Source organism: Musa acuminata, chromosome BXJ2-11 (assembly GCF_036884655.1).
Source record: "Musa acuminata AAA Group cultivar baxijiao chromosome BXJ2-11, Cavendish_Baxijiao_AAA, whole genome shotgun sequence".
Taxonomy (NCBI): Eukaryota; Viridiplantae; Streptophyta; class Magnoliopsida; order Zingiberales; family Musaceae; genus Musa; species Musa acuminata.
This window is the reverse complement of record NC_088348.1, coordinates 13,420,720-13,492,808: the sequence shown is the minus strand read 5'-3', so window position 1 is coordinate 13,492,808 and position 72,089 is coordinate 13,420,720. Positions and strand designations below refer to the sequence as shown.

General features: G+C 39.3%; 1 protein-coding gene across 1 annotated transcript; it reads left to right on the top strand.

The window, feature by feature from the left end:
• The first annotated feature begins 22,250 nt into the window (after positions 1–22,250).
• LOC135627059 (zinc finger protein BRUTUS-like) lies at positions 22,251–54,984 on the top strand. The gene is made up of 14 exons (XM_065133012.1): positions 22,251–22,612; positions 30,098–30,403; positions 45,401–45,595; positions 45,706–46,061; positions 46,425–46,653; positions 46,732–46,900; positions 46,996–48,249; positions 48,376–48,547; positions 48,623–48,844; positions 50,932–51,069; positions 51,846–52,080; positions 52,204–52,263; positions 54,365–54,436; positions 54,502–54,984. The coding sequence occupies exons 1-14, from the start codon at positions 22,328–22,330 to the stop codon at positions 54,628–54,630; spliced, it is 3,822 nt and encodes a 1,273-aa protein (XP_064989084.1). The 5' UTR covers positions 22,251–22,327; the 3' UTR covers positions 54,631–54,984.
• Positions 54,985–72,089: the final 17,105 nt, after the last annotated feature.

Genomic DNA, 72,089 nt, shown 5'->3' with positions numbered 1-72,089 from the left:
TTATTTTGTTTTAAAGCAATCATAGTCATGTTATGATTTGGTTTTTCAATAATGCACATATTTGATTCAAATCTAACGATGTAACCTTTATCGCATAGTTGACTAATACTCAAGAGATTGTGTTTCAATCCATCAACTAGTAAAACATCATCAATGGAAAAACTAAATTTGTTACCAATAGTTCCCTTGCCAATGATTTTGCCTTTGTTGTTGTCTCTGAAGGTGACGTACCCTTCTTCTTTGCTAGTGAGCATAGAGAAATGAGATGGATCTCCAGTCATATGTCTTGAGCATCCACTATCGAGATACCATCTCTTGCTCCTAGCTTGTGGGTTTGTCTACAAAAGAGGATGATTTTTAGGTACCCATTTGATTTTGGGTGCCTCAAAAATTGACCCACTAACTTTGTTATTTATTATTGAATCCTTTATAGTTCCTTTAGGAACCCATATTAATTTTTGTGAACTAATTTTCCTAAATGGACATTTGTAGGCAATATGTCCGGATTTGCAACAGAAGTTGCATTTCATATAAGAGGAAACATGTAATGTAGGTCCTTTTATGAAAGTGGTAGGATTTTGATGTAATCCTTTTACAAATCCAATTCCATTTCTATTTGCGATGTGATCTTTGTGTGCAAGGATCATGTCTAATCCTTTGCTACCAACCTTAAACTTGTTTAAGGTTTCTTTAAGAAGCAAATTTTCATTTTTTATTGCTTCTAAATGCTCACACTTGGAGCATGGAGGAGTTTGAAGACTATCAAACTTATCTTGTAGCAAAGCATGCTCTTTCTTTAAGATACTTAACTTCTTGCTAACAGTTCTACATCCATCAAATAATTCATGAAAAGCGATAGAGAGTTCTTCAAAAGATAAATCTTCATTAAATAAATCACATACCTCTTCTCCTAAAGCCATTAGCGCATAATGAGCAACTTGCTCGGTGTTGGACTCCTCTTCTTCGGACGCACTTGAATCATCCCACGTTGCCTTGAGCGCCTTCTTCTTTGATGTTCTCTTTTTGGCTTGAGGACAATCGTTCTTGTAGTGTCCCGGTTTTTTGCATTCATAGCAAATCACTTGGTCCTTCTTTTGTTCAAATTTATTTTTTGTATTATTTTTAAATTTGTTCTTTCTTAAGTATTTCTTAAATTTTTGAGTCAAAAGTGCAATGTCATTGTCACTGTCCTCATCACTTGATGTTCCTTTCAAGTGGTCTTCTTGTGATTTGAGTGTCATATCCTTCCTGTTCTTTGGAAGGGGGTTCTCGAGCTCGTCATGAGCTTGACATGTCATTTCGTAGGTCATTAGAGACCCAATGAGTTCTTCAAGAGGGAATGTTTTAAGGTCTTTGGCCTCTTGAATGACCGTAACTTTTGGATCCCAACTTTTAGGGAGAGATCTTAAGATTTTAGTTACTAGTTCAAAGTTAGTAAAATCTTTACCAAGAGCTTTGAGTCCATTGATGACATCCGTAAACCGGGTGTACATGTCTCCGATGGACTCACTTGGTTTCATTCGGAAAAGTTCGTAAGAGTGCACAAGGATGTTGATTTTGGACTCTTTCACTCGACTAGTTCCTTCATTAGCATATAAATCTGCAAGTCTATCAAGTGAATAAGTCATATTAACCGGTAGGAAATGTGCAGATTTTGTTAACCTATCAATGATAACCCAAATAGAATCATGCTTCCTCGAGGTTCTGGGTAGTCCCGAAACAAAGTCCATAGTAATACATTCCCATTTCCATTCAGGAATAACTAAAGGTTGCAGTAACCCTCCAGGTCTTTGGTGTTCTACTTTGATTTGCTGACACGTCAAACATTTTGAAACATACATTGCAATTTCCTTCTTCATGCCTTCCCACCAATAATGACTTTGAAGATCTCTATACATCTTAGTGCTCCCAGGGTGTAGGGTGTACTTTGAAGTATGACTTTCAGTTAGGATTTGATCCTTGATATCTAGTTCATTTGGTACACATATTCTCTCCCCAAATCTCAATAGGCCATCCTTTGAAATTTGAAATTGTGGCTTCAATCCCTTTTCTACTTCACTCCTCAAGTAGATTAAATGTGGATCTCGTAATTGTCCTTCCTTAATTTGTTGCATAAGATCAGACTGCACTTGAATGGAGGCCATCAAAATCATCGAGTCTTGATCTTTCCTCAAAGCTTTCAAATCAAACTTTTCTTCTATTAGCTTCCATTGTTGCACGACCAGACTAGCCATAAAACTTGTAGATTTCCTACTAAGTGCATCAGCTACAACATTGGCCTTGCCTGGGTGATAACGGATGGCACAATCATAATCCTTCAGAAGTTCTATCCATCTTCGCTGCCTCATGTTTAACTCTTTCTGAGTGAAAATATATTTTAAACTCTTGTGATCATTGAAGATTTCAAACTGTCGACCATACAAATAATGTCTCCAAATCTTTAGAGCAAAAATAATTGCTGCTAACTCCAAATCATGAGTTGGATAATTCAATTCATAACCTTTAAGTTGCCTAGAAGCATAAGCAATTACTCTCCCTTCCTGCATCAAAACACATCCTAGGCCCTTTCTTGAAGCATCAGTATATACTACAAATCCCTCACTACCACTTGGAATAGTGAGAATAGGGGCACTAGTCAATCTTCTTTTTAACTCTTGAAAGCTTTGCTCACAGTCATCACCCCATACAAATTTCATATTCTTCTTAGTGAGTTTGGTGAGAGGTAGAGCAATTCGAGAAAATCCCTCCACAAATCTCCTGTAATAACCTGCCATGCCTAAGAAACTTCTAACCTCTGTTACATTTGTTGGTACTTCCCATTCAACTACAGCTTCTATTTTCCTTGGATCAACAGATATACCCTTCCATGAAATCACATGGCCTAAGAAAGCAACTTCATTCAACCAAAATTCACATTTGCTGAACTTCGCATACAACTTCTTTTCTCTTAGTATGGACAATACATCTCTCAAGTGTTCCTCATGCTCCTGATTACTCTTTGAATACACCAATATGTCATCAATAAATACAATCACACAGATATCCAAGAGCGGTTGAAATATCCTATTCATTAGTTCCATAAAAGCTGCAGGGGCATTTGTCAGACCAAAAGGCATCACTAAGAATTCATAATGACTATATCGAGTTCTGAAAGCTGTTTTTGAAATATCCTCCTCCTTGATCTTCAACTGATAGTAACCTGATCTCAAGTCAATCTTAGAGAATACTTGTGCACCCTGCAGTTGATCAAACAAATCGTCAATTCTAGATATGGGATACTTGTTTTTGATGGTCACCTGATTCAACTGTCTATAATCAATACAAAGCCTCAATGTTCCATCCTTTTTCTTCACTAATAGTACCGGAGCACCCCATGGGGATACACTGGGTCGTATGAAACCCTTATCTAATAATTCTTGTATTTGCTTCTTTAATTCCTCTAGCTCGAGTGGTGCCATTCTGTAGGGAGGCTTAGATATTGGGGTTGTACTGGAGACCAGATCAATAGCAAATTCACCCTCTCTATCTAGAGGTAAACCAGGCAAGTCATCTGGGAATACATCAGGGAATTCTTTGACCACTGAAATTTCATCTAGGTGGGTTTCCTGGTTTGAATGCTCCTTTACACACACCATATAACAAAAACAACCTTTCTGCATAAGACGATAAGCTTGAAGTGCTGATATCAAGCAAGGAGGCAAATCATGCTTAATGCCCTCAAAGAAAAATATAGGCTGATCTGGTATGCAGAAAGTAATTATTTTTTTTGTAACAATCAATACTAGCGTGATGAGAAGATAACCAATCCATGCCAGGTATAATATCAAAACCCTGGATCTCTAGGAGAATCAAATCAGCCAAGAGTTCATGGTCTCCAATAGAGATCAAACAAGATGGGTAGACCAAGTTTGTTGCCAATGAATCTCCAACAGCAGTTGTTACATATAACATATAATCCAGGGGTTTCGGTAGAATATCCAAGTGACAAGCAAAGTATTGTGAAACAAAAGATAAGTTGGAGCCGGGATCAAACAAAACTTTTGCATTTCTTTTAGAAACATGAAGAATACCTTCCACCACTGACTTAGAAGCTTTAGAATCTTGTTCAGTGATAGCGTACACTCTAGCATGGACTGAGGGTCTAGGAGGCAGTGGCTCTTTCTTCTTGTTCGGTGGGCAATCTCTTATTTGATGACCCAGCTTTCCACAACCAAAACATGCTCCAGTCACCCGAAAACACCGACTTGTTTCATGATTTAATCCGCATTTTGCACATAACTGAGTCCTCCCCAATGGTTTCCTTTTCTCAAATCCAGATGTCTTAAACCTCTTGTTACTATCTTCATATTCATTTTCTCTCCTGCTTTTGCCAGTAAATTTGTCCCTTTTGTTCTTGCCAATGATTTCTTGAATTTCCTCCAAGTTTCTTTCAATTTTTCAAAGCTCTTTCTACCGTATCAGCATATGTTTATAATTTTAAAGCTGACATTCGGCTTCTTATTGCTGGTCGTAATCCCCTTTCAAACCTTCTTGCTTTTCTAGATTCATCATCAGTCATACGTATGGCAAACCTAGAGAGCTCAGTAAATTTAGATTCATACCTTGCTTCCTAAAACATCAAAAGAATATTTTCTTTGATCAATCTCTAAATGAATAGTCAATAAACCTCAAAAAAATATTCTTAGTGATTCTCAAATCATGCTCTGATACCACCTCTGTCACGACCCGACAAAATATATCGACAATATTTGAAATCTTCATCACAACTAACCCAGGATCCAAACACACATTTGAGGTCACTAAGAAAACATTCAGATCAAATTTCACCTCTATAATCTACCAATTCATTGTTAGGATCGAGAGCACTAAGAGGGGGGGGTGAATTAGTGCAGCGGAAATTTTACAGCGATTAAAACCGAAAGCTGCGTTTGTTCGATAGAAACTATTATGATGCAAAAGCTGATTCACAGTTTGTATCTAAGTGAAGTTTGTGTCTAAGCGCAGATTGCGTCTAAGCGCAGTTTGCGTCTAAACACAGTTTGCGTCTAAGCGCAGTTTGCGTCTAAACACAGTTTGCGTCTAAGCGCAGTTTACGTCTAAACGCAGTTTACGTCTAAACGCAGTTTGTGTCTAAGCGCAGTTTACGTCTAAACGCAGTTTGCGTCTAAACGCGGTTTGCGTCTAAACGCAGATGACAGTTTGCAGTTCTAAATGAAATCAAGACGTAAACGTAAACTGCACAGAACCTTGTTCGTAAAAGCGCAGAAGACAGTTTGCAGTTGTAAATGAAATCAAAAGACGTAAACGTAAACTGCACAGAACCTTGTTCGTAAAAAAGCGCCGAAGACAGTTTGCAGTTGTAAGTGAAATCAAGACGTAAACGTAAACTGCACAGAACTCATTTGTAAAAGCGCAGAGAGACAATTTGCAGTTTGTAGATGGAATCAAGACGTAAACGTAAACTGCACAGAATTCGTTCATAAAAGCGCAGAGAGCAGTTTGCAGTTTGTAAATGGAATTAAGACGTGAACGTAAACTGCACAGAACTCGTTCGTAAAAGCGCAGAGAGCAGTAGCTATGTAGGAGGTTTGCAGTAATGATAAAGTGCTCAAAATAAACGCAAACCAGAGATTTAGAGTGGTTCGGTCAGTCTTGACCTACTCCACTTTTGGCTTCCTCCACCGATGAGGTTACCGACGTCAACTAGAGGCCTTCCTTCAATAGGCGAAGGCCAACTACCCTCTTACAGATTCACTCCTTTTGACGGGCTTAGGAGACAACCCTTACAGATGTTTTCTCTTCTCTCTTCACAACTCAAACTTGAAGAACAGAAGGAGGAGGAAAACTAGCAGTTTTGAGCTCTAAGAACCACTGAAAAGATCAAGATTTCGGGTAAGTTCTGTATCTTTTCAGTGCTGAATGGGTGGGGTATTTATAGGCCCCAACCCAATTCAAATTTCGAGCTCAAAACGATCAAATCCCGGAATTCCGGGATCAGGCGGTTGCACCTCTTGACTAGAGAGGTTGCACCGCCTGGCAGAGCTCGAAGACCGAGCTCAGGCGGTGCCACCTCTCTGTCAGGGAGGTTGCACCGCCCAGTCTAGCTCGAAGACTGAGCTCAGGCGGTGCCACCTCTCTGTCAGGGAGGTTGCACCGCCCAGTCTAGCTCGAAGACTGAGCTCAGGCGGTGCCACCTCTCTGTCAGGGAGGTTGCACCGCCCAGTCTAGCTCGAAGACTGAGCTCAGGCGGTGCCACCTCCCGGCTGGGGAGGTTGCACCGCCCAGTCTCGCTGGAAAGCCTAGCCCAGGCGGTGCCACCTCCTGGCCTAGGCGGTTGCACCTCCTGGTGCAATCAGGGTCCGAATGGTTCATTCCATTCGGCCCAATTTCAGTCTTTCAGGGGCCCAATTGCCCCAAGATTAAGCCAATGGGATCACCTCCCATTTTCCAACTTAATCAATGTGCTAACTACGATTAAATCTAAGACAACTTCTGCAGCTTTGCTTCGGTGCGTCAATCGCTCCTTTCGGCGAGTTTCCGGCGAACTTCCGTCGATCATCCGATGAACCCTCGGTGATGCTCCTGCGGACTTCCGGCAAACTCCTGGACTTTGCGAAGATCCACTTGGCAAGTTCCGACGAGCTTCACTTGGCAAGCTTCTGGACTTCTCGGATTTGTTCTCGCAGAACCTCCGACGACCGTCCGAACTTCCGTCGAACTCTCGAACTCCCAACGTGATCGAACTTCCGACGACCGTCCGGCGCAACTCCTGCTGCTTGTCTATCTTTCATCGTAGTTAATCCTGCACAATTAAAGCAAAACTTCGATCGAGACAATTAATCCTAAGCAATTAACCAAGTTGTCCGGCATGTCATTGGTCCCTCGACGCTTCGTCCGATTCTTCGGCGCATCGTCCTTTCCTGCAGCCTATTGCCCAATCGGCCTGTTGACTCCGCAACTCCGATATCCTTGGCACAATACCCGCTCTTCTTGGCCCGATGCCCGAGTCCACGGCCCGAAGCCTTCTGTCGATACGTCGACCGATCCACCGGCCCGACGTCCAATCTTCTGACATGTTCCTCCGGCACAACATGATTTTCCTGCTTTAATTGTCTCATCTTGATCGAGGCATCCTGCGTCACTCAAAACGCAGATTAAATCATTAACATATATCAAGTAGTTTCATCATCAAAATACGAGATTCAACATTCATAACCCTGTGCAATTCATAAACATAGCATACATCACTCGATAATTCATACAATCTGAACTCAACTCACCAAATAAAAACCACAATATAAATCCACAAGTGGGGAAATCTATGCAGTCACCAGAATCATCGATTTACCATAAGTTCATATCATTACACGAATTTAATTTAACATTCCAAAATCCTATACACAAGGGATCCTTTATCTTACACAAAATCCACAGGTCTAGATTCATCGTCACATTTCATAATATGCAGAGTATTTTATACAACAAATACACATATGCTAACAAGGATCTGCCCAAAATCTTCTAAACTTTCCACTGCCTCAGCCCATTCTTAATATTTAAGCAAGCGATACGCTATCCTGAAAAATTTATCAACAAACGGGGCGAGCATAAAGAGCTCAGCAAGTGACTAACATATCCATATCAAAATAGTACAATTTCCAAAGTGGTGCAGTTTCAAAATACATGGCAGAATATACGATTTTGTAGACATAATATCGTTAGGAGCAGAATCACAGTTTGTCCTTTCAATCATGCATATTTGGTTCATGACAGATAGGGCATAGAGTAATTGGAGCATATCAGAAATAAAGGAAACATAACAGAGCATATCAATGGCATATAAAATGTTCCGAAGCATATCAACGGCATATGGAACATTTCGAAGCAAAATCATAAGGGAATGAAGCCTTTCAGAGCATATCGGTACACATATCGTACAAGAGCTCAAACGTCGTCCTTGACGTTGCAATCATATCAATCTTATCCAGAGTATGAACAGAAACAAACTCACCAAAACTCTGGATGTCATATCAAACATATAGAGGGTGTAGTGGGATCTCAGTCAGAATGTGATTCATCCATTTCTGAATGACCACCTGACAAAGTCTCCCACGTCTGGGAGCTCCATCCACCCACGTCTAGGTGAAGTCAAAGGGGGCCGGCAGAGCATCGCAGGCTCTAATCACATACCCACGTAGCGGGCAACAAGCGCAAACAGAATATCCCTCATAGCGGGACCCCACATAGCGGGCAAATAGCGCATATCCTTTACCATTTCTGGCAAAGGTCCAGACAATCCCACACACCAGAGTACAAAAGGGCAGTTTCAACAATAAGTAGCATATATCGGAAGCACACGCGGAACAACGAAGCTTACATGTGCCTTTTTAAAAACAAATGACGCAAGGATACAAATCTCTCACAAATGTATTCATTTTAGAAAGAAAAATGGAAGCAAGAGTGTACAGGGAATCCAATTATAGTTAGCTCAATTCAAATAAGAAGGTTAGACGAATTCAAGTATCCAAAGGAAGGGAACAGAATACGCGAAATCGACCAAAGCTCGATTTCGGACAGAATTCCAGTGGCACATCAAACAAATATTTCAGAATAACAATTATGCTCCAATACCCATAAGAAGACTATGGTCGAACCATATATCAATCTATATTCGGATGGAACAGATTTCATATGAAACAGGGCTCCCAACACAGAGTTACCTCAGATTTGGTAACACAAGGTCAAAATCACAATCACTGTTTTGCAGAATTTATAGGGTCGGATTCAACAGATAATAGGGTAGGCAATTGAATTCCAAAATTTTCAAACCATATGTCAAAAGAAAGATTTTCAAGTCTAGTTTCAAATAAAATCAGTTTGGTACAATTCAGAATTTTCAACAGGAAGTTATAGGCATTTTAGTAGCGATAGGTCAGAAATCTTGAACTCTGTTTTACAGCGTCTATAGGCTCATTTGAAAAAAATGTTTGGGTAAGTATTCGGTGTCCAAAATCTACAAAATTGGTGTCAAAAGAAAGACATAAGAGTCTAATTACAAACAAAATAGTTCCTGCCTGAATTCACATCTTATACTAAAACTTACAGCCGAAGCAGTGTATAGGGGTCAGTTTACCGAAAATATTTCAGAATCCATGGTTTTAGGTCCAAAACGAGTCATATCAGTTTCAAAACAGTAATCTTCCAATTTATTTTGAATCAACATAAAAACAGAGTCTAATACTTCTGTAGGATGGGGTTAGAACACTTGCCTTTGCAAATTTTGACCCGAAGTAACAAGATTAAAGCAAAAACCCTAAAAGCCCCAATTTTTTTTCTTCTTCTTCTTCTTCTTCTTCTTCTTCTTCTTCCTTTCTTTCCCTGATCACCCACGAGCTGCCTCCTCTGCTTCCTTAAGAACGAAGGCAGAGAGGCTTAAGCGGTGGAATTTGTCATTTGGTGCATTTTGCAGATTAGTCCTTGTTTTTATCATATTCACGATTACCTCTAATCCATACTCTATTTCTTTTGTCAATTAAAATAGATGCTTACATTATCACCAAAATTATACGAACATTCGGAAATGAGGGGTGTTACACTAAGAGGGGGGGGGGGGTGAATTAGTGCAGTAGATTAAAACTTCGGTTTTAGAAAAATCTTTCGTACGATAAGAACGGAACTTGAAAAGCTTAACTTGAAGGCGTATTCTTAAAGTTGCGCAGCAAAGGTAATAAGGAACTAAAGCATGTATGAAGGTTTGCAGTAATGTAAATAGCAATAATAAAATGCAAACCAGAGATTACGCCGATTTTAGAGTGGTTCGGTCAAATGACCTACATCCACTTGCGAGGCCCCTCTTCGATGAGGCTCCCACCTTCCACTAGCAAATCTCTTGAAATGGAAGGGTAAATACCCCTCTTACAACCTTTTACAAACAGTTCAACCTCTTACAAATTTTCAATAAGAAAGAAGGAGGAGAACTCTCTAGCAAATTGAACACAAGACTTGCTAAGACTTTCTAAGACTTTTCTCTCAATCAAAATGCTTCTCAAAAGTTGTAATCTCAGCTGAGATTTGAGGGGTATTTATAGGCCTCAAGAGGATTCAAATTTGGGCTCCAAAATTTGAATTCTCTTTGGGTGCTGGACGGTGCAACCGCCTAGCCCAGGACGTGTCACCGCCCAGCTCTCGGGTGCTGGGCGGTGCCACCGCCTGGCTCTCCGGTTCACTGGTTTGGCTTAATTTTAGCCCAAACCAAATCTGACTTTGGGCCCAGTTGGCCCCTAACCAGGATATAGGATTATCTCTTAATCCTAATCCTAATTACAAGTGAACTACATAACAAAACACATCCTAAGAAAGTTTTCAACCGCGAACGTCGAGTCTTGTTCCGGCGAGCTTTCCGACGAACTTTCTTCCGACGGACTCCCATCAAGCTCCCGATCTTGTGATGACTTTAACGAGTAGCCGAGCCTTCTCGGTGATCTCCGTGAACCTCCGACGATCTCTTCGGCGAACTTCCGAAAATTCCGATAGGTTCCCGATTTCTTCTCGGTTGGTTCCGGCAGCATCTCCGACGATTCTTCGGACTCTTAAACGTCCATCGATCTTGACTCTGGTATTCTTGCTTTGTGTTTTCTAGTTATCATAGTTAATCCTGCACACTTAACTCAATAATATGGATTAGATCAATTAACCCATCAATTGATTTCATCATCAAAATCCGAGATTCAACAGTAATCAGATCTTATAACTTCATTAAGAACGAAGATGAGCCTTGTGCATACAAAAGGATAAGTGGGAGCGTTATTACCTTTTTGGTGTTATATGTGGATGACATCCTGATCATTGGGAATGACGTAGGAATGCTATCTATAGCAAAGGCTTGGTTATCTAGACATTTCTCCATGAAGGACTTAGGGGAAGCATCCTATACCTTGGGGATTAGAATGTATAGAGATAGATCCAAGAGGATGCTTGGCTTGTCCCAATCCAGATACATAGAAACCATTGTCAAATGGTTTGGCATGGAAAATTCCAAGAGAGGTCTCATACCGATGAGACATGGGATATCGCTTTCTACGAGTATGTCCCCAAAGACTCTAGAAGAAAGGGCGAACATGAATATAATACCTTATGCCTCAGCAATAGGGTCTATCATGTATGCCATGCTATGTACTAGGCCTGATATAGCGCATGCTCTGAGTGTCACGAGCAGGTATCAGGCGGATCCAGGCTTGGAGCACTGGAAAGCAGTAAAGTGTATCCTTAAGTACTTGAGAAAGACTAAGGATCTTTTACTAGTATATGAAGGTAATAGTCTTAAGGTTGAAGGCTACACTGACTCAAGTTTTCAATCTGATGTCGATGATAGCAAGTCGAATTCAGGGTATGTGTACACCTTGAATGGAGGAGTAGTGTGCTGGAAGAGTTCCAAGCAAGATACTACTGCTGACTCGACCACAAAGGCGGAGTACATTGCTGCATCAGATGCAGCAAAGGAGGGAGTCTGGTTGAAGATGTTCATCACAGATTTGGGAGTCGTTCTGGATAGCGAGAAGTCGACTTCCTTATATTGCGACAACTATGGGGCGATTACTCAAATAAGGAAACCCGGGTCTCATCAGAAGTGTTCTGAGGAGGTTCCAGCTTATTAGAGAGATCGTAACCCGAGGAGATGTAGCAGTGGAAAAAGTTCCATCCGAAGATAACATTGCAGATCCACTAACAAAGCCATTGTCTCAGATTGTATTTGAGCATCACAGGGGTCTGATGGGGATCAGACACATAGGTGATTGGCTTTAGGCCAAGTGGGAGATTGCTAGTCATAAGTGACCAGCAAGCCAATCACGTGAGTGATGGCACGTGTGACTTGATACAAAATCTTTTTGCTTATTATATTTTGGCGTATATCATTTTATAACTATTGCATAAATGCATATATATATATTGTGATGTCCTTGGATTTGTGCAATGGGAATCGGATCGTGATGAGATCACGATAATGAGATCGATTCACCTTTAAACACATATCCTAAATAATCCCGGTCATCGGTTACTCGAGAGGGACATCGTGATAACCGGACAGACTAGTGTGCTATATACCCGTCCATATGATGGATACAATTGGTCTCATAGCTGCTCGTGTAGGGACACTAGGGATACAGTACAAGTGCTCATTGGAGAATGAGTTCACTGATTAATCCGCTTACGGAATGCTAGATGGTTAATGATGCCTTATTGTCAGACAGCGATTCCGTAGTCCTAGTGGTGTATCTGGTCCTTAGACTTGAGACACCAAGGATGTCATGTATGAGTGCTCCACTCTTTGACACTAGACTTATAGGTTTAGTTGTCCCATATCTAGTACAGCTGGTCATTGGGAGTGGTAGTTGACCTTACGAGGGCTATTGAGTGTCGATAGAGGATCATCCACTCTCGGCGTCATGAGAGGAATATCCCATGTGTTCTTACTCAGACAAATCCCTGGCTAGGGTCATTCGGGTTGAGAGAGAAAGAGTTCTCCGAGAGAATCCGATTAGAGCGAGACTCGAGTAGAAACCGTATGGGTCTGACAACACCATGCTCGATATACGGTCTCTAGGATATTAGATGGATGAGGGACTATAAGTACACGGTAACTAAGGACAGACAGGTCCAATGGATTGGATTCCCCTGTATCGTTTGGGGACTACGGCGTAGTGGCATAGTACGTCCGTAGTCGATGAGTCAAGTGAATTATTACAGAGATAATAATTCACTGAGTTAGAAGGAGTTCTGACGGGTATGACTCACGGCCAGCTCGATATTGGGCCTAGAGGGTCACACACATATGGTAGGCATTGCGATGAGTAGAGGTTCGGATATGAGATATTCGACGGAGCCCTTGTCTTATTGGATACAGATCCAATACACACTAGGGGAGGACCCATTAGGGTTTAATAGGGGACCTCTATAAATAGGAGGGATTCAGAGCCTCATATGCTAGAGTCTTTGCTTGCCTTTCCTATTCTCCTCTCCCTCTCCACCTTAGAGCAGGCCTGGAGTTTTGAGGAGCGTCATCGCAACCCTGCTGTGTGGATCACTGCTAGAGAGGAGGACGCTTGACCTCCTTCACCCTCTCCTAAGGATCTGCAAGGAAACAAGGATATATGATCTCCCTAGGTAACACAATCTACTCTATACGCAGTTTTAAGTTTCGTGGATTTTACGCACCAATCTTCGCACGACGACGAACATCTCTTTGGGAATCGGGGATTTTGTTTTCTTGTTCTTCCGCTGCGCATATGATGTCGCCCCCAAGATTTCCCAACAATGTGTTTTTCGGTTTTGAATGAGGATGCTTGGCTATGGCATAGAAAATTAGGTCATGCTAGCATGAAACTAATCACTCAAATATCATCTAAAGAACTTGTAAGAGGAATTCCTCGTATTAAGTTCATCAAAGATAATGTATGTGATGCTTGCCAATTAGGTAAACAAATTATGGGTAGTTTCAAATCTAAGAATCAAATAAACACCTCTAGGCCCTTACAATTGATCCATATGGACTTGTTCGGACCAATCTCTACATCAAGCCTAGGAGGTAGCAAATACGCCTTCGTCATTGTGGATGACTATAGCAGATACACATGGACTTACTTCTTAAAACAGAAAAATGAATGCTTTAGATATTTTACCAAGTTTTGTAAACTTGTTCAAAATGAGAAGGGTTTTATGATTTCGTCAATTAGAAGTGATCACGGTGGTGAATTTCAAAATCATGATTTCCAAGAATTTTGTGAACTCAATGGATACAACCATAATTTCTCTACTCCTAGAAATCCTCAACAAAATGGAGTAGTAGAAAGAAAAAATCGAAATTTATAAGAAATGGCAAGAACCATGTTGAATGAACATAGCCTACCCAAATATTTTTGGGCCGAAGCCGTAAACACTGCATGCTATATTTTGAATAGAGTTCTAGTAAGACCCTTACTCACCAAAAATCCCTATGAGTTATGGAACAACAAAAAACCCAATGTTTCATATTTTAAAGTCTTTGGGTGTAAGTGTTTTATCTTGAGTGAAAAAGATAACTTAGGAAAATTTGATGCTAAATCCGATGAAGGAATCTTTCTTGGTTATTCTTCGGTTTCTAAAGCTTTTCGTATCTTCAATAAAAGAACTTTAATTATTGAAGAATCCATTCATGTTGTTTTCAATGAGATTTCCGAAATCAGGAAAAACGATTTTGATGATGATGTTAATTTTGATTCCTTGAATTTAAATGAAACCCCGTCTCCAACTAGCAACTTGGATGCATCCACTTCCGAAACATCCTTACCCAAGGATTGGAAGTATGTAGATGCTCATCCTAAGGAGCTAATCTTAGGAGACACATCAAAGGGGGTTCAAACACGTTCTTCTCTTAAAAATTTTGGTGCCAACGCCGCTTTTCTCTCCCAAATTGAACCCAAATGTGTTGACGAAGCCATGAAAGATGATTAATTGATTATCGCAATGCAAGATGAATTAAATCAATTTGAGAGAAATGAGATGTGGAAGCTTGTTCCTAGGCCAACTAACCATTTAGTTATTGGTACTAAATGGGTTTTTAGAAACAAGCAAGATGAATATGGTATCGTGGTTAGAAACAATGCTAGATTAGTGGCCAAAGGTTTCAACCAAGAAGAGGTATCGATTACCAAGAAACCTTCGCTCTTGTGGCTCGATTAGAAGCCATAAGGATGCTCCTTGCCTACACTGAAGAAGTCTATGTTGAACAACCTCCTGGATTTGAAAATAATAGCCTCCCTAATCATGTGTTTAGATTAACTAAAGCTCTCTATGGTTTAAAACAAGCTCCGAGGGCTTGGTATGAGAGACTTAGTTCTTTTCTTATTGAAAATAATTTCACAAAAGGCAAGGTTGATACTACATTGTTCATCAAGAATTTTAAAAATAATTTTCTCATTGTTCAGATTTATGTTGATGATATTATCTTTAGTTCTACGAATGAATCTCTTTGTGAATCTTTTGCTAAAACTATGAGTCTTGAATTCGAAATGAGTTTAATGGGAGAATTAACATTCTTCTTAGGCTTACAAATCAAACAACTAAGCAATGACATCTTTATTAGTCAAACTAAATATGCTATGAATTTGCTAAAAAGGTTTAATATGAATAGCTCAAAAGCTATTAACACTCCTATGAGCACCTCCACTAAGTTAGAAATTGATGAAAGTGGAGAAAGCTTTGATCAAAAAACTTATAGGGGCATGATAGGATGTTTACTTTACCTCACTGTAACTAGACCAGATATCATGTTCAGTGTAGGACTTTGTACTAGATTTCAATCAAACCCTAAGATATCTCATCTCAAAGCAGTTAAAAGAATACTTAGATATCTTAATGGTACCATAAATCTAGGATTATGGTACCCAAAATCAGAGAATCTTAAGTTAATTGCTTATGCTGATACGGACTTTGCTGGCTGTAGACTAGATAGAAAAAGCACGTCAGGAACATGTCAATTTTTAGGACATGCCCTTGTTTCCTGGTCATCTAAGAAACAAAACTCGGTTGCACTATCAACAACCGAAGCTAAATATATTGCAGCAAGTGCATGCTGTGCACAAGTTGTATGGATGAAAAACACCTTAGAAGATTATAAAGTTCATCTTAAAAATATTCCCATTAAATATGATAACACAAGTGCAATATGCTTAACAAAGAATCCTATACAACACTCAAGAACAAAACATATTGATATTAGACATCACTTTATATGAGATCATGTTACTAATCATGATGTAATCATAGAGTTCATTAATACTAAACATCAACTAGCTGATATTTTTACAAAACCTCTAAGTGAAGAACAATTTGATTTCATAAGAAGAGAATTAGGAATGTTGATGTGTCCGAATACATAAACTAGTTAAAATTATTTTTTGGACTTTATTGAATGATCAAATCACTTGATTGTCATTACATGCCTAAATAACATATTGGAAGTTATGTGTTGAATACAAAAATTTCCATAACAATAAGCATGTTTTGTCTTCATGATTGTATTTGAAAATCTATAGCATAGTCTTGTCCGACTGCATGAAAGTGTTAATTTCAATTTCGGATTCACTTAACAATTGGTATCCTAACAATCGGATTTTCTCATACACTTATTATATGAAAAATATTTTTCTGAAATGGATTTGATGAAATGATTCCTGCTTATAAATTCCATCTTGAAATATGGATGATAGTGTTTTTACTTGCAAAGATTTGTTTCACATACATATCTTGATCCTTGTAAAAATGAAGCATGATTTAATCTCTGATCGATTTTAACTTCACTCAAAGTAAACTCACAAATAGCCTTCCTCCTTCATGCAAAAAGATTATAACAAATAAAAAGGAAGAAGTACTCAAAGCGATCTACATATCATGCTTTCCTTTATATCCTTGTATAATTGATTTCCTATCACTCACTATTGGAAAATAACATGAACCTAGTAAAGGCATGAACAATTATCACACTTATGCTCAAAATTTGTTTATATTATTCTCCTGGTATCATAATTACCACACTTTTTGTTGATGACAAAGGGGGAGAAATATATGAGTATTAATGCTATGCTATGCCTTGTTTGTATCGTGTTAAGATATCAAACAAAAAACTTGCATCGTAATTTTACGTATTGATATCTTACCATGTGATGAAATGCAATAATTGCTAAAACATTTGAAATGTGTGCATCATGTAATGATATCAAAATCTTACTTCGCAGTTTTATATGTTGACATCTTACAATATGATGAATTGCTACTATTACCATCATTCAAACTTGTAATGTAAAATTTGAAAATGAATGTCAAGCCTTGACATCATCTTCAGAGAGAAACATCATGATGGGAATCATGATGGGAGTATTGATAAATTTAAATGATTTTAACTTATCAATATGTCTCTTGAATTCAAAGGTTTTGAATTCAAGAATGACTTATCTCAAGTATGGCATATAGACAGGGGGAGTTAAGGTTAACTCTATTATTAATTGATTGTCATCATCAAAAAGGGGGAGATTGTTGAATCTCGAATTTTGATGATGAAGTCAATTATCATTTGTTATCTAATCTATATGTTGAGATAAGTGTGTAGGATTAACTACGATGAAAGTAAGATATGCAGCAGAAGTTACGTCGGAATCAAGACAATGATCACGTTGGGAGTTCGAGAGTTCGACGGAAGTTCGGACAGTCGTCGGAGGTTCTACGTGAATAAATCCGAGGAGTCCATGAGCTTGCCAAAGAAGCTCATCGGAACTCGCCAAGTGGATCGTCGCAAGTCTAGGAGTTTGCCGGAAGTTCGCAGGAGCATCACCGAGGGTTCATCGGATGATCGACGGAAGTTCGCCGGAAGCTCGCCGGAAGAAGCGATTGACGCACCGAAGCAAGTTGCAGTAAATGTCTTAGGAAATATCGTAGTTAGCACAATGATTAAGTTGGAAATGGGAGGTGATCCCATTAACTTAATCTTGGGGCAATTGGGCCCCTGAAAAACCCAAATTAGGCCGAATGGATCAACCCATTCGGACCCTGATTTCTGTCAGGCGGTTGAACAACCCCAGCCAGGAGGTGGCACCGCCTGAGCTCGATCTTCGAGCTCTGGTAGGAGGTGCAACCGCCTTAGTCAGGCGGTTGCACCGCTTGAGCTCGATCTTCGAGCTCTAGCAGGAGGTGCAACCGCCCCTGACAGGAGGTGGCACTACCTAGAGGCTCAGTCTTCGAGCTCTACCAGGCGGTACAACCGCTTCAGTCAGGAGGTGCAACCGCCAGATCTCGGAATTCTGGGAATTGACAGTTTTGAGCTCCAAATTCAAACTGGGTTGAGGCCTATAAATACCCCACCCTTTCAGCACTGAAAGAACACAAAAAACACACCGAAATCCTGATCTTATTCTGTGATTTTTAGAGCTCAAAATTGTTGTAAAGGCCAAAAGTTCTTCTCCCTCTTTTCTTCCAAGTTCTGATCTTTAAAGAGAGGAGAGAAAATTCTGTAAGGGTTGTCTCCTAAGCCCGTCAAAAGGAGTGAAACTGTAAAAGGGTGGTTGGCCTTCGCCTATTGAAGGAAGGCCTCTAGTAGACGTCGGTGACCTCATCGGTGGAGGAAGCCAAAAGTGGATGTAGGTCAAGATTGACCGAACCACTCTAAATCTCGGTTTGCATTTACTTTGAGCATCTTATCCTTACTGCAAACCTCCTCAATAGCTTACTGCCTTCTGCACATTTATGATCGTGTTTTAAAGTTCAGTATTTTCCGAATCGGCGTTTAGACGTAAATCAGTTTTATCGTACGAACATAATATTTCAATTTGCGCTTACATTTTAACTTTCATCATAACTGCAAACTGCCTTCATAGATTTCCTTTAACTACATCTCGCTTGATTACAAGTTAAAGAGATTTACGAATCGGCTTTTCTACCGAAATCACTTTTATCGTACGAACACCTTTTTAATCGTCGAAAATTTTCCGCTGCACTAATTCACCTCCCCCCTCTTAGTGCTCTTGATCCTAACAATGTCCCCCTTATATTTCCCTACAAAGTTTTCCTAATTCATGCGCTTCGGGCATATCTTACCTTATGACTTTGTCATGATGGATTTCTTCTGGTCAAGTTTTCCTGATTCATGCATCTCAGATATATTTTACCTTGTGCCTCCTCCATTGTGACAGATTACTCCTTATATGGGTCCAATTTTTTTAAATCATACGTCTTGGACACATTTTACATTATGCCCATGATTTCTCCTCATACGAATTTAAATTAGTTTAATAAAAATTGACTCTATTATATTTGAAATTAAATTAAGTTATACTTAATCATAAAACCTCTCCAATTTTAAATTTTGAATATTTGATTCATAAATTTTTTTATCATTTATAAAAAAATACTTTAGATAAAAATAAATATGAGGGATGTCATTCCATAAAAAATCAATAGTTTGAAGGATCTCTTGTCGGGGTTCATGTCTTTTCTAGTTTTCTTTCTGCGGAAGAACTTGGAAAACACATACGAATCTAATGCTTTGGATACAAGTGGCGCGGTGCAACATCTGTGGCCTCACTGGCGACCACATTTCCTGCATCGCTAACTTTGTCTGAGATGAAACAAAAGCAACAATCGTGAAATGGCAATTGGACCATTTAGATGAAATGGAGATGCAAAAGCTTAGTGCATGCAACTATGTAGCATATCCAGCGCAAGGTGGTGCTTGGACCAACAATGTCACCGAAGGAACCCTCGAAAGTTATCCTCCTTTGAGAATGACCGTCAGACACCTCACTTTGAGTTCAAGAAAACATAAAAGAAGCTCTGTATGCTTACTGAAATGCATTAATTGGTCACAATTTTATTTATCTTTAACTAATAATAAAACAGAAATCCAGAAAAACAAACTTTGATTGACACTCCTTTCTTGTATTTATATAGGAAATTAAAATTTTCGTCATACCAATATATCATATTAATATACATCTTTGTTTGGAAAAGAAGAAAACTGAGATGACAATAAGATTAAAATCCAAAAAAGTGTATATAAGATTTACATAAGAAACAGATTAATTTATTATTACACGAGAAAAAATTTAAAAGCTTCCGAATGTTAACTCAAACTTAGATAAAAACATCTTTTTATACCTTCTTACATAAGTATTAAAGATTTTTCCATATATTTCTCTCGTTCTCTCTATATATACCAAAGAGAAATTTTATGAACGCTCAAAATATTTTTCATATCTTTTCTAAAGATATACTATGCATTTATAGAAGAATAAAAACCTTATTTTTATGAATATTTTCTTCATTTTTTATCCTTTAAATATCGTAGTTTCATAGATCTAAAGATACTTGTCATCCCCAATAATGTCAACTATATGACACTGATTATAATGATCTTTTTCTATTCATTTTCTTAATCAAACTTAGAATGGTCTCAAATATTAACTTAAAGATAAAATGGATATCATGGATCTTTCATTCGCTTCACTCCACTCAGATATTACAATGTAAAGGCAAAAGTCCAGATATATAAAAATTCTGTTCTATGTTGATCCATTCATGTGAAGATAGAAGAGTGGCTGAGAATTACGTAGCTCCAAAGGTGCAGGTGGGTTCTGAGGCAGCAACAACACTTTCCATGCACAGGGAAACACAGATCAGTGGCCATATTTGGTGAATGGAATGTGGCCTTTAGGACACCCAAATGGTCACTGCAGAAAACAATAACAAGTGCTGCAAAGCTGCTGCCTTTAGTGGCCTTCTTTCAATCATCATTGTGATGTTTCTTCCCATTGATTTGGGTGGCAGACCTACCCATGCTGAAAAGCTGTGGTTGCGATCCCTTGCCAAAGCACATACAAAACAATTAATTAATTCAGACGATAAAGATTTTATGACAATATCTTAAATTTAAAGATTCATCATTGTTGTTTAATTTTTTCATTAAAGAAAACCTTATATGAGTGATGTATTTTCGTCATTGGCCATCTATGTTATCCTGAAGTCCTTCAGATAATAAAATAAAGCTTGGATCAGCTGACATTGAAGCTGAGTTCTTGTGTTCTTGTCCATAAAATTATGTAGTCATGTCAGTGAAATTCTTCAGCAAAAAGAAAAAAAAAGGAATTATGGTGTTATCTGGAGAACTTATATTATAATAATATATGTTTTCCCACTGAAACTTTTTAGTATATATATGTGCCACTTTAATTTTAATATTTGGAAATATATGTCAGTCGAGTAGGTTTTGCCTACACTACTAACACAATCGTACTTAATTTTTGGTTTGACATCTCTATATATTCCCAATTGAGTATATGGATTGTTTTTTTTTTTTCGGAGAAAGCAAAAGCACTAAATGGTAGACAAAGATTAAAAAATTTCAAATACAAATGTATTTCTCATATATATATATATATATATATATATATATATATATATATATATAAAGATACGTGAGATAGACGAAAATTGATATTAGGACTTTGCTATCAATTACACAAGCTAAACTTATTGTTATTTTCTAAATTTTATTCGATGAGATAAACAATTTATGAGATGACATTTCAGACCCTCAGCTTTAAATTTTAAATAAATCAATCATGATTTAATTTTTCTAAAAAAATAATATAAAAAATCTGAAATAAAAGTATTATTATAGATTTTAATAAAATGTTGATTGAAATTAATATCCAAGATTTCTAAACCAACAGTAATAATAAAATAAATAAAAAAGGTCGGAAAGGCTTCGGCAGTACGTGCTGAATACGGTCCCACAAAGCGGGGCCCAGCGAATTTGACTCCATGTCAACGTACCAAAACCGCGCACTACCTTCGGCCCCACGACGGACCGCCGCGTGGGAACGCCACGTGTCTTCCCGGACTCGGCACGCTCTCCGGCCCCCGCCGCGCGTGCCCCGTCCGTGCTCGCCTATGCGTGAAAAAGGAGAGTTCTTTTTACATATTTATCCTTATATAGTTTGGAAATGCATTCTTACGCCCAACATTTTAATATTATACTAAAAAGAAAATATCAATACCATGATACATAATAATCGACACCAATAAAAGGCTTCCACATGGAGCAACTTTCATAAGCTGAAGCTCCTATCGCAAAGTCGATACAACTTAGCATAGGTAGTGCTCTCTCATTCGAGAAGCACGTGGGAGACCTTAATATAGAGTAAAAATTATGTGGACTCCGATCCTCCACTCGAGACGGACGGTCGAGATCTGATCTCACGGCCTATGATTTAGTACTATTTATGATGAGCTACGCATGCAAACTAACATTTAGAGGTACCAATGTGAAAATAAGTGATTTCGGAGGGATATTTATGCGATTAATAATCATGCTTCGTGTCATGGGTTTCTGAGGTCCACTTGGAAGACAATCGGGCCCATTCACTTGACACGGTCGCTTAACAAAGTTGATCAGCAGCTGACGTGGACGTAACCGCGAAACCTCTCACACAACAGGGGCGTTTTGGTAAGTGGACTCGCTGAGTATCGTGGTCTCAAAAGAATTCCCGCGGCGGGGAGGGGTGGAAGTGAACGAAACTGAGGACTTGAAATGTCCATAGTGCCCCAACATGAGCCAAAGTGGAGCACTCGGTGGGAAACACGTGCGATGCCTACGCTGCCCACTCGGTGGCCACTTCGCACGTGCCACGCTTTCCTTATCAACGATGGTAGTGCTCGACGCGAATGGGACGTTCTAAATCTCATACGAGAGAGAGAGAGAAGAGAGAGACAGAGAGAGTAGGCTGAACCGAGGTCGGTTGCCATGGCGACGCCGGTGGCGGGGGACGGGGTGCTCGCCCTGATGCCGCAGGAGGTGGTGAACTCGATCGATCCGTCGCTGTCGCCGTCGCCGTTCAATGGCTCGTCGGAGAAGTCCCCCATCCTGATCTTCGTCTACTTCCAGAAGGCCATCCGGACGGAGCTCAACCGCCTCCACCACGACGCTGTCGAGCTCTTCACCGCCGGCAGTGGCGACGTGCGTTTCCTCGCCGAGCGCTGCATCTTTCTCTTCGACATCTACCAGCACCATTGCAACGCCGAGGACGTGGTACGGAGTAATGTGTTATGCATACATATATATATGTAGTTGCCCGTTCTTTCTATCTTGAAATTATCGTGGTTTGGGGGCTTGGTAAGTGGTCCGATATCGAGTCAATTAAAGGGTTTGGGGTGAAAGGTTTTGATCCGTGGCAGAAACCTCTGAATTGGGTGGTGGGTCCTGGCAGGAATGAAAACGATGTAGATAACTCGAATACGACAAATTAGTGCGTGTTGACTGTTGTTGTCTCTCAAAGTTTTGGCGAATAGGGGAAGAGTGACGTTTCTGATTTATTCGACTGATCTCTTGAGGCATACTTGCTGATAGGTTGTCTGACGTTGTCTTGCATACTTTCTGATTTATTCGACAAATTAGTACGTAGTGCTGATAGGTCATTGATTGCATACTTGCTGATAGGCATATTTATTCGACTGACGTTGTCTTGCATACTTTCTGATTTATTCGACAAATTAGTACGTAGTGCTGATAGGTCATTGATTGCATACTTGCAGAAATGCTTTTCCTGTTTGCATCATTCTTTTCCTGCTATGCTGAAAGAATTATTTCTCATAAGATTGAAGATTTGCCACTACAAGCTATTCTCTGTTGCTAATTGTGTATTTTATTCAGCAAGAGGGGTCCATTTCATGTTGTCATTATTGCGACTTCCTTCACGTAGAGAAAGACGAGTAGCTGAAGTTTAGTCACAAAATCTTGACGTAAGTTAGTTATGTGATTGCTTCCAGCAAACTAGATTTTTCGTTGGTATTGTGACAGGGATCCATGAATGCTGAGTCAAGTCTTGTCAGTCTAATACAATCACGTTGCTATGATATCAAATTGATGCAATTACCAAACTGAAGTAAGCACAAACGGTGTTGTTAAACAAAAAATGAAAGGCAAGGGAGATGACAGCTGTGGTAGTGTAGATGGGATGAGAGCTAGGAGGGAGTCTCACAAGAGGTAGGGGCCAGAAGATAAACATGGCCATGAAACTCAAACTAAGAAATTCTTGTAACTCAAGACATTATCCAAGGCCAAGGTTCTACATATTGCATGGACCAGTTCGTACCAAGCGAACCAAGACACAGACTACCTCGTTCAAGTGGTTCACTGGCAGGACAAGCCTATCCCACCTTGTCCCTCTTTTTAATATGGAATGTACCAGTCCGCTCGTGAATTGAAATGTAGATTGCTCGGATCAGGGCAGTCCATTGGTAGGACCAGCCTATCCCACCTTGTCCCCCTTTAAATGTCTCTTGAGCTATATAACAGCTTCATAGAGACTCTTTTGAGCTTATGTCCTCCCTTAAAGCTCATGGCAACACACAACACATTCATGCATCTGGTTATCATGACAAGGGAAATGATTAGGCTCGTACTTGGTTGTTCTACTTGATGCAATTGACGAGCTACAAGTTCATTTCGGTGATGAGACATCTTCTCCCTCACACTCAGCTCTTGGTGGGATTCATGGAGAGAGTAGCAATATGGATAGTATTGCTCCAACTAATGATGGTGGCCAGGGCTCTTGCTACTCAGACACAGGTGGGTGATGCATGGACCAAAGAGGAGTCTTTTATTCATGCCATCTAAGATCATAAAATATGAGGATCTACACGACTTGTTTATGGTCATAATGGAATAGGAAATTCTGCCGATGATTCGTACAAGGATATGAGACCAAGCCTATATGATGCCGAGTCATATAACAAATCCTCATCCTCAGCATTCCGATTATCCTGGATCTTATGGCCAACTGATGCAGAATTATAGTTAGTCATTATTTTTGGTGTCGGATACATTCTACAACACACAAAAATAATATAATGATGAGAGCCACAATCCAGGTGCACTACATCTTACACAATCGTATTTGCCATGATCGTACTTGGTCGAGGAGCCTCCTACCATATGAGTGATTCACTGCTGTGACATTGATGCATCAATGGCATAGTATGTTACCAATATCAAATGTCATGGGTGAGGCATACAAATGTACTGTGTCGCAAATTTTCTTGTAGTTTTATGTACTTTTGATGAGAAATGAGTTTCCCATATTGGTTTCCATGTAAATTGAAGTTGTTTGGTTTACCTAAACAAGGAGGTATGATCAATGTCTTGTTTTTTGGTGGCACCTTCATGCTTCTCAGCACTAGTCCTTGTGCTGGGCACACTAAAAAGAAATAAAAAATGAAAGGATTGTATATCCATAAGAGTACATTTTATTCAAGAGAAAAGTAGGTGGATTTGTTAGGTCTTCCTATTACATAAAAGATAAAAATAAAAACAAATCATCCTAGACTCTTACCCTAATAATATTAAGAATTTCACCTCTTGTCAATATATGTGAGAAAATGCACGAGTGTATATTTTAATATTATGTACTAACAAATTAGCCCAATACAAGTGATTTTTAGGTTTGGTTTCTCATCGGAATGACACATGCTACTTAATATTAGCATAGTATGCACCGAAACATAAAATCTTGAAAATTATTTCTTGTACATTAGGGCTGCATTTGTTTTAGGGTTAAGGCAACTTAAGGCATTTGTAACCCCCCAAATTTCTAGAGTTGAGAAAAAATAAATCAACCTGATTAAAGGATTTAATATGGCCGATTAGAGATGAGATAACCTATCGAAAAATCAATTCTAGTGATTTCAAAAGGTGCTCGGGCGAGGTGAGGCCTGAGCGCCTCATAACAGGGTCGAGTGAGGCGCTTGAAGAAGGCGTCGCTCGAGTGTGTGCCTGGGCCCAGGCGTTGCTCGAATCAAGTGAGCACCCGAACAAGTCCAAATTAGGTTAATTTCACATAGGTGGCTCAACCGAACTGACTAGACACAACACTTACCCTCCTTCCCCCCTACGTGCTTGATCCATTGTAAGGACTAGAAACCCTATCGTGAGCCGCCTTCTTCCTATGCTGTCGGATGCTATGAGCCTCATCGTCCTATGCTGCTTAATCGCAAGTGTACATCGTCAGACCACAAGCCCCCTTTGCCCTACGCTGCTAGACCACGAGCCTCCTCCCCTTACGCCACCATCTGCAACTTTGTTTCTTCGTCGTGTGTACTTATATGATCGACCAAATTTGTTTTCTGTTGGTTGCCAATATCCTCTGCCCTAACCACCACCTTCCTCCATTGGTTACTACTCCATCTCCTCCTCTTTCTCAGTGTATAGGTAACAGAAGCTTTGTTAAATGATCTCTTTCCTGCACTATTAATGATCTACTTCCTATTTGTATTTCCTACACTTTGTTAAATTTCCAACATTAACTTGAGGGGGGTACCTTATTAGGAGTTAGAAGTTAGAACATAACAGAACATATACTGTTAGGTAGGAACATCGCAGATATCTGCTCTTATTTCCTGCAATGTAACTTTACTTTATATGATTGTGTCATTTTTAATTTTATGATCATATTTATTAATCATAATATATATTTTTTAAATTTTAATATATGGGAGTGTCTTGCTTCACTCAGGTGGGCGCCTAGCACCTCAGGCGTTTTGGCACCTAGCACTTTTGAAAACACTGATCAATTCTATATTGATCAATATGATATCATAATTATGTTGGTATGTGTCGGTTTTGATTGGTATCACCTGAACCGCTATAAGCATAGAGAGAGAGCAATATGTGTCAAGGAGGAGGTGGCAACATGGACAAAGGGTGGCAATGCGGATGAGAAGAAGAAGATGAGAAGGTGGTGTTGAAGCAAATGAAGTGGAGGGTGGAGAGTAGAAAGAGAGCAGGCGAAGAAGAAGAAAAAAGACAAGGAAAAGGTGGAGAAGAAGGTGGTAGTGGAGGAGGAGAAAAATAGGAAGAGAAGGTTGAGAAGAAGAGAAGGCAAAGGAGGAGAGAGGCAAGTAGAAAAGAGAACAACTAGTGACGACTAATCTTTAAATATTTGACCAATATCATTGTATCTAAAAGCATAAGTCGGCAAATTGACCAAAGCCTAACAAGTGAAACATGTTACTTAGGGATTATATATATTTTAATGTGTGACCTAGAGAAGATTTGAAGACAAAATCTTTTGTTCTAATACCGTTTAAAATTTTTGAGCAATGCCATATTTTTATTTCCTTAACACCATCGAACATTTATATTTTTATTTCCTTAAGCTAATAAATAAAACATAATCTAAAAGTTTAAGCTTATAAGTAAAACATAATCTATATTTTTGTTTCGTTAACATCATTGAACATTTGTAAATAGAAAAAAAATGGGGACTCAATAGCAATATTGGGTGGTAGGTTTGTTGCATAATACAATTTTGATACTTACTGTGTGGAAAGTTTGATTTCGAGTTGGACTTGGAAAAGTTGTCCATCACACAAGCCGATCAATGGCCGGACCAATAAATATCAATCTGCACTGACTGATATAGTTAAAACAAAAAATGAAATTAGTTTTATTAAGATATCTTAACCAACTAATTTTGATCTCAAACGAAACACAACTTATCAAATGCATATACACATTATGGAGACATTATTTTATTTGCTTGTTAGTGTTTTGATATTTACAGAGAGAGAAGGTGAAAAGAAAAGAAGAAGATCTTACCATTTTTGGGACATTTTCTTTTTATATTCTTGGAAATGGTTTGTAAAATTAGCATGGATTTGATATCACCATATTTGCCATCTAAATTGAGTTATCTAGAAAAATGAGTGTATGAATGGTTATTTGATATCATCATTCTAGTAGTCGATTTTGTTATATCTAATTTCTTTTATTAGGATGGTGGTGTCCAATGTTTATAATGGTCAAGAGGAATAAAAGAAGAAGAAGAAAGTAAGAAGAAAAGGAGAGGATTATAAGAGAAAGGGGGAGAGTAGGGGAAAAATAAAAAATCCATCAAATGCTTTCTACAGTGCCATTGCTCGTCAAAAGTTGTTGTTGCTCATACTAATGTAGCACTTGTCACGCACTTCTTGAGACTAATTTGGATACATCAAAACAAACAAGGGTCTATATGTAGGGCAGAATTTCTTTTTTCCCCTAGGGTTAGAAAGAGAGGAAGAGAATGATAATAATGATAAGATAATAGTAAAAAAGAAAACTATTAGATTCGCTTCATCTTATAGAAAAAACTCCCAAGATGAATGCCTCACACCTCTGTATGTCTTGCACGTAAAAGTTGAAATCATTCTATCAAAAAAATAATTGTAGTCTTGCGCTACTCACATATAACATTAAAAAAAAAAGCTCAATTCATTAATTTATTCTCTGATGATGTATTACAATATTTAGCCCCTTTTGTAGGCCCAAGTACAAGAAAAAAAAAAAATGGATCAAATAAAATATATTCTTGATTTAGTATTCCAGATGTAATAAAAAAAAATATTTCTGGCTTAATTTGAAAAATAATCTTCTCTTTTGATGATATTCTTAATTGATAAGCTTCCTTTGATGAATAATTAAGGAATTCAATCAAGATTTGTAATCTTCTATCAGAATCAAATCTGATTTCTTTCTTTTTTATATTTATTTCCTTTTTCTCCTCCTTGAGTAGATGTTGCCATTTGTCCACTTATGACATATTCAAAATACCTCTAAACTAATTAAATTTATTTAATAAGAGAGTAACTAAATTGGTTCCACATCAATATGCATCATGTGCATATGCTAATGCTAATATATGGTACCATTATAGGGCACGATATACTATTTACATATAGAATCCAGATGTCAAACATGGATGATGTGTACCTTGACCTTTTTAAATTATTATGTGTGATGTATTTGAGGTATTTTCTGATTGGATTTTAGATTTTTATGCTTCTTGTAACATATATATAAAAAGAATGCATATCGTATGAAATACATCTTCATATTTAAGATTATCATTGTATAAAGTATATAAAATATAAACTATATTGTACTATAAACCAAGGTATTCAATTTCGAATAATACCGCCCGGTACGTACCGGTCTGTCAATTGATCGGTACATGGACCGCCCGTTACCAGACGGAAAAAAAAAAAAAGAAAGATATATATATATATATATTAATATATATATTAATATATATATATTAATATATATAAATATTTATATATAAATATTTTTTTAAAAGGTGACGTCACGTCACCTTTTTCAGCGACGTCGCCTTTTATAAAAATATTTATAAATAAATAAATAAATAAATAAATAAATAAAATAAATAAATAAATAAATAAATATATATATATATATACATATATATATATATACATATATATATATATATATATACCGAGTGGTATACCGAACGGTATATCGCTCGGTATTCAATATCGTACCGTTTCGAACGAACGTCAAAACTCCGGTATGGTACGATATTGCATACCTTGCTATAAACTATATACTTACTAGTTTGTCCCTATGTTACCTCATGTCATTCTTGAAGATAAGCCATGTACCATGTCCGTGTTTGTGCTTGCTAAATGTGATGAAGGATTTGAATATTAGTATGATATTGGTCTCCATAACCTGTTGACCGATACTCTACAAATAGACCAACCTGTACCATCAAGTATCATTGAATGAAATAATTAAAAAACATAAAACAATGAAAAATAGATCGATACACACTAGTGTCGAGCTATATGTTTCGACACCAGTACTTGGTTGACAAGTATATACCAATCATGTACTGATCCGACTAGTATTTGAAACCTTGGATGCAACCTTCTTTCTCATGTTTGTTACTGCCATACCTGTAATAACTAGCCTATTGCTAAGACTCCTAGGCTGATTGTTTTATCTCTATGGTAGTTGAAAGTTGAAACATATTTTCAAGATCATGGCAATAGTGAGGGCCTAGATGATTTTACGTTGCTTTGATGCTACAGATGCCTAAGAGACCTTACATGTCATTCTTTACATGATTCTTCTCTTAAGAGAAAAGGCAAAAATGCATTGTGCATTGCATCTCGTAAAGCTCCTGTTTCAAGAAGTTGAAATTCATGTTAAGTGACTATTCTTAGGTCCATTTTGGAAAATTTTGGAGTTTCTTTTTAACCTTTTGCAAGATTGTTGGTTGCTATTATTTGGATATAGAAGGAATTATTCTTATTTGTTTAATCTTTATTTATAACCTAACTTGAGATATCTAAAGCCTGGATTAACATACCTATCCATTTGGTATGTATAGACCTTGGCTTACCAATTCAATCAAGGACTATGATCTGGTAATGGTCAATAGTATTATTTTTATCACTTTTTAATTGATACAATACGATATGGGTAGGTATTTATTGCTTGGAGTTGGTGTGCTAGTGCCACACTGGTTTGGTAGATTACTGAAACTGATATCTGATCGAGATTTAATCCTTGATCTGAATTGGGTGTCAATTGGAATATTTCTTGGATTCCAAAATCTCCTTCTTAGAAATTACTTGTATTTTACTTAATAAATACATGATAAATATCTATTCTCAATAATGGTAATTTTGAAGAAGGCTGATATGATGTAACATGTTTTTATCTATATTTTAGGTCATCTTTCCAGCTCTTGATGTACATGTCAAGAATGTGGCTAGAACATATTCTCTCGAGCATAAAGGGGAGAGCCATCTCTTCTATTATGTGTTTATCCTGTTGGTATCACATGTGACAAATGAGGAATCTCTTCGGAGAGAACTTGCTGTTCGTATTGCAGCAATAACATCATTTAGCCATCATATGCCTAAGGAAGAAAAGCAAGCATTTGTTTCAGAGGATCATTTCCTAAGAGAACTGGCTTCCCACATTGGAGTCATAAAAACATCACTTAGCCAGCATATGTCTAAGGAAGAAGAGCAGGTCTGTGTTACTGAGATTTTCTTCTTTAGATTGTTTTTATAACAAAGCAAATTGTTTTATCAATTTTTCTTGAACATGATCAACACTAGCAATTTATTGAACTTCTACAAATTTACTTACAGTTTAACAAGAATTTAACAGACAAAGTTCTTGACTTGGTTATAATTATTAACACCTCAGACACATAGATGTTTAAATTTATGAAGTTTAGCATTAGGAAGCTTTTTCTTGTATTCAGTAGTGTTATAAAGTAAGTAATTGAGAGATATTTGTCTTCGGTTCCATGATTTTTTATTTCAGTTGAACCAATATGGTAATAGTCACAGGATTACATCCAGCAACAATGAGATCATCATGTTTTCATAGCATTATTGCTAGAATATGTTCTTCCATGGAAAAATTTCTTTTTTCCTTTCTGAAAATCATCAAAAAATAAAATATAACAAGCTCTTTAATGTACCTATTATGACTATTGGTCACATCATGAAACTCGTACAACTGGACCAAAAAATATTCTATAAACATGGCAGATCACAAAAACCTAATAGATGTTCTAATGGAAGGACAGAATTGTAGTATTGTAACTTGTAAGAAAGATGACTGGTTTTATGTTTTCGCCCTGAGCCACCTGATCTTCCAACTGCAGTGAAAGCCATTCTGAGAAATTTGGTCAGATGATGGTCATTTGTGGAAGGTGTTTATGCATGTAAATTTAAAATAATGAGGCCATTTGCTTTCTCCTTTCAATTTCTTTGCTATAAATTTACTGTTCAAATATTGTTGACTGTGACCAACATGAACCAATTTCATGGCCTTGACATGCAGTACATTGATGCACTCTATAGGTGGCTTCATTTTACAGTTTTTGTGCAATTTGAAGCCAAAATCGCCAATCAGCATATTTTTACATGATTTGGAACCAACATCAAATACAAATGGTTCGATGATATACCTGAAATAGCTTCTTTCCCTAGGTTAAAGAGAACTGAGATTTTTGGCAATTGTGTGGTCTCATATTATCAATTTTTCTTTGATATAGAATTATCCTCCTTTTCATGCATACCAAGTTTGTTCTTGGGGATTGAACCGCACATAGAATAAGCATTTTTGAGTTTGTTATTGCATAGTGCAAGTGTTTAGTGCCTTTAAATGTGAATATCTCTTTAAAATAATGCAAGACATCAATATTAAATCCACAGTTGTGTGATCTAGAAGTATATATTCAACTTAGTGGTCTGTGGTAAAATACAGTTGATTAGAAGCAAAAATTTGACAGCTAAGATTATTGAAGTACTTGGGGAGTTGTGGAAACATGGAGATTGATGATGCTTTAATATAATATATTATCTATAAACTAAGGTGACACGTCGTGTTGTCACGGTCTTAGCTGGAATTGCCTAAGCCGTGAGGCACCCTTGCAGCCAAGTCGCGAACTTAGCTTGAGTTGCCTAAGTTGCGAAGCACTCTTACGCTAACTTCTCGGACTTAGTTAGGATTGCCTAAGTTGTGACGCGCCCTTGCGTTATGCGTCCGCAAAGGGTCAGCTAGTTTGCAACCTCACTCAGGTCCCGAAGGACTTGTAAAAGAGAAAGTTGATTAGTTCGAAGAACGAGCGACAGACAAGTCCCGACGTCTCGCGGAAAGGGGAAGCTTTACAAGCAATTCAGCAAGCACCTTGAGTGCAAGAGATAAAAGAGAGGAAGGAGAAAACAAGGACTTTAGAAGGTAGAACGGACAGTTGCAAGTCCACAAACAACTGCTCATCGGGTGCCGGGCGCGAAGGCAAGTTCCCGTCAAGTTAACGTTCGAACTTGTGAAGATTTTTCAACTCCCGATAATACACCGAAGCCCCATCCAGTCCTGTGCCACCCAGGGGGTTCCAGGGTGCTGAGATGACTGACGGTTTGGGTGCTGCAGCGGTCTGCAAAAAACAGCCCGTGGCACACGAAAACGGAGCCATTTTGCGGCTTTTTGGCCTGGCGCGGTGACCTGTTCGAACATGTAATTTTACGAGCAAAAGCACACAAAACCAAGGCAAAACAGGGTGCCATGTCTCTGTACAAGCATGCAAAAGCGACGAATGGTTCGTTGAACGAAGTTACATGATATGATATGCCCAAGATATTCCACCTTCTGTTGAAGAAAGCAAAAATTCGTAGTGGTTGTTGTGTGTTCAAAAGGTGGTTTTCGGTATGTCTTCTACGCACACTCATATTTGATGATACCTGGATCAAAGGTCCAGCTTTGTAAAGATTTGTGCTCCCTTTCATTTAGCAATTCATCTGCTATTGGAATAAGGTATTTGCCCTTGATGGTTATGCCATTGAGAGCTCGGTAATCAACGCATATTCGCCATGTTCCGTCCTTCTTGCGTACAAGTAGCACCGGTGAAGAGTAGAGGTTGCAACTTGGCCGAATAACTCCTGTTTCGAGCATCTCTTTTACAATCCTTTCTATTTCATCCTTCTGGAGATGTAGATATTGATATGGCCGAGTATTTACTGGAGGTTTGCCTGAAAGAATCGTTATATAATGATCATGCCGACAGGTAAGAGGTAGGTTGTATGGTTCATCAAATATATCTGAAAATTCAGCAAACAAAGGAAGTAGGTTTGGATCTTCAAATTCTATTGGCTCTCCCTTAGATTGCTGCTCAAGTTGTACCAAAAATCTGCTGCATGCTTTATGCAAAACCTTCTCCATTTGTTGTGTGCAAATCGTTGTTACGTCGCCCCCACGTTTGCCGTTCAGTATCACCTATTTCTCCTTACTGTAAAATTTCATAATTAGTTGCATAAAATTCCAAGAAATATCACATAATGTTGTCAACCATTTAATTATGAGCATGGCCTCATGATCATCAAGAGGGAGAAGGAAGAAATATGCAATTATCTCTTGGTAAGGCCTCATAATCAGCAACAGTTTCACTTGTGGGCGCCTACGATCATACTTCAAAATCCATCCATCGGCGACCTTAACGTCAAACCTGTTGCAATTCTCGATAGGTAAGGCCATCTGGATAGTAACCTTACTGTTTAGAAAGTTATTAGTACTGCCCATGTCGATGAGAACAGTGATCGGTTATTGTTTGAGAAGGCCTCCAACTTTCATCGTTTGCGGGTTTGAGTAGCCGGCTAGTGTATGTACCGTAACTTCGGTCGGTTGTGGCTCTTCTTCTGCATTTTCTTCTTCATGTTCAAGGCTCTCTTCTGGATGTTCAATGACCTCTTCTTCTATTGGTTCAATCATAAGAAGTCTCCCTTTACTACAGCGATGCTCACGGCTCCACGGCTCGTCACAATGCCAACATAACCCCTTCGCATATCGCTCCCGAAGCTCTTCTCTTGTTAACCTCTTTGGTGTAGGGACTTGGTCGATAGTAGGGGGGGCTGAGGGCTTCAATATTACTGGTTGAGGAGCGACCCTAGTCCTCTGAGCTTCATGGTTCAATTGCTCCTCTTGATGTTGTGCGAAAGAGATGGCTGCCATAAGCGTGTATGGTTGTCGCGTCTTAACTTCCCCCCGGATCTCCGGCTTTAAGCCCTCAATAAAGGTCCCCAATAGCTGTTTTTCAGACCAATCACGAGTTTGATTAGATAACCTTTCAAACCTGGTTTGGTACTCCTGAATGGTGGAGGTTTGTCGGATCTTTGCTAGTTGTCCGTCAATGTTCTCGTAATAAGTTGGTCCGAAGCGGTTCAGCAGTTCTTCTTTGAATTATCGCCATGAAAGGACTCCATAAGTGTGTTTAAACCAGTCAAACCACTGTATGGCATCCCCTTCAAGATGTATAGCTGCAATTTCCACCATGGATGCATCCGCAGTTTTATGGTACTGAAAATATCGCTCGGCGCACGAGATCCAACTAATTGGGTCTCCTTCTTCCCATCTAGGGAAGTCTACTCTCATGCGGGAATAGTTGGGGTTGGTCATAGAGCCTCCTCTCTCTTGGAAGTCATCTCTTTGGGCATGATGTAATTGGTTAGAGCTCTCTCCTTGATGTGATTTCTTCGGGCTTGGTGGTCGGCCCAAACTGAATTCGGTAAGGAGAGTCCAAATCTTATCCTCCATTCGTGCCTCGAAGGCTTCAAATTTAGCATTGATTGCCTCGTCAGATGCCATAGTATATGACTCCAAATCTGTGATGTTAAGATCTCTCTTTTGTTGACGGGTTAAAGGCATGTATAGGTTGAGAGAAGTGATGGTTGAAAGGGTTGGTGGATTGGTAGATGTAGGCTGCGGTTTAGGTTTGTTTTGTGGCTTTTTTGGGTGCAGTTTGAGGGTGTGGTTTGGTGCAGTTTTAGGGCTGTGGATGAAAGTTTTCGATCTGTGGTGGATGGCAGCAAAGGTTTGATAGAAATCAGTGAAAGTTTGCTGCAGAATTGTGTTGTCTTGTAAGAGCAGAATTGTCGTCGAAGAAACAACGGTTTCTTGACGAAATCTCCACAAAAAATTTGAGAGATTTGAGGAGGGAATTGACAGTAATATCTTAGTTTATATGACAACAACGATTTCCAATTTAATCAAGAAAATTTTGTAGAGGTTTGGACAGAGAAAATATAGTATCAAGATCAAACAAACAGTGCTATGCGGCTGAAATTCTGCAATGTATCTTTCGTTGTAGAGATGAAAATTTTATAACTAAAAGTTTATGCAGCAATATAGGAACAATTTTTTTTTTTTTTTTTGGATTTTCGGATAGGTATAACTAAATTGTAGCAGCAGTAAAGTAGAAAACCAGAACCTGTTGCAATTCACGGGGAGATCAAAGGATGATCCGCGGTGGTGGAGATGATGGCGGAATTTGGCGACGATATTTTAAGCAATTGTGGGAATTGCTTTGGCGGTTGTGGAGGGCTGATGGATGGCTATGGAAGGGCAGCGAGATGCCAAGAACGCTGCTCTGATACCAGGTGTTAGAACCCTTGCAGATTCTAAACTTGGGGTTGATCTCTTTAGGGGATCGGCCTCCTTGGAGCTCTATAGGGGTTCCTCCCTCCAAGTTGCTGCTCAAAGGCTGTAGAAAAGATTCATCTATTGCTTATCAAAAGAGGAGGAATACATGGCTCTTTATAGGGTTTCTAAACCCTAACTCCTAATAGGACTCCTACTCAAGACTCCTACTTCTAACCAACTCCTAATAGGACTTCTACTCAAGGCTCCTATTCCTTTACAACTCCTAATTCATCTCTAAGAAACAACCTCCTAACCCTAGTCGGCCTCTTCACCTCTTTAATAGGGGTCGACTTAGGTAGGTTTTACATGAATGTCCCTCTCAATTAGGACTCTCCTAGCTAGAGTCCTAACACATCTGTATGGACTTCGAAGGGCTCCCCGTAGTCCGGCAATTTGAGCACCTGTTTTTCCAACACAACAGCTTTCAGATCTTGGAATGCAGCTTCACATTTATCAGACCACCTCCAAGGCTGCTCCTTCAGCAACTCCGTCAGTGGACGAAACCAAGGCTGCTCCTTCACGCTTCGAATACCCCGTTATGAAGCATTAATAGTAGTTGACGAAACCAAGGAAGGATCTCAGCTTTGGCACCTTCTTTGGAGTTTGTCATTTCGCAATAGCTTGCACCTTTAATTTGTCCATCCGAACGCAGCCATCACCGATTCGATGCCCTAAGAATAAGATCTCCGTTTGAGCAAAGTAGCACTTCTCCCTTTTCATGAACAAAGTGTTCTCCCTGAGAACCTTGTAAATTGTTCAAAGGTGCTCGACATGCTCCTCGAGCGTTTGGCTGTAGACGATGATATCGTTCAAGTAGACGACCACAAACTTATCCAAATACTCCTTGAATAGTTAGTTCATTAGAGTGCAGAACGTGGCCAGAGCGTTGGTTAAGCCGAAAGGCATCATCACTAAGAACTCAAACGCTCCATACCTGGTCACACAGGTAGTCTTCACTTCGTTGCCTTCAGCAATGCGCACCTGCTAGTACCCTGACCGGATGTCAAGTTTGGAGAAATACTTGGCTTTGCCCAATTGGTCGAACAAGTCCGCGACGAGTGGGATGGGATACTTGTTCTTCATCGTCACTTTGTTGAGGGCTCGATAATCGACGCATAGTCGGAGGCTCCCATCTTGTTTCTTTTAGAATAGAACTGGAGCTCCGAAGGGTGCTTTAGAATTGCGGATGAGACCACCGCTTAGCAGTTCACCTAATTGCTTTTGGAGCTCTGCCAACTCTAGAGGGGGCATGCGGTAGGGTGGTCTCACTGGAGGCTTCACTCCTGGCTCCAACTCGATATGATGATCTACGCCTCTACGTTGCGGTAGAGTCTTCGACAACTTGGGTGGCATAACGTTTATGAACTCCTTCAGAACGTTCGCCACCACAGCAGGTTTATGAATGACCTTCTCGTCGAGTGGCTCTAGTTTCATAGCAGTCACGAATGTTAATTCACCTTTTCGTACCCCTTTCATCAGTTGTACTGTCGATATCTATTGGGGTCCTTGGTTCCTCTCCGAGAGACGGGAACCACACAGGGGTCGTCACCTCCCATTATACATAGGGAGTTTAGGAACGACATTGGCACCAACTTTGTTGCCTGTATGAACTCCATTCCAAGAATCACTTGGAAGTCTTCCAATGGCATCGCCATCATGTTCGTGCTCCCGCTTCATGTTTCGATCTTGATGGGGACTCCCTTTGCCAACTCGGAGACCCGCTTGGCCTCTGAGTTCACGACCTTCATCCGGCTTGGGTTCTTCTCCAAGGTTAGCCCAAGTCGCTTTGCTTCTCGATCGACAATAAAGTTATGGGTTGCACCCGTGTCCACCATTGCACGGGTTGTTTCGCCATTGAGCTTAATGTCTACATACATCTCGCTACTCCCTGCTTTCAATGGCTTTGCTTTGATGTTCTTCCCCACTTGACCTCGCAATGCATTTAACAAACGCATTGCTCTCATTCGGGGACCTTGCGACTCTTTATCGTCGCTGTTAGATTCTGAACTGCTTGAATTGAGGGCGACGACTTTGCCCTTGTCTGATTTGGGGGGATGGATGGAAGTTGTTAAAGCATTGAGTGCTTATTTCTATGGGCACTCCCTCACCATGTGCGGCTCTCCGCGCAAGAAGCATCCGTCAGGTTTCGAGGCCTTGCCTTTTGAGCTTGGCCCTTTGTGGGAACTCTTCTTCCTTTGTTCGCCTCCGGGCTCCTTCCCTCGAGAATATTTTGGAGGGTAATTTCCTGAAGATTGTTTCCTTTTTCCTGGGTCCTCAAAGGAAACAAAGTCGGTGAGCCTTTCTGCGGCAGCAATTGCCCTGATCACATCGGTGACATTCCTTCGATGCAGTTTTTATTGAGCCCATGACTTCAAACCATCGAGGAAGCTAAATAGCTTATCCTTTTCGGACATGTCTTGTATGTCCAGCATTAGTGCAGAAAATTGCTTCATGTAGTTTCAAATGAAAGTACTTTGGCATAGTTATCTTAGTTTCCTCCTTGCGACGAACTCGGTGTTCTCAGGTAGAAACTGAGTTCTCAACTCTCGCTTTAAGTCCTCCCATGTGTCCACCCGACACCGACCTTGTTGGATCTCCTCCCAACGGGTTCGCCACCAAAGTTTTGCATCCCCATTTCAAATACATGGTTGCCATCAAAACTTTAGTTTCTTCAGAATCAGGCCTCATAGCTCGAAAGTATTGTTCCATGTCGAACAAGGAATTCTCGAGCTCTTTAGCATCTCTGGCACCCCCATAACAATGTGGCTCAGGTGCCCTAAAGTTTTGTGGCGGCGTAACGCGGGTGTTGCTCCCTCCCGCATTTAGTGCCCTTGTGAGCATTGTCGCTTTGGAAGTGAGTTCCGCCACGACTTCGTGCAGATGTTGCACGGAGTCTTTGGTGTCGTCCGACAGTCGATCGACTAGGGCCTCCACCTTGTCGATTCGGGATTCAGCTTCTTCTTATGAGCTCTCTACCCCAAGAAGCCTTCTTTGGCTATGGTAAAGTTCCTCCAAGCTCGCTTCAAGAACATCCAGGCGGGTTTCCGCCGTTGTGAACCTCTCCTTATGGCTTTTTTTCTCGGTTGGTGCTCCAGATTGTGCCTCCTCCGCTCGCGGAGAGTAGCCAACTTCTCGCTCATCATATTCGCTGCCATGCTCCTCTTGAGCAGCTCCAACAACATGAGAGCGAGTTTGCACTTGCAGCCCACCTGCGGCTGCTTGGGGCAAGGGTCCGGCTTGCCCCGTCTTGCTCGATTTGCCACGATGCTTTGCCATGGCGAGATTGCGAAGTTTCTTCGCTGCTTGCTCGAATTGCTTGCCCGCTCTGATACCATAATGTCATGGACTTAGCTGGAATTGCCTAAGTCGTGAGGCACCATTGCGGCCAAGTTGCAAACTTTTCTTGAGTTGCCTAAGTCGCGAAGCACCCTTGCGCTAACTTCTTGGACTTAGCTGGGATTGCCTAAGTCGTGACGTGCCCTTGCGTTATACGTCCGCAAAGGGTCAGCTAGTTTGTAACCTCACTCTAGTCCCAAAGGACCTGTAAAAGAGAAAGTTGATTAGTTCGAAGAACGAGCGATAGACAAGTCTCGATGTCTCGTGGAAAGGGGAAGCTTTACAAGCAATTCAGCAAGCACCTTGAGTGCAAGAGAGAAAAGAGAGGAAGGAGAAAACAAGGACTTTAGAAGGTAGAACGAACAGTTGCAAGTCCATAAACAACTGCTCACCTAGTGCCGGGCGTGAAGGCAAGTTCCCATCAAGTTAACGTGCGAACTTGTGAAGATTTTTTAATGCCCGACAATATACCGAAGCCCCATCCAGCCTTGTGCCACCCGGGGGGTTCCAGGGTGCTGAGATGGCTGATGTTTTGGGTGCTGCAGGGGTCTGTAGAAAACAGCTCGCGACACGCGAAAACAAAGCCATTTTGGGGTTTTTTGGCCTTGCGCGGTGAGCAGTCGCACTGTAGCACTGCAACCTGTTCGAATTTGCATTTTTACAAGTAAAAGCACACAAAACAAAGGCAAAACAGGTTGCCATGTCTCTGTACAAGCATGCAAAAGCGATGAACTATCATCGACTTAGCTAAAATTGCCTAAGTCGTGAGGCACCCTTGTGGCGAAGACGCGAACTTAGCTTGAGTTTCCTAAGTCGCGACGCACCCTTGTGCCAACTTCTCGAACTTAGCTGGGATTGCCTAAGTCATGAGGCGCCTTTGCGACATATGCGTCCGTAAAGTTTCAGCCTAGTTGCAACCTCGTACAGGTCCCGAAGGACCTGTAAAACAGAAAGTTGATTAGATTGAAAACGAGCGACGGACAAGTCCCGGCGTCTCGTGAAGAGGGAAGCTTTACAAGCAATTCAGCAAGCACCTTGAGTGTACAAGAGAAAAGAGAGAAAGGAGGAAAACAAGGACTTTGGAAGGTTGAACGAACAGTTGCAAGTCCACAAACAGCTGCTCACCGGGTGCCAGGCGCGAAGGCAAGTTCTCGTCAAGAAAACGTGTGAACTTGTGAAGAATGATCAACGTCCGACAATATACCGAAGCCCCATCCAGCCTTGTGCCACCCGGTGGGTTCTAGGGTGCTGAGATGGCTGATGTTTTGAGCACTGCAGCGGGCTGCAGAAAACAGCCCGCTGTCACGGACAAACTTCTAAACAAGATGTTTGATGTAATGCTTATGTATGTCTGTGTCTTTTGGTATGTTCATGCCTTGTACAGCATGTAGAGGGACGGCCGAAGGCTTAATGGTCTCATTTTAGTTAGGTTAGTGGCCTCTTTAAGCTTGTAAATAAAGGTTGTGTCATGTGGACACGTGTGAGAGATTTTCGGTCTGTAATGGACCATTTTACCCTTTGTTGTGCAACTGTTCAGAGCTTGTAAAGTCTGTTTGTAATTTGCATTGTCTATGAAGTGTTTTTCGGAGATGTTTGCTTGTGGATCCCGATTGAGGCGTTCTCTTTAACCCGTTCTCTCTTTTGTTGGTCCTAAGGGACAATGAGAGGCTTCGGGGAGGCTGGCATTTGCGGACGGACACGCAAGGGTGCCGTACGACTTAGGCAAAACCAGCTAAGTCCGTGACAGATGGTATCAGAGCGGGACAAGCACTCATAGAAACACTTAGCATGCAAACGTGGGAGACCTAGCGGGGCTGCGTTGAGGGCAGTCAGCACACGCGCGACCGTTTGGGGGAAAACGAGCATGGAGATGTAGGGAAAAGGAGTCGCTCAGAGGAGCGGGCATCTGACATTGGCATTCAGAGGAATGACCAACCCTTCGCGCAAGAGGCACCACGAGAACAGACAAGCTTGGAAGAATGAGGAGCGCACAAAGGTTGGGATGGCTGAGTTTGAGCTATGACTCAACGTTGACAACCATACTTGATGGAGCTTAAGGCAAGCGAGGCGCTTGGTAAAGGGTGAGACCATGCAAGGTGGAATGAGTTGCTCAACGACCAAAAGAGTTATGCAAAGCTCACAGAGGTGAGGGGAATTGCTAGCTCGAAGAATTTGGTACTCATACATGGGCTTGTATGCGGACGATGGAATGTTCGTGGCCATCCCAAGGCGACCGAAACTCGGTGCCATGGAGCATTGAAACTTTTTCTTCGGCATGTGAAGGATACGTCCGTGGGAGGCTGAAGTGTGCAACGAGTTCAGCATGTTGCTAGGCCTTGAGTGGTGCAGCGGGTGCTGTATTGACGTGGAGTCACAATCTAGCAAGTGCGTTTGTAGGAGGCAGAACAATGCACAGTTTGTTCAGCAGATCGGAGTAGTCCAAGGGGATGGTGGTCTCCGAAATGAAGAGAGATGTTGCTCAAACGGGACAGTTATCCAGGAGGGATAAGTCTCGGCTCTCCAGATGGAGGAATATGTGGGACGGACCTCACAAGTTAAGAAGGAGTACCTCAACAAACAACAACTCCACGAAGCTCAATGGACTGAGCAAGCGGCGAGGAGTTGTTGCATGATCTCGTTCGAGAGAATGCATTGGTGGATGCATTGCGAGATCAAGTGGGGGAGCGACCCAAAGGGGGAGCGACCCAAAGCAAATCAAATGAAGACACACTTGGAGTCGATATGGAGATCAGACTCAAGGGAGGGCTGACCCGTGGAATGGTGGGCGCGAGGGCCACCATCGACTCAATGCAAAAACGAGGAGCGGAGCAACTTGGGTGTAACTTGGCGAAGTACCCAAGCCGCATGAAGGGAGCCAGCATAGAAGTTGAAACATGGAGCGGAGGCACAGTGCTTTCCTTAGACAGAGGTCAAGGACATGAACTCTTGCAGAGGCAAGAGTAGAATCATGTTGTTCCATGGGTCCTTCATTCTGACGGAGTGGACTCATCTTGCATGGTGCCAAAGACGAAAGGAGCTTCTGGGCACATGCACCTTATCTCGGAGAAGCATTTGATGGAGGAACTAAAGCGACTCAATTTGCGGAGACGAAATTGGGTTCAGAAGGCCTTAGCACGGGGCAAGAGGACTTAGAGGTGGGTACTCTTGAAGAATATGCCACAGTGTTGCCATTCAAGTTGCCATGAAGGAAGCGGTGCGCAGCGGAGATTGTGCTGGTAGGGGCAGAGGCCCAGGATCCAGACAATGGTGCACAAATTACAGTGAAGTCGATGGACTTCGGGAGCTACTAGGCGACGGACTGTTCTAGAGCGGTGCTTCATCTAGGTGTGACCCAAGAGTGGGTGAATGAAGGTCGATTGCCAAAGGAGCGAACAAAATCGAAGGTAGAAGAGACCCTGCGATGTATTGGCAGAGGCCACACATGGAGGGTTCACAATTCGAGTTCATCCCACAAGGATCAGAATGCAATAGAGATGTCACCAGGAGTCGACATGGTGCAGCGGATCGTGGTGTAATAGTTGGTGGCAAATGCGATACACACAATCTAGTCCCGTGAGGGACTAGATCATATGGAGGTATGATCGGGAGCTACTGGAAGCTCCACTTCGGTGAACAACACGACGGCAAGAAGGGCTATGGATTCAAGGAGTGAAGGCCATGGTACCGCAGAGGCGGGTCTTCCGTGCGTGCATCGAATTTTGCATCGGATGAAAGCCTTGGTCATCAGCATATGGGGGGCTGTGTTCCACCAAGGGAAAAGTTCGAATGCAAGTACCAGTGAGTCCCATGGGAGGGACTTGATCATGCAGAGGTATGATTGAAGCAGCTGGAGAGTTGGACTGCTCCAGAGCTCATATTCGCTTAAGGGAGCCCGGCAAGTCAGACGACTAGGTCGAGTAAGCGAACGTTGCTACTAAGGAAGCTAAGGAGAACAGAATCGGTGCAAACCCTACAACGTGATGGCAGAGGCCATGCATGGGAGTTGCAGTCTGTCTTTCCATCGACCAAACAGACTGCTTGGAGAACACAGAGGTGTTGAAGCAGGGGGTCGAAAGGGGCGAGGAAGCGACGACGAGTCCAGAGGGACTTAGCTACCCAAAATCAAGCATTAGTTAGAATGGAGGTGGACTCGGAGGAGTGCCACAGAGGCATATCTACTGATTGTGAAGAAAAGGGATGCAGATGCGAGGCGACGGATAGTAGTGCCATGGGCATGGCAGCGCCATGGTACCGCAGAGGCGGGACTTCCGTGAAAGTCATTGATCCTTTGCTCTCATGGAGGGAGAGCGCTTGGTCGTGAAAGGGGCCGAGGAGGTAGAGCATGCAAAGGCAATCTCCAAGTACTGAGACAAGGCTGAAGGGCAGAGGCCGAGGAACTTTGTAAGACTGGTGTCAATGAGCTTCTCATCAAGATAGCCGAAAGTGAAGGACTTCGGGTCATGCAAGAGTGCATAACTAAGGAACGAAGCAGGCAGTACGCGGTGCTGTACCTTTGCTACTCAGTGGAGTAGGCGACAGGGTTGATGGAGAAGACGGTACAATCCCAGAAGTTCGATGGCATTGAGAAGGTGAATCACAGTAACTAACTCAACGCAAGGAGTGCAAACACTTCAAGTGCTTCAGAAGTGTGAGCAAAGAGCAGGCGCTAGTAACCAGCTCGATGCATGGAGTACAACCTTGAGGAGGCGGGCAAAGTCAAGTAACCTTTGCCTTCTCAACCCTTAAGAGAATGGGCGAAACCGAGTACCCCAATTCTCTTATCTATCCAGCAAAGGAGCTCTGCACAAGTTCAAAGACCCTTCGAAGATAATGGAAGACAATAGTTGTCAAATCCTCACCAACGGTGATCAGTGCTACTGAGAGTAGATTGTCCGCTTCATTTCCCAACGAAATGCCAATCGAAAGCGGAAGTGATGCGAACCTACTTGGATGTGACAACTAAGCGAAAGAAGAGTCAATGAGCAAATGTTGTGGAGGAAGGACCCAAAACTTCAGAAGTTTGCGAGACGATGCTCGTTAAAGCTCTAACAAGCATCCACCCAGTTCAAGCAGCATGAGGCATTTGAGAGACTAGCGTAGTAAGAATGGTCTTTTCCTTCATTTGAAGGATCCGCATGAACCAACAGGGATCAATACAACTCAGCCAACCCCATACTAGAGTCAGAGTTATTAGCGAGTTGAAGCAGCATGGCGGATCAAAGGTTCGACTACTCAAAAAACAACAGCGGAGAGTAGCTGGGAGCCAAGAGGCGCATTGTAGCTGGAGCAGAAGATTGAAGACTCAGCAAAGGTGAGGAGTTGCAGTGTCGACAAAGGCTTCAACGAGGACGTCGAAGGAATAAGCGGGGGAGAATGTCACGGACAAACTTCTAAACAAGATGTTTGATGTAATGCTTATATATGTCCGTGTCTTTTGGTATGTTCATGCCTTGTACAGCATGTAGAGGGACGACCGAAGGCTTAATAGTCCTATTTTAGTTAGGTTGGTGGCCTCTTTAGGCTTGTAAATAAAGGTTGTGTCATGTGGACACGTGTGAGAGATTTTCGATCTGTAATGGACCATTTTACCCTTTGTTGTGCAACTGTTCAGAGCTTGTAAAGTATGTTTGTAATTTGCATTGTCTATGAAGTGTTTTTCGGAGATGTTTGCTTATGGATCCCGATTAAGGCGTTCTCTCTAACCCGTTCTCTCTTTTATTGGTCCTAAGGGACAATGGAAGGCTTCGGGGAGGCTGACCTTTGCGGATGGACACGCAAGGATGCCGCATGACTTAGGCAAAACCAGCTAAGTTCGTGACACCGCGGTACGCGAAAACGGAGCCATTTTAGGGCTTTTTGGCCCGGTGCGGTGAGCGGTCGCACTGCAGCACTGCAACCTGTTCGAACATGTATTTTTATAAACAAAACACACAAAATCAAGGCAAAACAGGCTGCCATGTCTCTGTTCAAGCATGCAAAAGCGACGAACGGTTCGTTGAACGAAGTTGTTGCGAGTGCGCGACGACCGTTCGTGACAGTGTGTCATCTCTTTATTTGGATTCTAGAGGCCAGTATAATTCAAATGTTGAGAAATATATAATATAAAATGCTTAGTTAGTTTTATATGGTCTGGGACAACAGATGCAGGAAAAGATTATAAAGAATTAACTATGGATAGTAAGGATGCAGGACAACAGTGTTTGCCTGATTAGTAAATTTTACACTATGCAGTCAAGCATTCCCTTTGAAATCTCTTTAGTGTCATCTTTGCTTAGTCCTCATTGACAATCTCATTTACATAATCTTAGTCTTGTCTTTGTTGCATTCAACTATAAAAAAATGAATTTGTGAGTTGAATTATACAAAAAAGTCCAAATCTACCATTATTTCTGGACCTAGGAGTCCAATTTGCTTTCTTCATAGAAAGAAACCAAAAAAGTTGCCTGCTTTTAGTAGTGTTTTGGTAAAAACCTCTTACAGATCAAGGTAGAAGCCAAGTTTTGACTACTGTTGTTGGATGGTGGTTCTGATTTGTCACTTAAGCTGATTCGGTAGTGAGATGTTTCATGGATTTGTCTTACCAACAAATTGTTAGTAAATGTCTACATAAAATTGCAACATTTTTGTGCTCTTTCTTCAAATCCCATTACTACATGATATTTTCTGCTAAATGTAAGCTGTGGCTAATAGTTGATGGTCGTACAGGTCTTCCCCTTGCTTATAGACAAGTATTCATTTAAAGAACAGGCTGATCTGGTCTGGGAGTTTTTGTGTAGCATCCCTGTGGATATGATGATGAAGTTCCTTCCCTGGCTTTCATTTTCTATTTCGTCCGATGAACACCAGGATATGATCAACTGTTTAAGCAAGATATTACCAAAGGAAAAGCTTCTTAAGCAGGTAATGTTTCTCTTCATGCAGGATTCCTTTGTCTTTAAATCAAGATTCATTCAACTAAAGCTTCTTTTATATTATATTTATATATATATATATATTATTTGTAATTACAGGTCATATTCACTTGGATAGAAGACAAAGGTATGGCCAACATTGGACAAAGTCATGTTGATGATTTTCTATCACAGAGTTCTGCACCTGGCAGGTCTATTGTTCACACTGAGAAGTATGCCTGTGTTTCTGATCTTTCCATGACTGGGAAGAGAAAACACAAAGAATCGGACAGCGAAGGTTTTGATCTTGGGTTGTATCCAATAGATGAGATATTGCATTGGCATAATGCTATTAGAAAAGAATTGAATGATATAGCAGAAAGTGCAAGAAAAATACAACTTTCTGGAGATTTTTTGGATTTGACTGCCTTTAACACAAGGCTTCAATTCATTGCCGATATATGCAACTTTCATAGGTAAGAAAATTCTTTTAAGACTTTTTGTTGAATAGTAGCAGAGAAAATTCATTTGAATTTTGGTTAAGACCTGTTGCTTGGATTTTAATTAGCTGCCTGAGCATTTTTGATATAGTTATAGAACAAAATTTAAACATTAACCATTCCAAGGAAGCGGACTGTGATTTATAGAAAGTCTGAATATATCATAATTTTCATATAACAAGTTGGATCAATGCTTTCACAATAAGAACAGGAACTGCATTTGAGATGATGAGTTACAACATGAGACAACAGTGATCTAGGAATTCTACATACGTTTACCGTGATTCTTTGACTTAGTGCCTTGTATCTATTGACGAGTAGTCATTTTTGCACATGCAGTTATGCTGAGGACCAGGTAATATTTCCGGCAGTATTGGATGGAACGGAATCCCTTTTGCAGGAGCATGCAAATGAAAAAATTCAGTTCAACAAGTTTAGGTGCTTAATTGAAGAAATCCAGAGTGCAGCGGCCACTTCTACTTCTGTAGAATTCTATTCTGAGTTGCAGTCACATGCTGATCAAATAATGGATACTATTCAGAAACATTTCCAAAGTGAGGAAGCTGAGGTAGGCTGATACTGACAACATGAACATTGTGGTTGTCTTTTATGAGTGTCTGAGAATATGTATTATTGTTCTCTTTAGGTTCTTCCTCTTGTCAGGATGCATTTTTCTCCTGAGAAGCAGCGGAAGCTGCTTTTTAGAGGTTTGTGTGTTATGCCCTTGAAATTGTTAGAGCGTGTTCTGCCATGGTTTGTTGCAAACTTAAGCGATAAGGAGGCAAATTCATTTCTCCAGAATATGCATCTAGCAGGTTGGGTTATTCTCGTGTGTATCTGTACTCGTACTTTTTGCTGCATTTTACTGCACTCTTTGAAGGCCATATAAAATTTATGTTTTATGACACAGCCTCGCCATCTGAAGATGGACTTGTCACACTTTTCTCTGGTTGGGCATGCAAGGGTAGGAGCAATGCTATTACCAGTTCTGGCAAGTTCATATGCTTCACTTCAAAAGCATTCAGCTGCTTTCCTTTAGAAGACAATACTGAATCAGAAGAAGATTGCAGTAAAGATTTCTGTGCATATGCTAGTCTAGTTGGTTATAAGAAAGACATAGAAGTTCTGGAAGGTGAGAACATTGCTAGGCCTGTTAAACGAAGCAACTTCACAGAATCATATGGAAATTCTGGCAAGAATAATAGTCTAGAAAGTGATGAATTTGAAGGCATGTCAACTAGCCAAAAGCCCTGCTGTGTGCCAGGGCTAGCAGTCGCTAACAGTTACACTGGATTAAGCTCACCTGAGGCATCGAAGTCCTTGCTTTTCTCATATTACAATCCGTCTGTTCCTTACTTAAAATCCAGTCTCTTTATTTCAGAGATGGAATTGAATTCATATAGTAGAGAGACCACTTTGAGGCCAATCGACAACATATTTAAATTTCATAAGGCCATAAGCAAAGATGTGAAGTATTTGGATGATGAATCAGGAAACCTTATACCTTATGATGAAATCGTTCTTCGGCAGTTTAGTGGAAGATTTCGCTTATTGTGGGGTCTATATAGAGCTCATAGTAATGCTGAGGATGACATTGTTTTCCCGGCTTTAGAATCAAGAGAAACTCTTCATAACGTGAGTCATTCATACACCCTTGACCACAAACAGGAAGAAAAGCTATTTAACGATATTTCAGAAGTACTTGCTGAGCTTTCACAACTGCATGATAGCTTGGGAACAAAAAACAATAAAGATGTTGCAAGTGGAAGTAAGTCCTGCTCTTCTCTTCATGTAATTGATCGGACAAAAAAGTATAATGAGCTTGTGACCAAGCTTCAAGGAATGTGCAAATCTCTACGAGTTACTCTTGATAATCATGTCTTCAGAGAAGAGCTTGAATTATGGCCATTGTTTGACAAACATTTTTCAGTGGATGAGCAAGATAAGATTGTTGGACGAATAATAGGAACAACAGGTGCAGAGGTCCTCCAATCAATGTTACCATGGGTAACTTCTGCTCTCAGTCAAGAGGAACAGAATAAGATGATGGATACATGGAAGCAGGCAACCAAGAATACCATGTTTAATGATTGGCTAAATGAGTGGTGGAAGGACACTTCCTCATTTTCTACAGATGCAACAGGGAGTTCTAGTTTTCAGAAAGGTCTTTTATTTAATCATATCTTTTGCTATTTGTACTTTCTATGGTTCTTAATGTTGTGGAAATTATGCCCCTAGGCCTATGCTGATTTTGTCCCCATATAAATGATTTATTGTTGCATCCACTTAGGGGTTGATTACGAAGAAAGTATCGAGCAAAGTGACCAGATGTTCAAACCTGGTTGGAAAGATATATTTAGGATGAACCAGAATGAGCTGGAATCAGAGATACGAAAGGTTTCACGAGACTTGACGCTTGATCCACGAAGAAAGGCTTATCTTATACAAAACTTAATGACAAGGTTTGTGTTTTTTGAGCTACTTATCATGCTAATGTCGATACATTAAAGTCAGCAACTTCTGGTTGGACATTGCAGTCGTTGGATAGCTGCTCAGCAGAAACTACCTCAGGACAGAACTAAGGAAGCTTTGGATGGAGAAGATGTACCTGGATGCTCTCCATCCTTTCGGGATCCAGAGAAACAAATCTTTGGCTGCGAGCATTACAAGAGGAACTGCAAACTCCTCGCTGCATGTTGTAACAAGTTGTTCACGTGCAGATTTTGCCATGACAAAGTCAGTGATCATTCAATGGACAGGTATCATCTTTAATTATGCTAAAAAGATTTTTCCATGTATAATTTGTCATGAAACTGTGCTTGGCTCTAGTTCCATCATTCCATGTTAATTATTTGTTAATTTGTTTGTAGAAATTTATATAACCAAATTGATTTGCTAAAAATGTTGATACAATGGATTTTGTGCAAGCCTTCATTAAGGCTAAGTTCTTATGTACATTTTATTATTGCATGGAGCACCTAAGATTCCCCATAGAAAAATCACTTCTCAGTTCTCACACATCACGGTTCTCGAGAATCTCTCACCACGTCAGCCCCTCACACTGCCCATCACCGCCAGTCCATCGCTGCCTGTCGCCATCCTCATCCACGGTTACCTGGTACATCTTCTCCTTTCCTCCTTCAGCTCCTCCTCCACGTCCTCTTCTCCTCCTTACCTTCCTTTTTCTTCCTTCTTTCGTCTTCTTCTTCCTTCTACCTCTACCCTGCTCCCTCCCTCAAACCAGCAAATGGTACTGCAGTATATGCCGCCATACCATTTGATGGTACCAGCATGGAGTGGATCTGTATCGGTCTGACAATGGACCGGCCTATATTGGTCTAATACCCAAAATTGAATTCCTTGCATATCAATGTATGCCATACAATTTTGGTTCATGTTCACACATTAGCACTGTGCAACCCTTTGCCGTGCTTCTATATTTACTTGTATGATATATAATATGTTGTAGTCAGTACTTGGCAGTATGGCTAGTTCTATTTTTGAAAACATTGGCACCAATGATTTAAATCTCATTTTGATAACTGTTTCAATAATAACCTATTGAACTAGCAATACATTGGTTTGACCATCTGATTTCATTGAATAAAATAACAAATAAAACATAGAAGAATGATTTTGTTCCAATATCAAGCTATATGTTTCGATGCTGATACTTGTTGGAATGGTAAAAACTAGATGTATGATCGAAATTTGAAACCTTGTTTGGTCCTATCTCTATTGGCTGTTGGTTCATCTTCGCTCATGATGATTGTTACAATTGGATTGTATGTGGATCGAGGGTTGTGGTTTGTTCCATATAGGACATTGTCCACTTGGGCTCTCCAGCTTGCACCAATCAACATGTGGGCCACAAGGTTGTCTTTAGAAACTGTGCCCTATGCCAGAAGGTTGAAACTTGCTTAAGAGCCATATACATCCTTGACTTATTTTTTATGTGCGATCTTTAGACCCCTATGTATGCCATGCTAGGTCATGTTTGACTTTTTAAGTGTGTGTAGCTGTTTGCAGTGGCTGATAAAACCTTTTGCTTTATGGTGTCCCAGGCATTTTTCAACTAGTAAAATGGTGTGTGTGTGTATATACAAATGTATATGTATATATATGTTGTTAGGACTCTAGCTAGGAGAGTCCTAATTGAATTTTATTGAAAGGGGCATTCATGTAAAACCTACCTAGCCGACCCTTATTAAAGAGATGAAGAGGCTGGCTAGGGTTAGGGTTAGTTGGGAGGTTGTTTCTTAGAGTAGGAGTCTTATTAGGAGTTGGTTAGAAGTAGGAGTCTTGAGTAGGAGTCCTATTAGGAGTTGGGGTTTAGAAGCCTTACATGTATTCATCATCTTTTCATAAGTAATAGATGAATCTTTTTAGCAATCTTTGAGCAGCAACTTGGAGGAGGGAATCCCTATAGAGTTTCAAGAAGGCCGATCCCCTAAAGAGATCAACCCCAAGCTTAGAATCCGCTAGGAACATATATATGTATATGTATATGTATATGTATATGTATGTGAATTTATATATATATATGTATATATATATACATATATATGTATATATACATGTATACATACATATATATATATACATATACATGTATACATACATATATATAATTTATATACATGTATATATACATATATATGTGTGTGTGTATATATATGCAAGGATTTTTGTTGAAGTTTTCAAATGGTGGAATGCACATCCTGTTATGGTGTTGCTATTTGGAGGACTAACAGTTTTGGATTCCTTAGCTATAACCTTGACATTGCAATGTATTATAATGCCAAAATTTGGTTCTTTATTGATCATCCTTTTTTGTCCTTCGCAGAAAAGCAACAACTGAAATGATGTGTATGCGTTGTTTGAAAGTTCAACCAGTTGGCACATGTTGCAAGACACCTTCCTGTGATGGATTCTTGATGGCAAAGTACTATTGCAATATCTGCAAATTTTTTGATGATGAGAGGTTGATGCTCAATACTGTACTCTTAGTAGCATAATTTGGTATCAGGAAAAGTAAATGCCCCATATTTTATTTTTTCTTTACTATTCCTTGGTTGAATTTCTATAAGTTCTATTTGACTTCTTATGCCTATTGCTGAAGAATCATTTATTATTTTTTGCATCCATCTTGAGCATATAGACATTTTATCTATGCATATATAAAAAAATAATCTTTTAGGTGAATGTATTAATTCAGATACTAAACCACTGCATAGCAACATTTTGCTGTATGATTTGAACTTTAAAGTTCCTCAGAGAGAAACAGAAACGTCCTATACACAACTAAGGGATCAAATACTGATTTACTGGTCTGACCTAGGTCGGTACCAGACCAGACCATATAGGTTGCTAGTCAGCAATTGATTTTTATTATACCTAGTAGTACAGATCAGTACACTGCTTAATATACTGATATCATATGGGTCCAAATGGTCGCAGAAACCAGTATTAGACTGAGATTTAAATCCCTGTTGACTACTGTCTATTTCTGGCAGAAATTGATCTCTCTCTCTCTCTCTCTCTCTTTGCAGAACTATGTTTCCTAGATTGACTGTGTATTGATAAAATACCAATTTGTAGATGCTATTAAGTGACTTCTGCTAGAACAAACCTGAAACATGATGCTGGTACAATTTTGATCTTGCTGCAATAATTTCCTTCACAATTCTCAATGTGAAAACCCCAGCATCACTCGTCACCTATTAACATATAGCTAATGCTGTAATTTCTGTATTTCAGAAGCGTCTACCACTGCCCGTTTTGTAACCTGTGTCGTGTTGGAAAAGGGCTTGGCACAGATTTTTTTCATTGTATGACTTGCAATTGTTGCTTGGGAATGAAATTGAAGGAGCATGAATGCCGGGAGAAAGGTCTAGAGACAAACTGTCCGATTTGTTGTGATTTTTTATTTACATCAAGTGCAGCTGTAAGAGCTCTACCCTGTGGACATTTCATGCATTCAGCATGCTTCCAAGTATGTTCGTATTCCTGTCATTTTTTTCTTTTGAGGATTTTTATTAGCTATGTTGTTGTCTTGCATGTCTTTGATTCAGGAACTTGATTGATAACCAGCATTTTTCTCGTTATTTTTGTCTAGGCGTACACCTGCAGCCATTACACCTGTCCGATTTGTAGCAAATCCTTGGGAGACATGGCTGTAAGATAACATCATGTTTTCCATGATTGAGCAAAGTTCTATTGCATTTGCATTATAGGTCTTTTTGAGGGTTTCATTGTGAATTATAAGTATGTTCATGAAAAAAAGAAGAGTGAACTAAAAGCTGGATATGATCCTTTGATGATTCATAATGCCTTTAATTTCACATCACTGTAATAGAATTAATGGCGAATTTGGTTTCTGGTTGTGAGATGTGTGTGCATGAGCACAGCATGCATTTGAATCAACTTGTATGCATGCCATCATTGTTACCCTTTTTGTGTTGTCAGATGCTATAATAAAAATGATTTATTGTCAGATAGCATTAATTTCTTTCTTTTACAACATATAACATTCTCTAGAAGTTTCATTCTCTAATGTTTTTATTCAATTGTGAAGCTAAATTCATAGCTAATTCAGCTGGAGTTCTGGAATCTTTAAGTTATTTGTTGCATGTCAATATATGAGTCCTTATTTTAAATAAGATAATCGCCATGCCAGAGTAACACTATATTTTTGTCTGCTTCCAAGTAATCAAATGTTCTGCCCAATAAAAAAATGTGTGTTGACAATTAGATGGTAAGATGTGACAGTTAAGAATTCTATACATTGCTTCATTCTAACCTTGAATCCCTGACTTCAATGTAGACCCTGAAAATTTCCATGTAATTTTTCTATATGACCATTGAATCCTCCTAAATGCAAAAGTTCATCACTTACTAGCATTTTTCTAATGATAATTTCCACACTTTTCCAGAATTCCTATTTGATTTCATCATCTAAACTGGCACCTATAACATTATCAATTTCTCTAGCATTCTGTTACTGACTCATTCAGCCTTTCCAACATGATTTGTGTAACTGATTCCATTTCAGATCAACCACAATCTTGAAAATTTGTCTTTTTACTGATCATCAAAATCCAACATTTTGCCAAGGGAATTACACCTATTCCCTGGTTCCTTGGGAATCTCTTGGGGGACTTTTTGTCTCTAGTTGATGCTCTTGAGGTTGTTAATCTCTCCCATATTCCTAGAGATCTCAATTTTGTAGCACATAAACTTGCTAGAGATCACACACATTTCCCTTCTTCTGGAATATTGCTAATTCTTTGGTAGCGCAATTTTATTCTGACGCTGTAATCTAATACTATGTTCTCTTTTCCTTTCAAAAAAAGAATCAATGACTAATCCCAAGTTGATTATAGCAGCCTGAATGAATATCATCTTATTTTCCATTGATCCTGGCTGATTCAATCATGGCCGATTTTTATTTGATTTCTAGTTGTTTGAAATAAACCCATCCTACAATTGGTTTGAACGATCTAGCTGATTTGAACCTGCCTTCATCCTAAATCCCACAAACAATCTTGGGTCCAATCAGGATCTGCAATTATTGCTGCAATATTTTCTACGACAATGCCCACCCTACTCCCGCAATTTTCTTCTTGTATATCAAGGTTTATATACTTTTAGTTTCTTAAATTTTCACCCATTTGATATGTAAGCATTTTATGCTTATCCTCTTTCTGATTGTTGTATCAACTAATTCTAACACACTTCCTAAAGGTGTTCTGATATTGTGATATTGCATCTTTACCTGCAGTATCAACTAGTTCAAAACAGTGCAAGAATGGTTGCTCATTTTTCACTGCATCTGAGTAACATTCTAATTGCTTCTTTGTTCTACAAAGCATGTGGTCTTAAATATGCTCTTCATCATTTCAAAGCCACAACTTAGCCCCAAATCATCTGGTAGATTGGTAGAGATTCACATTTCATATGTGATAAATCAAAATTTAGCTAAGCAAATAGGACATTCCTCTTCCATTTGGGGCCATTTGATGTAAAGGATTTAGTAGCATGCAACCATAGGCAGAGTTCTATCAGGTCATATGCGTAATAACTACATAAGGACACAGCTGAACCTCCTATTAGTTCTATCAGGTCATATGACATGAGGACACAGCTGAACCTCCTATTACAAGTGCTTAACATGACAGTTGAAACTACACAAATGTTTGCTAGGGCATGCTTGACGACATATTATTCTGCATTATTCTTCATTTATTCTAACTAGAAGTACTTGTGTACTTGTTCAGGTGTACTTTGGCATGCTTGATGCCTTGTTGGCTGCTGAACAACTTCCTGAAGAGTACCGGGATCGATGTCAGGTAACAAAAGACAATCTTTACTCGCCTTGCATGATACTAAACTAATTACTTTATGATAATTCCAGGATATCCTATGTAATGACTGTGGCAAAAAGGGCAAATCTCGCTTCCACTGGCTTTACCACAAATGTAATTCTTGTGGTTCATACAATACAAGGGTGATTAAGATTGACAGTTGCTCTACATCAAATTAATGAAGTAATCACTTGTTTATTCAATGTTTTGTTTTCGGTGTGTGTAAATATACAATTAGTAGCAATTTTTACATCTGTGCTGTAGTGCTCATAGTTCATAGCCTACCAATTTCGCAACAAACATAGAAAATCACAATTATTTGCATTAGTAAGTGCTTCCTTGCTTCCTATGGTTTGTACAAGGAAAATTTCTTTTCCCTGTAACCTCAAAAGACAGAACAGGTTGGATGTGCTTCGTTCCACTGTGTCAAGTTCGGTCAACAAAAAAGTTAAGCTAAATGTTGTTACTTATTTATGTTACGTTATGTTATCATTGCAAGTAGCAATCTCAGACATTTTCAATTCACAGTTTCATCTGTTAACTTTTGTAGCTAAGAACTTTCAATTTATTTTTGAATTCCTGCAATTATTATCTGGTATTTTGTATTCTCCTCTTTAGTTTGTGCTATGGAGAACTAGTGCCCTCTTGGTGTTGGTGTTCTAACTTTGTCATGAACGGTGGATGTTCCTCTGATTAAGCCCTTTGCAAGGCCGGAAAGCTGATGTTGAAAGAAAAAAAAATGATGTTGAAAGATTCAAAATTCCAAATAATACCTGGACTCAAGATTTCAAATAATACTTGTACACATTGATCAGCAGTCCTATCAAGAATTGATACTGGGCCATATAGATTAGTATGAGTCAATTATATTTTTATATTTGGTGATATTGAATGATACAGGTTGACATACCCAGTATATCAGTACCTTCGAAGCAGATGGAGATTTGAGAAAACCTTGCACAGATTATTTTATGTTTTATTCTCCTGGTGACATTTTATGCATGTAAGCTTTCATCTCTGTATATGCTTTACAATTGGCTTTTCACAAGAGAACTCCACAAGTAGTTGCAATGCCAGTAGGTGGTAAACAGATATGCAATGCATTTACTCCAGAGTTTACACAAGAATTCCTTGATGGTTTGCTGAAATTGATGTCTTCATTTGCCATATTCAATAAAATTAGTCTATGATTTTTATGTTCATGCAATAGAAAATGTAGGCAAAAGTTGTTTGTAGCACAAGACAAATGATTGGTGATTGATGAAAAAAATTGATCACACTTACAATTACTTCTATATTTTCCTGATGCATGGGTTGACACAACTTGAAGTCTTCATGTACCATTTTCAAGAAATATATTGCTTTTCTTCTCGTTTCTCTAAAATTATCGCTGTTTTATAGTTGCCAATTTATGTTTCTGTTTTCTCCTCTTCCGCCTATTTTGAATTTTCTTGTTTCTATTAACTTGATATCACAATTACAATGCAGAACTCACCAAAACCCCATGTCACTGGCAATGCCGAAAGCTTGAGTCATATTTTGTCCTCTTTTCGTACATGGAGAAGAGTTAGCCCACTAGAGCTATCTAATCTGTTAACACCATCTCTCTCTTTCTCTCTCTCATCAGACATGCAGCTTTATGGAGGACTCAAACCATGGGAGGGGATTCCATAGAGCTGCCATCAAGAAACAGTCGCCACCATCATAATCGTGATCATGATCATGATCAAGGAGGCATGCATGATGATGACCCAGAGGACTAGGGATGTTGTGGCAGGTTGTCCGGCGTTAGCACAGCATGAGTTCGTCATCAGCTGATGGCTCACCTCCCACAGTTCATCCTCGTGCCTTAACACAGTGCAGGGACTTCCATCATATGCTCATGTGATACCACCACTTGAGTTGGCATTACCACCATCTAAGGGTAATGTAGGAACATGTGTTTGGCCAGTAAGAATCCAAATCTAGCCCAAATTCAAGCTTAATATTGTAAGTTATCGTAGCAAGTGGCCTCTATCTCAACTTAATTCGGTTGAGAACAACTTCAATAAGATCTTGATATAACAACGACTCTTTCGATAAATCATCAAAACTTTTGGCATTCCATCAAATCTTCTGGTATATCATCCTATCTTCCGATATGATGTTTGATTTTTAGTATGTCGATTAATCTTCCAACTTAATGTCTAATTGCTTAATGATCTTTTAGACATAATGATCAAGTTTTTGGCTCGATATTTGATCTTATAACAATCTAAATCCTTAGTTAAAGTATTTTCTTCAACAGTTATCTCAACATCCTCAAATTCATTAATTAATCTCATCATTAAAATTTAAGATTCAACATATATAAAGCCTAAAATTGATAATAAGATTATCATTTTATGAATGAATTAGAGTTTCAGTTCTCACATTGTGTGTGGTATGAGGCAATGATTTTCCTCCCAATATAAGTTGGAGGACTTAAAGTGAAGTCCAAGATGCATTACTCTTATCTTCTTCACCTCTCCTCTCCCGACAAGTCTATCATTTACATTCCTATTCAAACCTAGTCATTTTGAAGTCAACTTGCAATCAAGATTCAATGTTCTAACTTGTCAACAAAGCAAATTAGCCTGAAGAAGGATTCAAAGCAAATTGTTAAAAAAGCAAAACTTTTTTTTATTACAAGAACTGAACTTTTGTGAATTGAATTTAATGGGATAATGACACATTAATTCTAATGTCAGTCATATATGTTCTATTGTGATGACAAGATTATGATATTAACAAATGATAAATGACCAAGGTAAGATGATAAAATTTTAATAACTACGATCTTAACAAATGATTAAGATAATAATGATCCGTGCAATAATTTAAAACCCTAAAAAGTAAATCAACTTTGACTTTTTGGCTCATCTTTTCTAAATTGTTACATGAAATCATATCTCAAAATTTTCATTATAGTGATGTTATGGCATGCAATATGATTCTAACATGTGATCTGCTAGTTACATGTACCTTATACGTCAATCATGTGTGTGATGAAACTTGTGTTCCGTTGTATAATATGTTTAGGTTAATATTAATATTGACTTTTTTTTATTCTATATTGTATGTTGAATATATATTGTGATGCTTTTGAATATATGCTATGAGAATTATATTATGATGAGATCATGATAATAAGACTAGTTCTCTTTAAACATAAATCCTAAATATTCCTGGTCATAGGTTTTTTTTTGGTAAGTAAAAGTAAATTGATTATGTGTAAAGTTTCTACAACTAGCTTTATCTATACAAGTCATAGACAAAGCCAAGTAACTCATAGAGTGCGAATGCGATAGTTATGACTACACATGCTGTAGACTATAACTACCTGTGGGTACATTATTTGGCATCATTCCCAAGATCTTTAGCTAATAGCAAAATTAAATTTGATAAAAATATCTTTTTCTCTTCGGGTGAAGTGCTCGGTTTTGAGATCATGCTCCATACAGGATCTTGAGTCTCTAATAATCTCTTTCAAGAGCTGAGCATTGTTTGTGTGTTGACATTCAAAGATTCTATTACATCTCTCCTTCCACATCCACCAAATAGCGCATCTGAAAGTAACCTTTGCCAGTTGTGTAAGAGGCCATTTTCTTGAGAAACATTGCATAAGGTCGCCTAGTTCTTGGTGCAAGTTTGGTTGCGGCAGTCTATTGAGTTCAAATCGCTGGAGAATCTCCTTCCATATCCATTTTGTATAATCACAAGCAAAATAGAGGTGGTCAACAGTTTCTTCTTGTTGCAAACAAAGGGAGCATCGGTTAACATGATACATACCTCTTCTTTTCATATTGTCTATTGTAGGTAGTTTATCGAGAAGGGCCTGCCATGTACATAAGGAGTGTCTTTGTGATCCCGGTCGATCCCATGTCCAACTGCTTGGGACCCACTTGTTATTTCTTTGCCTAATTTGATTCCATGCGGATGTGGCACTAAATTTGCCTTTATCATGAGGCCAAATAAGTGTATCTGAAGAGTTGTTCCTGATTGGAATAGCTATGATAGTCGGCCAAAGTGATAACATTTCGGGAGAAATAGGATTAGGGAGACACCAAGTACCGTTAGCAATGAACTCGGAAACCTTCCAATCTTTGGGAGCCCCAAGATCTTTTCGTATTCTGTCGCCATATAATTGAAATATACTCTTCCCATTCACCCAAGGATCGTACCACATATTAGTACTAGTTCCAGAAGAGATTGCATACGAAATGTGTTTGATTAGCCAATTCCTTGCCTTTAAAATTCCTTTCCAAGCTGCAGAGTGGTATGTTCTTGTTGAAATTTCCCAGATTGATTCCTTTGAAAGATACCTGGCAGAAACCCATTGTGACCATAAGGAACATTTGTTTTGCAAAAGATCCCACAATTGTTGTACCAGGCTTGCTTGATTCCAATCTCTAGTATTTCTCAAGTTTAGCCCCCCTTCATCTTTCGGTTTGCAAATGCTATCCCAATTTACCATATGCATTGCCTTATCATTTGTGCCATTCCAGAAGAAGTTCATTAATAACCGTTCAATATCTTGGAGAAGTCCAGCAGGCAAAAGAAATGCATTACACCAATATATAGAGTAGGAGTGCAATACAGAACGGATGAGTTCGAGTCGTCCTGCTTTTGATAGAAGCCTATTTTTCCAAGAAGAAATTCTATTCTTTATTTTTTGCAGGATAGGCTGACAGTGGGTTTTGTGAATGCCTGTGGATATGAGCGGGAGACCCAAATAAGGAACAGGCAGGCTTCCTTCACTAACCCCCAAAGTTTGTGCAATAAAGACCTTATCCTCAACGTAAGGGCTCATATATACTTTACTTTTCGCATGATTTAACTGAAGTCCAGAAACCATACCAAAGTCATGCATAATAGTAGCCAGGTTTTTTACTGAAGTTGGATCATTTAGGAGGAAGATAAGTAAATCATCTGCAAATGTTATATGTGATATATGAATAGAGCCAGCATTGGGTACCTTAATGCTGCCATTTAAGACTGCATGTTCCAACATACAGCTAAGTCCTTCCATCGCAATAGTAAAGAGATACGGAGAAAACCAGATAGACCGGTATACTATATATTTGTCCATATGATTGAGGTAGCTGGTCTGATAGTTGCTTGTGTGGGGACATTAGGGATATAGTGCAAGTGCTCATTGGAGAATGAGTTTACTAAATAATTTACTTATGAAATGCTAGATGGTTAATGATATCACATATGTTAGCACCGAAATTGACACTGAGAGGGGAGGGTGAATTAGTGCTTCAATAAAAACCTCAATGATTCGAAAACTTTTGTTCGATGAAAAACCGTATCGGAAATGTTGAAGGTGTGCTTGACTTAGAATAAGTGCAATAAGTAATTAAAGCAATATCAATGACAATGAAAAGCAAAACAGAAATGCAAATCGAATTTTATAATGGTTTGATCGTCGTGACCTATGTCCACTCCTGATTCCTCCTTCGTTGAGGCCACCAGCATCCACTAATGGTCTTCCTTCAATGGGCGAAGACCAACTACTCTCTAGGTGGTACCATCGCCTGCCAGTCTGACACTAGGCGGTACCACCGCCTAGTCTGACGATACTATCACCTAACACACTGACACTAGGTGGTACCATTGCCCAGTCTGGCGGTACCACCGCCTGACATAGTTTGGAAGACTGTGTCTGGGTGGTACCACCGCTTGACCTTGCTACAAGACATTGAATGGGCCAAACAATAGGCCCAATTGGCCCCTAATTGAGTTGACATTATTTCACCCCAATATCGACTCAATTAGACCTAAACTAACTCAATCTAGATAAATTATTACAAAGCATGAATCATATGTTGTCCGACATGTCATTGGTTCTTCCAGCACTTCGTTTGATCCTTCGGCGCATCGTTCTCTCCTTTAGTGTATTGGCCAATCTGTTGAATCTCAAATTTAGATGATGAAACCAATTAATAGTGTTTATGATTTGATCTGTATTTTGAGTGATTCATGAAGCTTCAATCAAGGAAAGACAATTAAAAGTAGGAAGAATCATGTTGGACCGGAGTAGAATATGTTAGAAGATTGGATGTCGAGCCGAAGGATCGATCGACGTATCGGCAGAAGGCTTCGGGCCATGAGTTCGGGCATCGAGCCAAGAAGAGCAGAAATTACACTAAGGATATCAGAGTTGCAGAGGTCAACTGGTTAATTGGGCAATAGGCCGCAACAGAGGATGATGCGCCGAAGATTCAAACGAAGCATCGATGAACCAATGACATGCCGGACAACATTTGATTTGCTTTATAATAATTGTCTATATCAAAGTAGGTTTTAAGTGTACAAGATTAACTATGATAGAGATTAAGGCATAAAACAAAATGAAGTCCCGAAGTCAAGAACAAAATTTCGTTTGGAGTTTGAGAGTTTATCGGAAGTCCAAACGTTCATCGGAAGTTCTGCCAGAAATGATCAAGAAGTCCAAGAGCTTGCCTAAGAAGCTCATTGGAACTCACCAAGAAGATCATCGTGAAGTCCAGGAGCTTGCTAGGAGTCCGCTGGAACATTATCGAGAGATTGTCGGAAGTTTGTCGGAAGATCGCCGAAAGCTCACCAGAAGAAACCTAGACTTATCAAACTTATTTAAGCTTAGTGTATGCCTTAAAATTCATAATAAGCACATAATTGTATTGGAATTGGGCTAACTCAATTAGGAGCCAATTGGGCCTAAGTTTGGGCTGTATTAGGCCAAGTGAAAAGGTCCAAATAGTGACCCAACTAGTTAAACCATCGTGGCACAGTCTCCGAGACTGTGTCAGGCGGTGGTACCGTCGATCTAGGCAGTGGTACTGCCCAGACATAGTCTTCGAGCGACTGTCAGGCGATGGTATTGCCAGACTCAGCGGTGGTACCGCCTAGTGGCAGGGTGTCAAGCAGTGGTACCATAAGACTGGGCGGTGGTACTGCCCAGCATAGGCGGTGTTAACGCTAGGACTTGGGAAACCCGAGATGAGACCTTTTTAGGCTCCAAGTTTGAATTCAATTGAGGCCTATAAATACTCCTCTCATCCTTGGTTAATAAATACAAGATTTGAGAGCAAAAAAGTAGAAAAACGCTGTTGTAATCTTATGAGAACTCCTCTTAAGCTCTAAGTGTTAGTGTGGTCTAAGAGAGGAGTAAGTGGGGGTGTAAAGGTTCTCTCCTGAACTTGTCAAAAAGAGAATCAAGTTGTAAGGGTAGTTGAAGGAAGATCGTTAGTGGATGCCAATGGCCTCAACGGAAGGGGAATCGACGGAGTGGATGTAGGTCATGATGATCGAACCACTATAACTCGGTTTGTATTTGTGTTCTCATAATTTATCTTTACTGCAAACTGCCTTACCTTCTTACTACTTTCACTATACTTATGAATGAGATTTGAAGTTATCTTTCTGAGATCAGTTTTAATCGGAATGAAGATTTTTCAAACCGACGTAATTTATCCGCTGCACTAATTCACCCTCCCCTCTTAGTGCCGACTCGATCCTAATAGTTGGTATCGGAGCCACATTTTTCTTCTTTGGTTTAACACCCAAGAGAAATGGCTCTTTTCGGCTTTCAAGAGGGCTTTTCAATCATTCATCCTCCTATGTTCAATGGGACGGATTACACTTATTGGAAAACTCGTATGAGAGTTTTATTGCTTTCCTAGAACCTTGATTTATGAAATATTATTGAAAATGGTTTCAAAAGTCTTCTACTCCAATAAACGAATGTAATGATTTGGAAAAGAAAACTTTTTCTTTAAATGCTAGAGCTTTGAATGCTCTATTTTGTGCCTTAGACAAAAATGAATTCTATCGGGTTTCTACTTATAAAACGACTTTTAACATTTGTAATACACTTGAAATCACACACGAAGGTACTAGTAGAGTTAAAGACTCTAAAATAAATATTTTGATGTTTGATTTTGAATTATTTCGTATGAAACCAAGCGAGACTATTGGAGACATGTATACCCGTTTTACGGATATCGTCAATAGTCTAAACACTTTTGGTAAAAGTTTTTTGAATCTTGAACTTGTTAATAAAGTTTTACGATCACTTTCTAAAAATTGGGATTCAAAAATAACAGCAATACAAGAATTAAAGAACTTAAACCATTTTCTACTCGAAAAACTTATTGGGTCTTTAATGACTGATGAAATGTGTTGTATGGCACATGTTGAACATGATGAACTTGAGGAGAACCTTCCAAAGAACAGGAAGGATTTGATACTTAGAACAAATGAAAGTGATGATGATTTTAAACTCTTAAAAATAAAGCTTATGAAAATTTTAAAATAAAAATCAAAGAATAAAAATAAACTTAAAAAGAAGAGACTGTCATAGAATAAGAAGACACTCAAGGTGACTACAGACAAAACGAGCTCATCCGAAGACGAGGAGCAAACCAACAAGGGTAAGGTGGCGAATTGTGCTTTGACAGCTTTCATCAACGAGGTAAGCGACTCAATCGAATCTCTTTTTCCTTACCATGAAATTACTTAGTGATTTTCATGATTATATATATATATATATATATATATATATATATATATATATATATAATCATGAAAATTATATATTTTATGAAAAAAGGAATAAAATGTTAGATTTAAATCTAATGATTAATCCTATGTATGTTTTTAAAAAGAAATAATGTGCATCATGTTGATTTTCGTATTGCTTTTTGATTTTGATTAAAGATGCCTTATGTTCAATGAAACTATGCTTGATGTTTTAATGAAAATATTAAAAGTTTTAGTATAATACTTGATGATTTTATTCTATGCATGAGATTTTGAAGTTATACATGATGATATTTATGATTTATTGATCTTGATAATTTTTGTAATAATACTTGCACATCAAATAAGACTAATTCCTTGCATGAAACAATTATGTGTATCTTGATGATTTTGTATTTCTTTTCAATTTTAAACATGATGGATGGTTTTATTGAGCATACTTATATGAAATTATCACATAAAATGAAACTCATAAAAAGGAAAATATATTATCATTGGAATCAAAATGATAAATCAAATCATTTGTTTAAAATAAGCCTTATGTTTAATGTGATTGGTCGTGATGATTTTGATGATAAAATTTATGTTTCGATTTTAATCAATGATGAATGGATTTAGCATAAACGAAGAGGGCATCAATCACATAAGTTGAAACAAAAAAGAGAAACGTATTTTTCTTTAAAATTTCTCAATTGCCTTATCGAGTTTTTAAAAAGGGATATTGATGAATCTATTTGTATCATTTTTATGAATCTCTTGGATTATGAAAGTGATTTTAATGATTATGAATTTGAATGAATTTTGTCTATATCATGATCTTGATTTCTTGAAATTATAACTTGGGATTTTCTTTATATGAATCAAGATCTCTCATTTTATCTCTTATGTCTCTTTTTGCTATTTACTAAAGAGAAAAATTATCTAAATTATTCTTTTGATTACAACTTGAAAATTTTCTATGAATCAAATTTTTTCATTAATTTTCCTCTTATAATTCCTCTTGGTATTTTCTTAAGAGGAGATTTTCTATATGAATCTTGAGAATTCTTATGCATGAATCGAGATCATTTATTATTTGTTCTCTTACAATTCTTTTGTTGTTTACTGAAGAGAACATCTTTTTCAGAATTCATGACTTAAAATTTCTTTTGAAGATCTTTTTTATTTGATCTCCTAAGATTTCCTTTGGATTATTTAAGAGGAGATTTGTCAAAATGAATCATGTCTTTTGGTATTCACATGATCTCATCTTTTATGATATGATTTTTCTTTGTATAATTTCTTATATTCATAAAGTATATCTCATCACCAAATTTTTCTTATTATTCTTCATGTGATAATATGAAATTATACAATACTCATGATATTATGTTGATTCATACAAATGAGATGTTATGATCATGCATGGTAGGATATAATGTAATTTAACATTTTGATGCCATCATGATTTGAATTATTTATGATTTGGAATGATGCATGCAATACTATGATTTGTTGCTAAAATGATGTATCATGAATGCTTGAGTATCATGTATGATATGCCATAGTGATGATTTATTTTTGGTATCATGCATGAAGTAAGGATGAAACGTAAGGTTTTGAAATTATGCATATTTTAATTTGAAATTATAATGATGTACAAACATATTGAAATAAGATTGATACTTTACCTTTGTCATGATTTAAAAATTATTGTCAAGGGAAAAAGAATTATAAAATTATATTCTTCCCTTCTTTTTGACAATGACAAAGGGGGAGAAAAATTTGTTAGCTTGTATATTTCCAAGATAGAAAAACTTGCTTGTTTTCTTGCACATCTAAAGAGAAGCAAAAATTACAAACATACACATCACAAAGAGAGGCAAAACTATCTTGCAATCTCAAGAGAAGCAAAAGTGCTATCTTGCCTATCTTAAGAAGCAAAACTTGCACATCTAGCAAAATTTACAAACTTGCAAAACTCAAAATTGTTGCTAGATTGCATGTTATAAAATGATATAAAATTTTGTTAGCTTGCACTTTGCAAAGGAAGCAAAAATCGCTAGCTTGCACTTCTCAAAAGAGAAGAAAGAACTCACTAGTTTGCAAATTCTAAAATGATGAAAAATTTGCTAAATAGCTTGTATATTGTAAATCTTGTATATATCTAAAACTTGATAGTTGCGATTTTCCTTTTTGTTGATGACAAAGGGGGAGAAGATATGATGATATAAGAATCATACATGGTAGGATGTAATAATTTTGATATTTTGATACCATGATGATTTGAAATATTTATAATGATGCATGCAAAACTTATGATAATGATGCATGAAATGCAATGATATGCATATAATTTATTGCATATATTTATGATGAAATATTACTTTGACTTGAATTCAAGGTTATATCAATATGGTATATTGATAGGGGGAGTTAAGGTTAACTCTATCATCAATTAGTTGTCATCATAAAAAAAGGGGAGATTGTTGAATCTTAGATTTTGATAATGAAATCAATTAATAATGTTTATGATTTGATATGTGTTTTGAGTGATGCAGGAAACTTCGATCAAAGAAAGATAATTAAAAACAGGAAAAATCATGTTGGGCTAGAGTAAAATATGTCAAAAGATTGGACATCGAGCCAGAGGATCGATCGATGTATCGGTAGAAGGCTTCGGGCCATGAGTTTGGGCATCAGGCCAAAAAGAGCAAAAATTATGCCAAGGATATCAGAGTTGTGGTGGTCAACTGATCGATTGGGCAATAGGCCGCAAGAGAGGATAATGCATCGAAGATTCGGACGAAGCTCCGATGAACCAATGACATGTCGGACAACATTTGGTTTACTTTATAATAATTGTATAGATCGAAGTAGGTTTTAAGTGTGCATGATAAACTATGATAGTGATCAAGGCATAAAGTAAAATGAAGTCTTGAAGTCAAGAACGAGATTTCGTTGGGAGTTCGGGTTCGTCGGAAGTTCTGCCGAAAATGACCGAGAAGTCTAAGAGCTTACCAAAGAAGCTCATCGGAACTCGCTAAGAAGATCGTCATGAAGTCCAGCAGCTTGCCGGGAGTCCGCTGGAACATTGCCGAGAGATCATCGGAAGTTCACCGGAAGCTCGCCGGAAGAAACCTAGACTTGTCGGACTTATTTAAGCTTAGTGTATGACTTAAAATTCATAGTTAGTATTGGGGAAATCTTGGGGGCAATATCACATGCGCAGCGGAAGAATTAGAAAAAACAAAATCTCTAATTTTCTAAAAAGATGTTCGTCGTCATGCGAAGATTGGTGCGCAAAAATTCGTGAAACAAACTACGTATAGAATAGATTGTGTTACCTAGGGAGATCTATATCCCTGTTTCCTTGTAGATCTCTAGGCGAGGGTGAAGGAGGTCAAGCGTCCTCCTCTCTAGCGGTGATCCACATAGTAGGACTGCAATGACGCTCATCAAAACTCCAGGCCTACTCTAAGGTGGAGAGGGGGAGGAGAATAGGAGAGGCAAGCAAAGACTCTAGCCTATAAACCACTGAATCCCTCCTATTTATAGAGGTCCCTTGTCATACCCTAATGGATCCTCCCTTATTGGGTATTTGATATGCATTCAATTATCCAAGCCTTTTAGATTAATGGATCTCTATTTAATAATCTCTCATGGGCTCTTATTGGATCTCGTCTATGAGATCCAATAATTCAGGAGCTTATTGGATATCCAATAAGATAGGAGCTCCAGTGGATATCTCATATCTGAACCTCTACTTATCGCAATGCCTACTATATGTGTGTGATCCTCTAGGCCCAATATCGAGCTGGCCGTGAGTCATACCTATCAGAACTCCTTCTAACTTAGTGAATTGTTATCTCTATAATAATTCACTCGACTCATCCGCTACAGACGTACTAGGCCACTACATCGTAGTCCCCAAGTGATATAGGAGAATCCAATCCATTGGACTTATTTATCCTCAGTTATCGTATACCTATAGTCCCTCATTCATCTAATATCCCAAAGACCGTATATCGGGCATGGTGCTATCAAACCCATACGATTTCTTCTCGAGTCTCGCTCTAATCGGATTCTTCTAGAGAACTCTTTCTCTCTCAATTTGAATGACCCTGGCCAAGGATTTATCTGAGCAAGAACACATGGGATATTCCTCTCATGATGCCGAGAGCGGATGATCCTCTATCGACACTCAATAGCCCCTCGTAAGGTCGAATGCCACTCCCAATGACCAGTTGTACTAGATCTGGGACATCCAAACCTATAAGTCTGGTATCAAAGAGTGGAGCACTCATATAGGACATCTGTGGTATCTCAAGTCTAAGGACCAGATATACCATTAGGACTATGGAATCGCTGTTTGACAATAAGGCATCATCAACCATCCAGTATTCCGTAAGCGGATCAATTAGTGAACTCATTCTCCAATGAGCACCTGTATTGTATCCCTAGTGTCCTCACACGAGCAGTTATGAGACCAACTACATCCATCATATGGACGAGTATATAGAACACCAGTTTGTCCGGTTATCACGGTGTCCCTCTTGAGTAACCTATAATTGGGATTATTTAGGATATGTGTTTTAAAGGTAAATTGATCTCATTATCGTGATCTCATCACGATCCGATTCCCATTGTACAGATCCAAGGATATCACAATATATACATGCATATATGCAATAGTTAATATAAAGTGATAAATGCCAAAATATAATAAGCAAAAAGATTCCGTGTCAAGTCACATGTGCCATCACTCGCGTGATTGGCTTGTTGGGCACTTATGACTAGCAATCTCCCACTTGACCTAAAGCCAATCACCTATGTGTCTTATCCCCATCAGACCCCTATGATGCTCAAAGACAATTTGAGACAACGACTTTGTCAGTGGATCTACAGTGTTATCTTTGGATGGAACTCTTTCCACTACTACATCTCCTTAGGTCATGATCTCTCTAATAAGTTGGAACCACCTCAGAACACTTCTGATGAGACCCGGGTTCCCTTATTTGTGTAATCGCCCCGTAGTTGTCGTAATATAAGGAATCAACTCATCGCTAGTTGGCCCGACTCCTAGAACTGTGATGAACTTATTCATCCAGACTCCCTCCTTTGTTGCATCTACTGCACCAATGTACTTCACCTCTGTGGTCGAGTCAGCAGTAGTATCTTGCTTGGAACTCTTCCAGTATACTACTCCTCCATTCAAGGTATACACATACCCCGAATTCGACTTGTATCAGTGACATCAGATTGAAAACTTGAGTCCGTGTAGCCTTCAACCCTAAGGCTACTACCTCCATATACTAGTAAAAGATCCTTAGTCCTTCTCAAGTACTTAAGGATACACTTTACTGCTTTCCAGTGCTCCAAGCCTAGATTCGCTTGATACTTGCTCGTGACACTGAGAGCATGTGCTATATCAGGCCTAATAGTACATAGCATGGTATACATGATAGACCCTATCGCTGAGGCATAAGGTATCATATCCATGTTCGCCCTTTCTTCTGGAGTCTTTGGGGACATACTCCTAGAAAGCGATATCCCATGTCTCATCGGTATGAGACATCTCTTGGAATTTTCCATGCCAAACCTTTTGACAATGGTTTCTATGTACCTGGACTGGGACAAGCCAAGCATCCTCTTGGGTCTGTCTCTATAGATCCGAATCCCCAAGTTATAGGATGCTTCCCCTAAGTCCTTCATGGAAAAGTGTTTAGATAACCAAGCCTTTACTGTGGGTAGCATTCCTACGTCATTCCCAATGATCAGGATGTCACTCACATATAACACCAAAAAGGTGAAAGCGCTCCCACTTACCTTCCTGTACACACAAGGCTCACCTTCGTTCTTAACGAAGTCATAAGATCTGATTGCCTCATCAAATCTTATGTTCCAACTTCAGGAAGTTTGCTTTAGTCCATAAATGGATCTAAGCAACTTGCACACCTTATCTAGGCAGTTTTTGGACACAAATTCCTCAGGTTGTATCATATACATCTCCTCCTCGAGGTTCCCATTGAGGAATGTAGTTTTCACATCCATCTGCAAGATCTCTTAATCATAGTGTGCTGCAATAGCCAATAGAATTTGGATAGATTTTAGCATTGCTACGAGTGAGAAGGTTTCATCATAGTCAACACCTTGCCTTTGACGATACCCCTTAGCCACTAGCCTTGCTTTATAGGTCTCTACCTTTCCATCTGCTCTGATATTTTTCTTAAAGATCCACTTGCATCCAATGGGTATAATATCCTCGGGCACATCAACTAGGTTCCAAACATTATTGGAGTACATGGAGTCCATTTCTGAATTCATGGCTTCTTGCCACTTCCCGGAGTCTATACTCATAATAGCCTCCTCGTAGGTTTGAGGATTAATGTCCTCAACATCCTCTCCTTTAATATGTCCCACATATCTCTCAAGAGGATGGGATACTCTGCCAAACCTACGTAAAGTTGAAACTTGTGTGTTATGTACCTGAACAGACTCGGGCTGTAGAGTGGTGCTTGAGCTTGGTTCTCCAACCTCGCTCAACTCTATCATGCTCCCACTATCTCCGCCAAGAATGTGTTCCTTCTCAAGGAACACTGCTCTCTTGGCTACAAAGACATTTTGATCCTCGAGATGATAGAAATAATACCCACAACTTTCCTTGGGGTATCCCACGAACTTGCACCGCTCTATCCTCGATTCTAACTTATCGGGATTGTGTCTTTTAACATGGGCAAGGCAGCCCCAAATCTTAACAACCTTAAGATTGGGCTTCTTCCCTTTCCATATCTCATATGGCGTAGACACTACCGACTTAGTTGGAACTCTGTTCAGAAGGTAAGTTGCGGTCTCTAGGGCATATCTTTAGAATGAGATGGGTAGGTCAGCGAAACTCATCATGGACCGTACCATGTCTAATAGCATACGATTTCTCCTTTCAGAGACACCATTGAGCTGAGATGTATAAGGAGGTGTCCATTGGGATAATATCCCATGGTCCTTGAGGAACTGAGTAAACTTTGTACTTAAGTACTCACCTCCTCAATCTGATCGAAGCATCTTGATACTCTTTCCAGTCGGGTTCTCCACTTCATTCTTATACTCTCTGAATTTCTCAAAGGCCTTAGACTTCTACTTTATTAAGTACACATATCCATACCTTAAGAAATCATTAGTAAAGGTAATAAAGTAGGAGTAACCACCAATGGCATGAGTTGACATGGGTCCACATACATCACTATGTATGAGTTCCAACAACTTAGTGGCTCTCTCTCCAGTTCCACTAAATGGAGAGTTGGTCAGTTTTCTAGAAGGCAAGGCTCGCAAGTTGCATATGACTCATAATCGAATGGATCTAGATATCCATAATTTAGTAACTTTTGAATCCTTCCCTCATGGATGTGACGTAGCCTACAATACCACAGGTATGCATTGTTCACCTCATCTCGTTTCTTCTTAGACACACTTACATTCATGATATGTGGAGTAGTGTCTAGCATAAACAAACCTTTATGCAATATTCCTCTCGCCAATCTCCTCGACTTTGCCAGAATCTACAACAAATTGTAGATATGATAAGTAATACCAGTATCCAATACCAATGCACTATCACAAAAATTTGACAATTGAAGATTGATCATGAATGTACCTGAAAATTCTCCAAGCTTCTGTTTCACCCTCTCTATAAGGTACTCTTTGCAGTTCCTCTTCCAATGCCCATCTTTGCCACAGTGGAAGTATTGGCCTTTGTCATTTGTTGGGTCTTTCTTAGCAACCTTTGCTTTACCTGGTCTACCCTTGCCCTTGCCCTTCTTAAGGGACTTTTCTGCTTTCCATTTCTTTCTTTTTTTTTGGTAAGTAAAAGTAAATTGATTATGTGTAAAGTTTCTACAACTAGCTTTATCTATACAAGTCATAGACAAAGCCAAGTAACTCATAGAGTGCGAATGCGATAGTTATGACTACACATGCTGTAGACTATAACTACCTGTGGGTACATTATTTGGCATCATTCCCAAGATCTTTAGCTAATAGCAAAATTAAATTTGATAAAAATATCTTTTTCTCTTCGGGTGAAGTGCTCGGTTTTGAGATCATGCTCCATACAGGATCTTGAGTCTCTAATAATCTCTTTCAAGAGCTGAGCATTGTTTGTGTGTTGACATTCAAAGATTCTATTACATCTCTCCTTCCACATCCACCAAATAGCGCATCTGAAAGTAACCTTTGCCAGTTGTGTAAGAGGCCCTTTTCTTGAGAAACATTGCATAAGGTCGCCTAGTTCTTGGTGCAAGTTTGGTTGCGGCAGTCTATTGAGTTCAAATCGTTGGAGAATCTCCTTCCATATCCATTTTGTATAATCACAAGCAAAATAGAGGTGGTCAACAGTTTCTTCTTGTTGCAAACAAAGGGAGCATCGGTTAACATGATAGATACCTCTTCTTTTCATATTGTCTATTGTAGGTAGTTTATTGAGAAGGGCCTGCCATGTACATAAGGAGTGTCTTTGTGATCCCGGTCGATCCCATGTCCAACTGCTTGGGACCCACTTGTTATTTCTTTGCCTAATTTGATTCCATGCGGATGTGGCACTAAATTTGCCATTGTCATGAGGCCAAATAAGTGTATCTGAAGAGTTGTTCCTGATTGGAATAGCTATGATAATCGGCCAAAGTGATAACATTTCGGGAGAAATAGGATTAGGGAGACACCAAGTACCGTTAGCAATGAACTCGGAAACCTTCCAATCTTTGGGAGCCCCAAGATCTTTTCGTATTCTGTCGCCATATAATTGAAATATACTCTTCCCATTCACCCAAGGATCGTACCACATATTAGTACTAGTTCCAGAAGAGATTGCATACGAAATGTGTTTGATTAGCCAATTCCTTGCCTTTAAAATTCCTTTCCAAGCTGCAGAGTGGTATGTTCTTGTTGAAATTTCCTAGATTGATTCCTTTGAAAGATACCTAGCAGAAACCCATTGTGACCATAAGGAACATTTGTTTTGCAAAAGATCCCACAATTGTTGTACCAGGCTTGCTTGATTCCAATCTCTAGTATTTCTCAAGTTTAGCCCCCCTTCATCTTTCGGTTTGCAAATGCTATC

Coding starts and splice junctions, on each gene's coding strand:
- LOC135627059 (XM_065133012.1), top strand. CDS start 22,328: ATGGCGACGCCGGTGGCGGGGGACGGGGTGCTCGCCCTGATGCCGCAG. Junction 48,250..48,375: donor GAGTTCTAGTTTTCAGAAAG/GTCTTTTATTTA, acceptor GCATCCACTTAG/GGGTTGATTACGAAGAAAGT. Junction 54,437..54,501: donor AGTACCGGGATCGATGTCAG/GTAACAAAAGAC, acceptor TGATAATTCCAG/GATATCCTATGTAATGACTG.